Here is a 72089-nt window from a genome sequence, read left to right as displayed (position 1 = left end):
GCTGTTTGCAGGGCAGGTTGTTCGCAGGGAAGGCAGGTCGCAGGTTGCAGGAGCAGCGGCTCTCAGGCGGCATGCAGTGGGGTTTGCGGGGCTCGCAGGTGGCTGGCTGGAGATTTGCGGAGCTCGTAGGTGGCTCGCTGGGGGTTCGCGGGGGCTCACTTGCGGCTCGCGCTGGGTTTGGCGGTCGCGCAGGCAGCGAGGGCCGTAAAACGCCGCTTGCGGCTTTAATTATTATTATACTTTCTCTCTCTTTGAACCCAATTTTGACCCCCTGAACATGCGCGAAAAGTCACCATTTTTTGCATGGTGGTCAGGTCTGGCGAAAAATTACGTATTTTAATGTCGCCACAAACTAACTCAAAAACACGGCTACACTGCGCCCCCTGGAAATTTCATTTTTCGGGCCCCTATGGGAGAGGCCAAATTCAAGTTTGCCCTAGATTCATGAAATTCTCGTCACACATAGATCATGTCAGGACAAACAAAAAATCCTCTTGAGGCACCCCTGCATGACCCACAGGAAATCCACCAGGTTCACTTGAAATTTGGCTTTTGCCGAGTCAGCAATTTCGCTCACCTTGTATTTGCGCGAACTTCTCCTACAGCATTTGACCCACAAACACCAAAATGGCTCAGCATCATTTAGAGACATAGGGCATCTAAAGTTATCGAAGGCTTCGTATTCATTTCAATTGTCTTGTCACACTAGGCCCCTGAAGTTGGCCTTCGTTTGACCAATAATTCCGGTCCTCTTTCCTGCCATCAATCGCACATGCTTTGCCCGATCTGCCCCAAAATGGAATCATTTATGAACACACCTACACTGAATCCATAAGTGCAGAAACCACGTCGATTGATGCCATAGCGCCCCCTACAGAACAAAATGAAAATTTGTATGGGGGTCCACAAAATTAGTTTCTCTGGTATGCATGAAAATTTTTGTACACAATCCTCAGATCCTCCTGGTCAGAAAAGGCAATCAGACCTATGCCCAATTTTGCACGCCACACGCGCCACCACACCGCAAATGTGCGTTGCGTTTATATGGGGAGCCAACAATTTACTTTCTCAGACATGCATGCAATTCGAGACAAACATTCTTTACCCCAGCACGATCAAAAAAGTCAATGACACCCATGTCCACATTCCCACAGGAAATCCGCTAGCTTGGCTTGAAATTCTGTTTTTGCCAATTTTGCACTGTTGGACACCTCGTATTTGCGCGAACTTCTCCTAGGGCATTTGACCCACTAAACCCAAAATGGCTCAGCATTATCTAGAGACATGGGGCATCCAAAGTTATCGAAGGCTTCGTATTCAATTCAACGGGCTTGTCACACGAGGCCCCTGAATTTGGCGTTCGTTTGACCAAAAATTTCTGTCCTCTTTCCTGCCATCAATCGCACGTGCTTTGCCCGATCTGCCCCAAAATGGAATCATTTATGAACACACCTACACTGAATCCATACGTGGAGAAACAATGGCGATTGCTGCAATAGCGCCCCCTGCAGAAGAAACTGAAATTTTGTATGGAGGTCCACCGCATTACTTTCTTTGAAATGCATGAAAATTTTTTTACATGTTCTTCAGATACTCCTGATCAGAAAAGTCAATCAGACCTATGCCCTATTTTGCACGCTGCAGCCGTGACCACCACCCCAATGTCAAGATGACATCATTATGGAGAAACCACAACCTTCTCACACGTATTGCGCAATCACTCACGCACTCTTTCTGCACTTTGCTTGCAATTTCCTTTCCCTTATGTACTGGACAAGACTTAATTTAGATTTGTGGATTCAGAGCAACAAGTGCACTAGTGCCCCCTACAGATGGAACAAAAGCATTAGATGGTGGGAATCACATTTAGGTTTTCTGAAATGCATGAAAAAAGGTAGAAAACTTCGCAACAGTCAAATAGATAGATTCAACAGTGTTATCATGTCCATCCTTGCCAAGATTTTCATCTTTTGCCAGTGGGGATTACATTTGGCAGAACAGGTGGCTCTCTGACAGCTTGAAGGGGGATCTCAGGTGGCTCGCAGGTGGGTTGCAGGCTGTTTGCAGGGCAGGTTGTTCGCAGGGAAGGCAGGTCGCAGGTTGCAGGAGCAGCGGCTCTCAGGCGGCATGCAGTGGGGTTTGCGGGGCTCGCAGGTGGCTGGCTGGAGATTTGCGGAGCTCGTAGGTGGCTCGCTGGGGGTTCGCGGGGGCTCACTTGCGGCTCGCGCTGGGTTTGGCGGTCGCGCACGCAGCGAGGGCCGTAAAACGCCGCTTGCGGCTTTAATTATTATTAGGCCCGAGCCGACGAAGTCTCGGCGAGGAGCCTATTGGATTCACTATGCCACATACCCCAAAATGCGTTAAAATCCCCACGGTCGCATGGGACGCGGTCGCCAGTGACCCCCGACCTCATAGGGACGTGGGTCAGGTCGAGACGTTTCCGAAAAGGTATGCGTCGGGGTGACTGGGAAAACGCCTAATTGTTTTTGCTCGAATTCTCCATTATTCTTTATTATTATTATTATTATTATTATTATTATTATACTTTCTCTCTCTTTGAACCCAATTTTGACCCCCTGAACATGCGCGAAAAGTCACCATTTTTTGCATGGTGGTCAGGTCTGGCGAAAAATTACGTATTTTAATGTCGCCACAAACTAACTCAAAAACACGGCTACACTGCGCCCCCTGGAAATTTCATTTTTCGGGCCCCTATGGGAGAGGCCAAATTCAAGTTTGCCCTAGATTCATGAAATTCTCGTCACACATAGATCATGTCAGGACAAACAAAAAATCCTCTTGAGGCACCCCTGCATGACCCACAGGAAATCCACCAGGTTCACTTGAAATTTGGCTTTTGCCGAGTCAGCAATTTCGCTCACCTTGTATTTGCGCGAACTTCTCCTACAGCATTTGACCCACAAACACCAAAATGGCTCAGCATCATTTAGAGACATAGGGCATCTAAAGTTATCGAAGGCTTCGTATTCATTTCAATTGTCTTGTCACACTAGGCCCCTGAAGTTGGCCTTCGTTTGACCAATAATTCCGGTCCTCTTTCCTGCCATCAATCGCACATGCTTTGCCCGATCTGCCCCAAAATGGAATCATTTATGAACACACCTACACTGAATCCATAAGTGCAGAAACCACGTCGATTGATGCCATAGCGCCCCCTACAGAACAAAATGAAAATTTGTATGGGGGTCCACAAAATTAGTTTCTCTGGTATGCATGAAAATTTTTGTACACAATCCTCAGATCCTCCTGGTCAGAAAAGGCAATCAGACCTATGCCCAATTTTGCACGCCACACGCGCCACCACACCGCAAATGTGCGTTGCGTTTATATGGGGAGCCAACAATTTACTTTCTCAGACATGCATGCAATTCGAGACAAACATTCTGTACCCCAGCACGATCAAAAAAGTCAATGACACCCATGTCCACATTCCCACAGGAAATCCGCTAGCTTGGCTTGAAATTCTGTTTTTGCCAATTTTGCACTGTTGGACACCTCGTATTTGCGCGAACTTCTCCTAGGGCATTTGACCCACTAAACCCAAAATGGCTCAGCATTATCTAGAGACATGGGGCATCCAAAGTTATCGAAGGCTTCGTATTCAATTCAACGGGCTTGTCACACGAGGCCCCTGAATTTGGCGTTCGTTTGACCAAAAATTTCTGTCCTCTTTCCTGCCATCAATCGCACGTGCTTTGCCCGATCTGCCCCAAAATGGAATCATTTATGAACACACCTACACTGAATCCATAAGTGGAGAAACAATGGCGATTGCTGCAATAGCGCCCCCTACAGAAGAAACTGCAATTTTGTATGGAGGTCCACCGCATTACTTTCTTTGAAATGCATGAAAATTTTTTTACATGTTCTTCAGATACTCCTGATCAGAAAAGTCAATCAGACCTATGCCCTTTTTTGCACGCTGCAGCCGTGACCACCACCCCAATGTCAACATGACGTCACTATGGAGAAACCACAACCTTGTCACACGTATTGCGCAATCACTCACGCACTCTTTCTGCACTTTGCTTGCCATTTCCTTTCCCTTATGTACTGGACAAGACTTAATTTAGATTTGTGGATTCAGAGCAACAAGTGCACTAGTGCCCCCTACAGATGGAACAAAAGCATTAGATGGTGGGAATCACATTTAGGTTTTCTGAAATGCATGAAAAAAGGTAGACAACTTCGCGACAGTCAAATAGATAGATTCAACAGTGTTATCATGTCCATCCTTGCCAAGATTTTCATCTTTTGCCAGTGGGGATTACATTTGGCAGAACAGGTGGCTCTCTGACAGCTTGAAGGGGGATCTCAGGTGGCTCGCAGGTGGGTTGCAGGCTGTTTGCAGGGCAGGTTGTTCGCAGGGAAGGCAGGTCGCAGGTTGCAGGAGCAGCGGCTCTCAGGCGGCATGCAGTGGGGTTTGCGGGGCTCGCAGGTGGCTGGCTGGAGATTTGCGGAGCTCGTAGGTGGCTCGCTGGGGGTTCGCGGGGGCTCACTTGCGGCTCGCGCTGGGTTTGGCGGTCGCGCAGGCAGCGAGGGCCGTAAAACGCCGCTTGCGGCTTTAATTATTATTATACTTTCTCTCTCTTTGAACCCAATTTTGACCCCCTGAACATGCGCGAAAAGTCACCATTTTTTGCATGGTGGTCAGGTCTGGCGAAAAATTACGTATTTTAATGTCGCCACAAACTAACTCAAAAACACGGCTACACTGCGCCCCCTGGAAATTTCATTTTTCGGGCCCCTATGGGAGAGGCCAAATTCAAGTTTGCCCTAGAGTCATGAAATTCTCGTCACACATAGATCATGTCAGGACAAACAATAAATCCTCTTGAGGCACCCCTGCATGACCCACAGGAAATCCACCAGGTTCACTTGAAATTTGGCTTTTGCCGAGTCAGCAATTTCGCTCACCTTGTATTTGCGCGAACTTCTCCTACAGCATTTGACACACAAACACCAAAATGGCTCAGCATCATTTAGAGACATAGGGCATCTAAAGTTATCGAAGGCTTCGTATTCATTTCAATTGTCTTGTCACACTAGGCCCCTGAAGTTGGCCTTCGTTTGACCAATAATTCCGGTCCTCTTTCCTGCCATCAATCGCACATGCTTTGCCCGATCTGCCCCAAAATGGAATCATTTTTGAACACACGTACACTGAATCCATAAGTGCAGAAACCACGTCGATTGATGCCATAGCGCCCCCTACAGAACAAAATGAAAATTTGTATGGGGGTCCACAAAATTAGTTTCTCTGGTATGCATGAAAATTTTTGTACACAATCCTCAGATCCTCCTGGTCAGAAAAGGCAATCAGACCTATGCCCAATTTTGCACGCCACACGCGCCACCACACCGCAAATGTGCGTTGCGTTTATATGGGGAGCCAACAATTTACTTTCTCAGACATGCATGCAATTCGAGACAAACATTCTTTACCCCAGCACGATCAAAAAAGTCAATGACACCCATGTCCACATTCCCACAGGAAATCCGCTAGCTTGGCTTGAAATTCTGTTTTTGCCAATTTTGCACTGTTGGACACCTCGTATTTGCGCGAACTTCTCCTAGGGCATTTGACCCACTAACACCAAAATGGCTCAGCATTATCTAGAGACATGGGGCATCCAAAGTTATCGAAGGCTTCGTATTCAATTCAACGGGCTTGTCACAGGAGGCCCCTGAATTTGGCGTTCGTTTGACCAAAAATTCCTGTCCTCTTTCCTGCCATCAATCGCACGTGCTTTGCCCGATCTGCCCCAAAATGGAATCATTTATGAACACACCTACACTGAATCCATAAGTGGAGAAACAATGGCGATTGCTGCAATAGCGCCCCCTACAGAAGAAACTGCAATTTTGTATGGAGGTCCACCGCATTAGCTTTCTTTGAAATGCATGAAAATTTTTTTACATGTTCTTCAGATACTCCTGATCAGAAAAGTCAATCAGACCTATGCCCTATTTTGCACGCTGCAGCCGTGACCACCACCCCAATGTCAAGATGACGTCACTATGGAGAAACCACTACCTTGTCACACGTATTGCGCAATCACTCACGCACTCTTTCTGCACTTTGCTTGCAATTTCCTTTCCCTTATGTACTGGACAAGACTTAATTTAGATTTGTGGATTCAGAGCAACAAGTGCACTAGTGCCCCCTACAGATGGAACAAAAGCATTAGATGGTGGGAATCACATTTAGGTTTTCTGAAATGCATGAAAAAAGGTAGAAAACTTCGCAACAGTCAAATAGATAGATTCAACAGTGTTATCATGTCCATCCTTGCCAAGATTTTCATCTTTTGCCAGTGGGGATTACATTTGGCAGAACAGGTGGCTCTCTGACAGCTTGAAGGGGGATCTCAGGTGGCTCGCAGGTGGGTTGCAGGCTGTTTGCAGGGCAGGTTGTTCGCAGGGAAGGCAGGTCGCAGGTTGCAGGAGCAGCGGCTCTCAGGCGGCCTGCAGTGGGGTTTGCGGGGCTCGCAGGTGGCTGGCTGGAGATTTGCGGAGCTCGTAGGTGGCTCGCTGGGGGTTCGCGGGGGCTCACTTGCGGCTCGCGCTGGGTTTGGCGGTCGCGCAGGCAGCGAGGGCCGTAAAACGCCGCTTGCGGCTTTAATTATTAGGCCCGAGCCGACGAAGTCTCGGCGAGGAGCCTATTGGATTCACTATGCCACATACCCCAAAATGCGTTAAAATCCCCACGGTCGCATGGGACGCGGTCGCCAGTGACCCCTGACCTCATAGGGACGTGGGTCAGGACGAGACGTTTCCGAAAAGGTATGCGTCGGGGTGACTGGGAAAACGCCTAATTGTTTTTGCTCGAATTCTCCATTATTCTTTATTATTATTATTATTATTATTATTTTTCTTTATTATTATTATACTTTCTCTCTCTTTGAACCTAAATTTGACCCCCTGAACATGCGCGAAAAGTCACCATTTTTTGCATGGTGGTCAGGTCTGGCGAAAAATTACGTATTTTAATGTCGCCACAAACTAACTCAAAAACACGGCTCCACTGCGCCCCCTGGAAATTTCATTTTTCGGGCCCCTATGGGAGAGGCCAAATTCAAGTTTGCCCTAGATTCATGAAATTCTCGTCACACATAGATCATGTCAGGACAAACAAAAAATCCTCTTGAGGCACCCCTGCATGACCCACAGGAAATCCACCAGGTTCACTTGAAATTTGGCTTTTGCCGAGTCAGCAATTTCGCTCACCTTGTATTTGCGCGAACTTCTCCTACAGCATTTGACCCACAAACACCAAAATGGCTCAGCATCATTTAGAGACATAGGGCATCTAAAGTTATCGAAGGCTTCGTATTCAATTCAATGGTCTTGTCACACTAGGCCCCTGAAGTTGGCCTTCGTTTGACCAAAAATTCCCGTCCTCTTTCCTGCCATCAATCGCACATGCTTTGCCCGATCTGCCCCAAAATGGAATCATTTATGAACACACCTACACTGAATCCATAAGTGCAGAAACCACGTCGATTGATGCCATAGCGCCCCCTACAGAACAAAATGAAAATTTGTATGGGGGTCCACAAAATTAGTTTCTCTGGTATGCATGAAAATTTTTTTACACAATCTTCAGATCCTCCTGGTCAGAAAAGGCAATCAGACCTATGCCCAATTTTGCACGCCACATGCGCCACCACACCGCAAATGTGCGTTGCGTTTATATGGGGAGCCAACAATTTACTTTCTCAGACATGCATGCAATTCGAGACAAACATTCTGTACCCCAGCACGATCAAAAAAGTCAATGACACCCATGCCCACATTCCCACAGGAAATCCGCTAGCTTGGCTTGAAATTCTGTTTTTGCCAATTTTGCACTGTTGGACACCTCGTATTTGCTCGAACTTCTCCTAGGGCATTTGACGCACTAACACCAAAATGGCTCTGCATCATCTAGAGACATAGGGCATCCAAAGTTATCGAAGGCTTCGTATTCAATTCAACGGGCTTGTCACATGAGGCCCCTGATTTTGGCGTTCGTTTGACCAAAAATTCCCGTCCTCTTTCCTGCCATCAATCGCACGTGCTTTGCCCGATCTGCCCCAAAATGGAATCATTTATGAACACACCTACACTGAATCCATAAGTGGAGAAACAATGGCGATTGCTGCAATAGCGCCCCCTACAGAAGAAGCTGCAATTTTGTATGGAGGTCCACCGCATTAGTTTCTTTGAAATGCATGAAAATTTTTTTACATGTTCTTCAGATACTCCTGATCAGAAAAGTCTACTCAGACCTATGCCCTATTTTGCACGCTGCAGCCGTGACCACCACCCCAATGTCAAGATGACGTCACTATGGAGAAACCACTACCTTGTCACACGTATTGCGCAATCACTCACGCACTCTTTCTGCACTTTGCTTGCAATTTCCTTTCCCTTATGTACTGGACAAGACTTAATTTAGATTTGTGGATTCAGAGCAACAAGTGCACTAGTGCCCCCTACAGATGGAACAAAATCATTAGATGGTGGGAATCACATTTAGGTTTTCTGAAATGCATGACAAAAAGGTAGAAAACTTCGCAACAGTCAAATAGATAGATTCAACAGTGTTATCATGTCCATCCTTGCCAAGATTTTCATCTTTTGCCAGTGGGGATTACATTTGGCAGAACAGGTGGCTCTCTGACAGCTTGAAGGGGGATCTCAGGTGGCTCGCAGGTGGGTTGCAGGCTGTTTGCAGGGCAGGTTGTTCGCAGGGAAGGCAGGTCGCAGGTTGCAGGAGCAGCGGCTCTCAGGCGGCATGCAGTGGGGTTTGCGGGGCTCGCAGGTGGCTGGCTGGAGATTTGCGGAGCTCGTAGGTGGCTCGCTGGGGGTTCGCGGGGGCTCACTTGCGGCTCGCGCTGGGTTTGGCGGTCGCGCAGGCAGCGAGGGCCGTAAAACGCCGCTTGCGGCTTTAATTATTATTATACTTTCTCTCTCTTTGAACCCAATTTTGACCCCCTGAACATGCGCGAAAAGTCACCATTTTTTGCATGGTGGTCAGGTCTGGCGAAAAATTACGTTTTTTAATGTCGCCACAAACTAACTCAAAAACACGGCTACACTGCGCCCCCTGGAAATTTCATTTTTCGGGCCCCTATGGGAGAGGCCAAATTCAAGTTTGCCCTAGATTCATGAAATTCTCGTCACACATAGATCATGTCAGGACAAACAAAAATCCTCTTGAGGCACCCCTGCATGACCCACAGGAAATCCACCAGGTTCACTTGAAATTTGGCTTTTGCCGAGTCAGCAATTTCGCTCACCTTGTATTTGCGCGAACTTCTCCTACAGCATTTGACCCACAAACACCAAAATGGCTCAGCATCATTTAGAGACATAGGGCATCTAAAGTTATCGAAGGCTTCGTATTCATTTCAATTGTCTTGTCACACTAGGCCCCTGAAGTTGGCCTTCGTTTGACCAATAATTCCGGCCCTCTTTCCTGCCATCAATCGCACATGCTTTGCCCGATCTGCCCCAAAATGGAATCATTTATGAACACACCTACACTGAATCCATAAGTGCAGAAACCACGTCGATTGTTGCCATAGCGCCCCCTACAGAACAAAATGAAAATTTGTATGGGGGTCCACAACATTAGTTTCTCTGGTATGCATGAAAATTTTTGTACACAATCCTCAGATCCTCCTGGTCAGAAAAGGCAATCAGACCTATGCCCAATTTTGCACGCCACACGCGCCACCACACCGCAAATGTGCGTTGCGTTTATATGGGGAGCCAACAATTTACTTTCTCAGACATGCATGCAATTCGAGACAAACATTCTTTACCCCAGCACGATCAAAAAAGTCAATGACACCCATGTCCACATTCCCACAGGAAATCCGCTAGCTTGGCTTGAAATTCTGTTTTTGCCAATTTTGCACTGTTGGACACCTCGTATTTGCGCGAACTTCTCCTAGGGCATTTGACCCACTAAACCCAAAATGGCTCAGCATTATCTAGAGACATGGGGCATCCAAAGTTATCGAAGGCTTCGTATTCAATTCAACGGGCTTGTCACACGAGGCCCCTGAATTTGGCATTCGTTTGACCAAAAATTTCTGTCCTCTTTCCTGCCATCAATCGCTCGTGCTTTGCCCGATCTGCCCCAAAATGGAATCATTTATGAACACACCTACACTGAATCCATACGTGGAGAAACAATGGCGATTGCTGCAATAGCGCCCCCTGCAGAAGAAACTGAAATTTTGTATGGAGGTCCACCGCATTGGTTTCTTTGAAATGCATGAAAATTTTTTTACATGTTCTTCAGATACTCCTGATCAGAAAAGTCAATCAGACCTATGCCCTATTTTGCACGCTGCAGCCGTGACCACCACCCCAATGTCAAGATGACATCATTATGGAGAAACCACAACCTTCTCACACGTATTGCGCAATCACTCACGCACTCTTTCTGCACTTTGCTTGCAATTTCCTTTCCCTTATGTACTGTACAAGACTTAATTTAGATTTGTGGATTCAGAGCAACAAGTGCACTAGTGCCCCCTACAGATGGAACAAAATCATTAGATGGTGGGAATCACATTTAGGTTTTCTGAAATGCATGACAAAAAGGTAGAAAACTTCGCAACAGTCAAATACATAGATTCAACAGTGTTATCATGTCCATCCTTGCCAAGATTTTCATCTTTTGCCAGTGGGGATTACATTTGGCAGAACAGGTGGCTCTCTGACAGCTTGAAGGGGGATCTCAGGTGGCTCGCAGGTGGGTTGCAGGCTGTTTGCAGGGCAGGTTGTTCGCAGGGAAGGCAGGTCGCAGGTTGCAGGAGCAGCGGCTCTCAGGCGGCATGCAGTGGGGTTTGCGGGGCTCGCAGGTGGCTGGCTGGAGATTTGCGGAGCTCGTAGGTGGCTCGCTGGGGGTTCGCGGGGGCTCACTTGCGGCTCGCGCTGGGTTTGGCGGTCGCGCACGCAGCGAGGGCCGTAAAACGCCGCTTGCGGCTTTAATTATTATTATTATTATTATTATTATTATTATTATTATTATTATTATTATTATTAAATGCATGCTTAAAGCCTCTTTGAGAACAACTGGGCGTGAGTGAATCTTTTTATAACTCATCAGGACTGTTGCAGCTCCAGCTGATCACTGGTTGACTGATTACTCGACTCACTGAACTGGACCTGCCAACAGTGTTTGTGCCACTGATGATTTTTGGAGCATTTTTAATGGAATGATCTGCAATTAATAGATCTACAAGATGCATGCCCTCCAGGAAGTCTGCACCTCAGCTCTGGTGAGTGAAATCCCAGCATTTTATTAGTCTGCTACTTAGATTATCATGTGTGTGTGTGTGTGTGTGTGTGTGTGTGTGTGTGTGTGTGTGTGTGTGTGTGTGTGTGTGTGTGTGTGTGTGTGGAGCTTGCTAGCAGTAACTGACAGCACAGAACTCCACCTTCTTGTTCAAACATGGCAGAAATTAATCATCCTGTAAACAGTCTAATGTTCCCTCACGTCAAAATAATTTGAATGTTTTCCTTTATTGATCTTAATTGGAAACAAAAACCAACAACAACAGAGTGCTCAGCATATACATCGCTGGAATTATTTCAAACTTTCCAGAACAAATTCAGAAAAATGATAAAGTTTCTCCAAATGTCCTTGAAACGTCTGACTGTATTTCTCTTCAAAGTAAAGCTCAGACTGTGGTTTATTTCACTTAAAGGTACAGTGTGTAAATTCTTTCAGTAGGTTGCAGACTGCAGTCACTGAATTCTGCTTTTCTTTTTGACCCCTCCCAGTTCCTGTGCAGAATCCCGGCTACGGCGGTCGCTGCAGCACAGACGCTGTTCGTCTGTAGTGAGCGGAGGCTGTCAGTCCGCTGCTTACCTCAGCTGTCAGTGTGTGTGCACAACTGTTTACTGTGTAAAACTTTGTGAAAGGAGACCGATACAAGTCAGTGAAGCTCACCTCTGTCTGATAATGGGCAGACTGAGGTGAGGTGTTGAGGATATCCTGAATGTTTCTGTCAGTAAGCGCTGCTGTTAGCTGCTGTGAGCTGCTGTTAGTGAAAGTAGATCTAACATTGTTGGACCCTGATGCTTAGTGAATAAACTCTGATATGATGTGAGAATGTAATCAAACTGTTTATCAGAGTAAAGTGTGGGTTTTTTTTAGGACACTCAAAGCTAACATTAGCTGGCATAACCTTAGTTTATAACCAGCTGTAGTCATTTAGCCAGTTCATTGTCAGCTGTCTGGAGACAGAAGGGTCACATTTCTAATCTGGTGACAATAAGTAATTGTGAAAATATTGGGAATAAATGTTTATGCATGTTTTCATTTGTTAGAGTCCTGACTTCAGTTCAGGAGATAAGGCTTGAGGTGAGAGGGAAGAGGATGAGGTGGAAATGAGGGAGAAGAGAGAGCAGCGCTGGAGGAGAAAGACATAATGAGACGATGAAAATATCCATGTAAAAATGTTGAATGTCATATATAGTTTAAAAGAGCTATTTGTGATCTTTAAATTAAAAGTAACCTATAAGGTGTGCTACATGTGTGGCCAGTCTCTTGCCACGCACAAAAAAATGCAGTTAGGCAGAATAGGAATAACCATCTCTGCCGCTGCATTCACAATAGCGGAACAGCATGGTGGCTTCCTCAAACATGATGTGGAAGAGAGCCAGAGATAATCACAATGAATGATTAAATACAGCGTGGTGCATAAACAGAGAGTGAAAAAGAAGAGAGGGTGTCTGCCTCCTGAATCCAAACTGGGAGCTGGTTCCACAGAAGAGCTGAAGGCTCTGCCTCCCATTCTACTCTTAAGTATCCTAGGAACCACAAGTAAGCCAGCAGTCTGAGAGCGAAGAGCTCTACTGGGGCGACACGGCACTGTGAGGTCTTTAAGATAAGATGGGGCCTGATTATTCAAGAAGAATTTTAAATTAAATTCTGCATTTAATCAATGAAGAGAAGCCAATATGGGAGAAATCTGCTCTCTCTTTCTAGTCCCTGTCAGTACTCTAGCTGCAGTGGAAGGTTTTGGTATATTTAGTCACAATTAGAAACATTTTTGATAACATTATTATTTATTCTATTAAAGAACTTCAAAAAATTACTTACTGTACCTGTAACCTTTTAATAATAAATGATAAATATTGTCCACATATCATAATAAGACAAACTAAGAACAAACTTTAAAACAAACAAAAAGACGGAATATAAACTAAAAAATAAAAACTAAATAGAAAATACAGAGGTATAATAATGTGGATACTCATGTGCATGGCCTTTTCTTCTGAGCAGAAACATGCTGATAATACATTGTGACCCAGCACTGTGGAAGGTTTCAGGTCAGCTTGAATTAAAGGCTTTACAGAGGGAGCAACGAAACCCCTGAAAAGTGAACACAAACATAGTTCAGTGAAACGTTAATGATTACAGCTTTTACTTTGAAATCCGTTAGAGGAAGTGCTGTCCTCGCGGGCCTCGGAGTGTCCGCGCTGCTCGGAAGTTGAGCTGGAAGTTGAGCTCAGGTGTGTCTCGGTGCGATGAGTGGACTCACAGTTCCTGCCGACTTCTCAGGACACATGCTGGACCTGGACGAGGACGAAGACCTGGAGGTTTTCAGCAAGGTAAGCGGCAGCTTCCCTGACCGGCCCAAACTCGCTGTCACACAGCTACACAAGTTTCCTCGCTGCGTGGATCGACCCGCTTTAGCTTCGTGGTGTCGAGGGGCGGAAGGTGAACGCAGAGCGCACGGGCGGCAGTGACCGTCACTGCGGGCAGGATCGGGAGCAAAGGTCCGGGATCAGCTGCCGGGCTGACCCGAGGACCGGCCGTCACCCTTCGCCCTCAGTCACCACACTTGGATTTGCGAAGCTGTGATTTGAGAGCGGAGATGCTGATGCGTGTTTACAACACTGAACGGACATTTTTTTGTCATCTACAAATCACAATTTTAGGTTATTATCTCAAACTTCCGACTTACTAACTCAAACTTCTGAGAAACTGAAAAATCACAAAACGTCTTGAAGTTTCGAGTTATTCAAACTTTTGAACCAACTCTGAGCGTGCCGATCAAAAACGGCTTTTCTCGGTTTTTCCGTTTCCAGCCGTCACCGCAGGGCTTCACCGGAGCTGGAAACACTCTGGGCTGAGTTATATTAAAGCCACATGAACAAACTCCGTTTGATGAGTCGTTAAATATAACTGTAAATGATCCTTAAAATTACAGTCGGCTCATATCGCGGAGTATGTGTGTGGAGTTTGGTTTGGCCTGCTAGGACTGAAATATATGATTGCTTACAGTGTCCTGATGAAATCTGACCGTCATGCCGGTGTGTGCTTGTCTGCGCGCCTCCCTGGTCAAAGATAGATGTTAGAATAACACAAATGGAAATGAATGAGCGGGCTGCACAGCACACTGCATGAACTCACAGCAGTGAAAACAGTCTTTGTGCTGAGCGTCATTAAGGTCAAACAGGAACACAGAGGCTGTAAAGCAGTGCAGAGCAGCTGCTCCATCTTCAGTCTCCCTTCACTCAGGTTTCTTTACTGTAGCTGCACAGATGGAGGTCTCATCTGAGCACACTGTGGGTGACCACCTTAGGCGGTCCGGGGGGACCTCCGCAGTCTGTCTTTCTAATTTTTTGTTCAGTTCAGTTGTGATGTTAACATAGAACTTCTTTTCATGGTGGACTTGTAACAGACTGGCTTATTTTAACTGACAGTCATGCAGGTAAACGGGAGCAATGCTTCCATCGATTCTGAACTCAGCAGCAGGTCTATAAGAAGGTTCTTAGTTATTGTTTTTACAGTTTCGTGTCTAGTTTCTTTCATTTTAAATAAAGTTGATATTAAACATACTTCTAGCATTTTTCGTTCCAGTTTCTAAGAATGTGAAGGATTTACAGCTGTACTGTACTGCAGACATGCAGTTAAATTCAATTTCAATTCAGTTTTGTTTATAAAGCGCCAAATCACAGCAAGTCAGGTACTTTATATTGTAAGACAACTACTCGATAATAATACAGAGGAAACCCAACAATCATAACGACGATCCACGTATAAGCACGTGGTGACAGCAGGAAGGAAAAACTCCCTTTAACAGGAAGAAACCTCCAACAGAACCAGGCTCAGGGAGGGGGGGGTCATCTGCTGAGGGGGGAGGGAGACAGGACGAGAGACACACTGTGGAAGAGAGACAGAGATTAATAATTGCTCATGATTAAATGCAGAATGAAAAGAAGACATTCCTGCAGTTTAATTAATTGGTGTGTGTGTGTCACCTGCCTTCATGGATAGATAAAGCTGGATATCACCTGTGTAACAATGACAGTCTGTGCTATGCTTTCTAATAATGCTGCCTAAGGGAAGCATGTATAATGTAAATAGAATTGGTCCGAGCACAGAACCCTGTGGAACTCCATAACACACTATTAGACAAATATGATTCAAACCACTGCAGCGCAGCACATGGGGCTGGGCGATAAAGATAATGATGATGAAATAACTTTTCCTCAATAGTAATATGAGACATGGCCAATGTAAAGTTGAACCCATTCAGTCCATGTTTCAACAGGTAGCAGTCAGGTTAGGCTGATGCACAGAGGAGTGTGCTGATTATGTTACCACATTAAGAGTGTGAGTCAAATAAAAGATGACAACAGAAAATGCTAATGACAACTTAAATGACAGCATTAGCAGACATGACACAACAGAGCCAGTCCAAGGCTCCAAAGAAGAAGACGTATTTGAAAAGAGAGGTCAGAGGAGTTAAAGTCTGACAGAAGCAGAGCAGCATGTTTCCATGGAGGCTGGTAACACCACAAACTGATCTTACCATCAGTGCTGTCCTTTACGCACAGTCCAAGACTTTATAGTCCCACACACTTTGTCCTGTACAGTGATAACATGGATGCAGCAACCTGCATCCGACAGTGTCAGTGCCTGATTAAAAGTAACTGCTCCTCATTACCAGGTCCTGGGCCATAAACATTGCTCTCAGACGGTGCTTTCACAGCTACACACAGAGTGTAGAGACACAGTAGAACAACTGTGCCATACTTCACTACCACACTGGATTTGTGGTCAAGTCGCACATCTGATCCAGGGTTCTAGCCAGGAAACATTTTCAGCCCGGTGGTATCGGCGGATCGGACGACCGGTGAAATTCTTAGCCTGGCGCAACAATACCTCAGCCCGGTGCAGCACCAGGTGATCAACTGCTGGCTAGAACATTATTGTAACAACAGTTTCAAACAGTTTGGATCTATAGAAAAGAAATGATACTGTACAGTCTTTTTTGCCATATGCTTCGTTTCATGCTGCAGCAAATGTTCTCAGCTGGTGAAAGGTCTGGACTGCAGGCAGGCCGGTGCAGCACCAGGACTCATGGACACAGAGCCATGCTGTTGGAGTAGATGCAGGATGAGGTTTTGTGTTTGTATCCCTGAAAGGACGTCATCTCAGGATGGGAGCACATGTTGCTCTGAAACCTTTTTCAGCACTGATCGGGCTTTTTAAGATATGCAAGCAGTTCCATAGCACTGATGCACCCCCACACCATCACACCATCAGAGATGCAGATGATGAACTGAACACTGACTATAAGCTGGATGGTCCCCCTCCTCTTTAGTCTGGAGGATGCGGTGGCCATGTTTTCCAAAATGAATTTCAAATTCTCCTTCATAAGACCACACAACAGTTTCCCACTCTGCCTCAGTCCATTCAGCTTTGTCCCAGAGAGGACGGTGGTGTTTCTGGATCTCGTTCACATGACTGATAGAGCTTTAACCTGGATCTGTGGATGGAGAACCATGTTCACAAACAATGATTTCTGGAACATATTTTGTCCAACAGAAGGAACTTTCCTGTTGGCAACATGGGTTTGGACTGCCACAAACAACCAGCGGCTCCGAGCAGTCGGGCAGAGCATAAACCAGTAAATAACTACATGATTATTAGGAAAATCTGTTTGTTTCCGAATGTTGGATTTCCAGGTATTGGTCTTAAATCTTTTATATTGGTCAAGCTCTAGTCAATGGACAGCTTGATTGGTTGGCAGAGGTATAAAACCACGAGGCAGTAATGCAGAAAATCGAGCTCTGTGGATGTCCAAACTAAATGAATTTGTTAGGTGACTGCTCTTGGTGCAGTTTATCCAGCTGTTGTGAGAGATATCATTGGACCCTAATATTCAGATTCTAATCACTTCAAAAGCCCAAACAGGAAGTAATCCCAGTCACAATAAATGGTCCCGAACTCTCAGAGAACTGGTTTCATAAAGTGGCCACAAGAAAAATAACACCATGTACAGTTAAACCAATGGAGTAATGAGCACTGACGTTTGAGAGCGGGTCATGTTGGCTAGCCTTCATGGCTTTGAGAGGTTTATTTTGACGTTACTGTTTCCGACTGAGCAAAGTGAATAATACATTTTCTGTAGATAAACCTTCAAAGATAATGTACCACTTAGACTGCAGGTGGACACCAGAGGTCCAGGTGGCAGCAGACTCCTGAGGCTTTCTCATTTCTCTCATTTGTGCGTCCTTAGCGCCGCTGTCCTCCGTCCTCCTGTCTGTGACAGGGAAATCAATCTCAGAGCGCCTCGCTGAAGGATGTGTCAGTTCCTCAAAGACGTGTGGAGGACAGGAGAGAGGAGGCGATAGAAGGAGCTATAATTGAGGACAGGTGTGTCCTTTGTGTAAGTGTTTCTAGCTTCAGCACAGTAAGGGGGGGGTAGTCAGGACTGTACAAACCACTGTCTGTAGGAGGACTGTTTAGCACTCAGCGTTGGGGTCGCACAGTTTTGGCTCGAGAGTGCAGCTGTTTGTTTGTGGTTGGGTTGTTACAGCACCCACAAATAATCATGTTACCGTTAAATTAACGCTGTGTATTAAAGATCCAGACGGGCATTAAGGTTATCGGTTTGTTCATTTAGCCACAGCTGCTAACTTAATGAAAACTTCATTAATGATAATGGTAACAGACAGCTAATATGACTGTTGTGTTACTGTTAAAACTGCTAACATTAGCGTGTGTGCTGGCCGGGCTAACATCTATAACTAATGCTTCAGTGAAATGGGAGCTGTTCTGATCTTGGGAAATGCCTCATAAAGACCGCGTGCTGGTCTTTAAGCTGACTCATCCACTTTGTTGCCCTGCTGTTCATGTGCTCAGCTGCTAGTGAGGGGAGGGGCTGCGTGAAGATGAGTCAGCTGGACGAGGTGTAGACGGCAGTTTGTGTCAGTACTGTTGCAGATGAGTATCTAAACCAGTCAGTCCACCAGGCCTGTCGCTCCCCTTTGGCATCGTCAGAGGCTGGTAGTGCACAGTGTGTGGGGGAAACACCCACAGCAGGAGTCTGTTTCTCCCTTCTAGTGTGAAGAAACATCTCGACATATAATTGTGAATGGTCTGGCCAACTGTAACCACTTAACACAAGTGAACAGCCGAACAGCTAAAATGCTGTTACGCCGTAACACTTGCTGGCTCTTTAGACTGGTAGATCAGCTCTGTGGTCCCGTTTGTGTTTTCTGTGTAAAATATCTCACCTGTCTCTCCTGCGCTCTTCATCTGCAGTTCTCACACAACTGAAAAAAAAAGTAAAGGAGGAGTAAAATAAATGAGTGTGTCTACGAGGGCACAGGTAGCTTTAAAAACCTCAGTCCAGCAGTCACAAATGTTCTCCTGTTTTCTCTCATTTAATGATGATCAGTCAGTGTAGCTGCTCCAGATGCTACACACACACACACACACACACACACACACACACACACACACACACACACACACACACACACACACACACACACACACACAAAATAGTGCAGAATTCTGGGCTTAAACCTCCTCAGACATATCCATGCAAGTGTCAGTGGAGATGTGATGTGAAACTGTAACGATGCAGATTCAATTGATTATTAATCTCCCAATTATGGCATTAATTAATGCTTCAGTGGGAAATTAAATCTCTTTGGGTAGCAAGCTGTCACTGCCCACACTGATGGCCAGTTTGGCCTCTCCTCAGTTTTTGCTCTTTCTTGTGATAGGTGTATTTTATTATTTTAGCTGGATGATGGCTTTTTTTTCTAACGAATGATCCAGTCCAGCAGGTGGCGGTACTGCAGCTCTAAGCTGGTTTGCCCACTGCCATTAAACCCACAAGAAGAAGAAAACAACCGTAATGCTGCTAATGTGGGTGAAAGGCTCCACTAACAGGGAGATACCCGAGCCCTGCAGAGTTTAAACGAAGCATCGAAGCAACAAATTTCTTTGAGGATTTTTTATAATCAAATTATTCGAGTTACTCGAGGAATCATTGCAGTGTGCACAGAGGTAAAATTACAAAAACGTGTCTTTGTTCAAAACGTATGGACTTCACTGTGTGCTGTTTCAGTTATTTCATACGATCAAACATTCTGCCCCTCACAGGAGCAGGACGTTAGCCACGGAGGTGTTCATGTTGGACGCCTCAGTCGTGCTGCAGATAGAAACAAAGGCAGCTTGCAGGAAACGTCCACAGGTTCACCTACAAGAACCTGTGAGATCTCCAAAGGCTGCTTCTGGCTTCTTGGTGCATTCTGAACTGAATTGTGAGTGATGTTGAGCTCGTAGGGAGGGATGAAAGCATGTCGCTGTTTAAGAAAAGGCCCCGCTTGAGTTATAGCACGTGACTAAATAAGAGCTGAAAATTAACATTTCGTTTGCTATTTTGTTTTCATGATCATTGAAAGTCAACATATGCATTGAAATAAAAAGCCCTTGAATCATCCAGCCCTGCTGGAGGGATGGAGTGTACGTGTAACCTCAGTGATGAAATAAATGAAGCTTCGTGCCTCTTTGTCTCCACTTCTACTAACACACTCCAACGCTGTTACTATAACAACTGAGGTGCTACTGTCACAGTCCAATGCAGTGCATGAATATCTGATCTTAGCAGCAGTCGCGTGTGTGCGTGTGTGTGTGTGTGTTTGTGTGTGTGTTCCTACATCTGGCTCAGGTTTTCTAGCATGTTTTGAATGTAACACACACTGCACAAATAAATGGACTCCCAATTTCTCTCATCTGCCTCACGTTGTGGTAACATTTCTGCTGCCTGTAACAGAGGCAGACATCGGGGCTTCATTCCTCCCTCATCCTGTTACCATAACAACCAGTTCATCACTCACAAAGACATACATGTAAGTTGTTCTAAATAAACTTTAGTTGGTCTCAGCTGAGGTCAGAAGTGTTGCTGTTTCCATTAGAGACACACAGATCCTGCTGTGTTTCTGCTTCCTGGAGAAAGAGAGATCTGATAACTATAAGCTATCCAGGGAGGGGTCGTGGCATGGTTGTTGTCGTCGTTCTGCATCATCAAGCAGACCTGCTGACCTCAACAGCGTCTATGGTGTTGTTAGAGGAAACAGGCAAAGCATGCGTGCTTCACTGCCATTTGCATAAACGGGATCATTTGAATGCAGCAACAAAATAGCCGCGGTGAAAAGGGCTGGGCTCACGAATGAAATGGATGCTGCCATTAGATTTTATACCAAGTAACTTTGACGGGCTTCTTGTGAGATGCGCTCACTTTCATTTAATTGTATAGATGCTGTTCATAATGTTGTGCTGTGTGGTTTAAATAAAAAGTGACAAATAATGTGAGATTAATTTTAAAAAGGGAGCTGCAAAGCTCACATCATTATGTGAATGTAAGTTTGTTTTGAAGAATGACAAAAATCTTTGGACACAGCTAAGTGGAAGGGTGGCTGTCAAGAAGCCATCTGTAAGGAAGGAAAACGGGGAGCAAAGGCTATGAGATACATAATCTCTCAGTTTAACTATATCTCTGAGATGCTGATTTAGTTACAGCCTTAATATGGCCAGTCAAACAAAGATCCTTATCCATGATTACACCAAGATTTTCCTCGTAGGTTGAGGTCTTGAGTCTTATGTTCAAGGTGTGAACTAAGTTGCAATCACAGTGCATTATGGTTTTCAAAATGGACAATGTCAGTCTTGTCTCTGTTTAATTGAAGGAAGTTTTGGCATCTAGACATCAACTTTTTTAAGGCACAAACATGAGGAGTCAGTAGGATCAAGTTTGTTTGGTGAGAGAGCCAAATGAATCCCAGATTATAGCTAACGCAAAGCTATGATTAAGCCACATTGTATTTCTGAATGGTTTCACTAAGAAGAAGCATACACAGATTGAACAAGAGGGGCCCAAGATTTGACCCTAGCGGGACACCAAAATGCATTAGGGTTTTCTGTGATTCATAAAGTATCAGTAGAAACAAAATAATCCCTACCTTCAAAGTATAATTTAAAACATCTAAAAATTGTTCCTGTGAGACCAACCGAATTGTCTAATCTGTCTAATAGTATGTCATGATCTACAGTGTGGAATTCTGCACAGAGCTCTAGCAGTACCACGGTAGTACTAAGTCAGGATTCAGGCAAATATGGTACATTGTAAATGGACTGGTTCTTATAAAGCACCTTTCTACCCTACTTGCTTTATATAACATTTCTTCGTTCATTCGAGACATTTGAAACACTTTGTGTTGGTGATCACATGGTCGCTTTTAACCCTTTAATATCGAACCTGTCATCAGCGACAGAATGTACTTCAAATGTCTCGCCATTCACAGACTTCTGACAACAGTGCAAGTGAAATTACCATAATGACCCTATATTGGTTGTGAAGCGCAATTTCTCAGCTTTCAGAAATCATTTGAATTTTTCCGATAGGACAAACAGTCATGTAATTACAGTAATTCAAAGTATGTTTGATCTGACGCAGGGTGCAAGATGCTAGCAGGCAGGGCATACCAAGTGGCCAGCATAGTATACAGGAACATCTGTGCCCAGTATGACCTGGAAGTCATGAGGTGAGAATGGGATACGTTCCCAAGGGTGGTTGAGAATGACTGAGCTAAGATCTCATGGGATTCCAGAGACAGATGGACAAATTGATGATGGCTAGCCAACCGGACATTGTAGTGGTGGACACGCAGAGGAAGAAGGCCATAGTGATAGATGGAGCAATACCAAGAGTCAGTAACATCAAGAGGAAGGGACACAAGAAGCTTGAGAAATACCAAAGGCTGAGAGAAGAGCTGGAGAGGTTGTGGAAGGTGAAGGTAACAGTGGTCTCCGTGGTCTCCGGAATACTCAGGGCATTGACCCCAAACTGGGAGAATGGCTCCAGGAGATTACAGGAATGACATCCATGATCTCTGTCCAGAGGAGTGCAGTCCTAGGAACAGCAAAGATAGTGTGTAGCTCTCAGGCCTCTGGTAGAGGACCCCATCTTGGAAGAGGTCAAAGACCGCCCACAGGGCAAGTGGAGAATATTTTTTTTTTTTATACCCCTCTCAGTCCATGGGGGTGGGGGCTGGTATGTGTGCGATCTTTAAGCTCAGGTCATCTGCCAAAGGCCTGGGAGTTTGAGGGTTCAGTATCTTAGCTGTTCCAAGGTGTGCGTCTCCTGGACAGAGACCTCGGATGTTGTGCCTGGAATCTGCTGAAGCCACTCTTCCAGTTTTGGGATTGTAGCTCCTAACACTCCTGTTACCACTGGGACCACTTTGGGCTTTACGTTCCACTTCTTATCCAGTTGTTCCTTCAGCCTTCATACTTATCTATTTTTCATGCTCCTCTTTCCTGCTGTTGCTGTCCTCTGGGAGTGCCACATCTATCACAGCTGTGGTCTTCTGGTCCTTTTCAGCCACTATGTCTGGTTGGTTGGCCAGCAGCTGCTTGCCTATCTGGAGGTTGTAGTCCCACATTAACTTAGCCCTGGTGTTGTCAACCACCTTTGGTGGTTTCTTCCATCACGACTTGGGGACTTCTAGTATGAGGGACATATGTTCCTGTACAGCAGGGGTGTCCAGACTTTTTTTTTTTTTCAACGACGGCCTGACTAGATAATGTGAAATTGCCAGATGGCCAACAGTCCCTGATGACATTTTAAATAATAAAAGATTTATATAAATATTATTTCATTTATTATTTTCATATTTATGCAGCAAACAGATGAAGTAAGGAAATGCTATCTCAATTTGTATCAGAAATTCAAAAATACAGAAACTCAGTAAAGTACAACTCTGTAATTCTGTTAACAGAGCAACAGGTAAGCTACTGGCACTAATGTGAAGGTCACAGGTACACACAGGTGTGTAAAATGTCACTAGGTGGGAGTCACTTAGTCTTGATCTAAAGCAGATCCTGTTTAAGTTCAGAACAGCTAAAGTCAGTGTGGACAAATATGTGGAGCCAAACAAGCTGAACGTTTTCTCTGGAAACTTGAGCTCATCCAGCCGCTGGTGTTGAGTCAAGAAGTGATTTCTTTTGTTTTTTTATGTTTTTAATGTATAATATCTTTGCTTATGTTGGTAAATAGACTGTAGTCAGCAGGATTTATGAAGGGCTTATAAATAAATACAAAAAAAAAAAAAGAAACGACCTGTTTTGAAATTATCTTTCTGAGTCTGCATTATTGCTCCGACATTATCATCAATCCAGGCCTTTTTGGCCACTTTAAATATCTTTGAAGAACTCTGATGTTTGCTGCCCTCTTGGTCAGATCGCTCTTAAAACGACATTTTTAATGTCAGTGACAGTTTTTACTTGGATAAGGATAAAGGATATATGAAAGTGACTTTGCCAAAAAACGACTGCAGCTTCTGCCCTGTGACAGGAATTTTGTTTTTGTGTCAATAACATGATATCATTCATGAAAGATGCATTCAACATTTTATTAGCCTAATAGCATAATTGCCTAAGTCATATTTTGGCATATTTTGAGATACCTAACTAATTCTACTCTGCTAGCAGTGTAGATTCATTTAGATAGATCTCTCAATCTAAACTCAGATTATGGGCCAAAAAGTCATCATTTTTTTGGCACAACATCGGTAACAAGGCATGAGAGATGCAGCAAAATCCTGAAAGCGGTCTTCGAATTTGCCAGCGAGATTTGCGATGACTGCTGCATTTCGCTTCAGCTAAGTGTCCTGGAGTTGCTTTGCTTTTCCTCACCGTCCCTGTCGGATAGCTTGTCATATGTATTAGCAGCGTTTGTGTTGCTCAAACAAGGCAGCAGTCTCATGGCAAATCAGGCCAGTAGTTGCATCCGGCTACATCCCCCAAGTTTGTACAAAGAAGGGAAAAAACTAGAGGGACAAAAAAAAAGAAAAACTGACCACAGCAAAGAGTCGGACCCATGATGAGAACAAGTGCCAGCATTTTATGTTTCTGTCGGTCGGCACCGCATGTAAAACACGACTGAAAGGTAATTAACACACGCAGTGCACCTGCACAAGCATAAACACATCGGCCACTTACGTAGGTTACATCGTAGCTCTATAAAGGCCCAGCTCTGAAGTCTGAATCAGGCGTAAGCTGGAGGAGGAGGCTGGGGGAGAGGGAGGTCTGGCCTTCACTGCTCAGGCTGCGGCCCTGCGACCCAGCCCTGAATAAGCAGAAGAAAATGGATGGATGGATCTTTGTATTGTTTTATTATAATTTTTAGATTTTAACTTTTATTGAGATGCATGTCATGAATTTTAGAATGATCGTTGTTGATAATGCGCGGCACAATGTGCAACACTTTAAAGTCACAATTTATTCATTTTTTAAATTTTATTTTCTCATATTCAGTGAGAAACATTTTAAACTTCATTTGCAGTAACACATTTTCATATATTTCAATTTATTTTAAGGTTTTTTTCCTCCGTTGTGTGGAGTATAACGTGCGGTGCTCATAATGCACAGTGTGCGGGGTCGCACAGTTAAGCAGTGTTTAAAGTGCGATTCATTATTGAAGAATGCGATTAATGGTTTCAAATGTCTTTGAGACAGTTTCTGACATTGTCTATTCAACAGTCCTAAAATGTAACATATCTGAGTGTTTCTTACTTTTAGAGTAGTCGGTTAGTCTCATTTTTTGTTTTCCTTGTTTAGTCGACTGAAGCCACGTTTCCACCACGGGGTGCCGGTGCCAGTATTTGAACCGTTCAGCGGGTTTTCCACCACGAACGCACTCGGTGCTCAGCCGAAAAACAGGTTCAGCTCGGGCCCCGCAAGCTAGCTGGTCTGGAACCAAGAGCGCATGATGAAAGCTGCAGAAGGGCGTGACTCTGCCGTCTCAACATCAAGTTTTCTACCATATTACATGTGTATTACATGAGAAAAGTGAAGCGATTTTCACAGCTGTGAATTAGGTTGGGCTCTAAGGCTGAACTTGCTGCTTTGTATCAGTTCATATCACAGATAAAAGGACACAAAGTGCGTACTTGTCGTCTTGCTCTAATCTCTGTCTGTGTTTCCCTCTGTGCTGCACACAGATGCTGCAGTAGTTTGTTTGGACCCTAAAACGTATTTACAGCACAAGAAAGGGGAGCGTGTTCTCCCACGTTTGTTGGCTTGGGCTTCCGTGTCCAGACGAGGACCCGCCCACACTCATACGTAAAGGAGCGGTTCACAGAAACGCGGTGGAAATGCGGGCCGTTCGTAAGCGTTTCGCCGGTTCATTGAAACCAGCACCAGCACTGGAACGAGCACCGGCTCCTCGGTGGTGGAAAAGTAGCAAGAGAAATTAGTCGCCAGGAACATCCGTAGTCTGATGTCACTGTCAACAACCAATGCTTTCCAGCCTTTGTTTAAACCACTACTGCTGCTTTCACTGCTGCTGCTTTCACGCCACATTCAGCCCTGCCGCCTGCTTGTTCATTTCAATGGAGCCAATTCTGCAATGTGCCATCAAGTAGATTCCACTGGCCAAACCCAACAGTTTCTCTCTTATTAGTGGATGTACAGTATAGCATGTGTGTGAGGCAAACTAATTGGGGATAAATCCAGTCCAATTTTTTTCCATGGAGCATATTTAGCCTTAATCAAGTTCTTACCCCGCACACCATCTGGATGGGTTTGCAAATTGTCAGTGCGCCCACAGGTCCCAGATGGCTGCCATAGTTGGTAGTCAAAATAAACATTTGAAAAGTTCTCAAAGTCAGAACTGTCACACTGTTCTTGAATGATAATTATATACTCTGGGAAATTTATAGGTTGTCCAGTTGTGACATCTCACTACACACAAAATGTGTGCAGTGAGATGTCACAGATTCAAAAACAAGTCAGCGCTCTGTGACAGACATTTATAGCAGCTTATTTAGTGCTTTTCAGCTGACACTTACACGAATGTTGGTGTATCTGAAATGAAACATTATTGGATAACCCTGTCTGTACAAATACAGAGATACACACCAGATAAGCTGCAGATTCTTACAAGGGAGGACAGAATCCTGCTGACTGTGAGCCAATTTTGCCTTTCAAAAATGGCTCACCTGGAGACTCTGCAGGTAAATGGTCTGTAAATAGTATTAAGTAGAGAGACCAGTATCTCCAAATGCTTTAAACCTAAAGCAGAACCAACCTTTATTAGGGTTGGAGGCATTATTACTGAAATGAAGCTTTCAGGTCGGTGGAGGCTCCTGGAATTTAAGATCTTGACATGTCGTTAGTTCAGAAAAACAGAGCGGATTATTTTTAATTAAAAATTTTCTATGAATTATTGAGATCATTATCTCAAAGTAGGCAGCCTTTTTCTGTACTCATCATCCTTGTTTTTTGTGCTTCTTCCTCTTCAAGGTGAACTTGGGTCCTTTCTCTGTTTAAAATCAGCTTTTCAGCCAATCAGGAGATGGATGATTGATTGATTGATTGATTGAATGTCTCCTCTGCCGTCTGTCTACAAGCTGTTGGCTTTTTGGAGGACTGGAAGGAAGTGCGTCTCTGCAGCCTCTGCTGTGGTTGAATTTTAACAATCCTTGTTTTGTTTGTCCTCCACAGTGATGACACATTTCTGTTATATTAGCTAGCATTACATTTTAAACTAGCCAAGAGCCGCCACCATCAGTTGTCCTCTGTTTTCTTACTCTATGGAGTCCTAAAACTCCCTGTAAATGCTTATAGTGCTCTCTACTGGATATAACTGAAATGACATGGGCACATTACACACCTCATGACATCCTTCTTTGTTAATGATTGTCAGATGTCAGCAGCATGTTCTCAGCTCTGAGATAACATGCACAGTTCAATTCAATAAAGAAGTCTATTATTTTTAACTTATTTTGAAGTAATTTTCAACAGTTTTAATTAAAGTTACCTTCTTTTCCAGGTTCAGTCTTTAAACCTGACTGAAATTGTGTCTTTTTATTAACTCATCTCAACTCATCCTCATGGGTTTAATTTATCAGCCTTTCTGATTCTGATTCTTCTCAGTGTGGGTGATGTTGAAGTTTCATCCTCTTTTTTTTTTTTTGTTTGTTTGTTTTGACTTCTTCAAATCCATCATGTGACCGTTCACAGCTGTGCTCTCAGGTTTTGTTTCATGCACACTGTCCTTCTGTGTTCTTAGAAGACAGTTCCTTCTTGACCTTCTTCAGTCCTCGCTTCATGATGACCTTGGCCCAGGCTCTTGAGTAACAGTGGCCTGTGATCTCTGACCCTCACTGTGGCTGCAGATCTCTGTCATAATAGTGCATCTGTTTCTTTTTAATGTCTGACAACTTCTGCTTTTTAACCCCTGTTTGTGTGCTTTGTGAGTTCTTAGTGTATTTTAGTACTTTGGTGCACAGCTTGCGATTGATCAGCAGTTCAGACATTGATAAGCCACAGTCCTCTGTAGCTCTGTAGCTTAGCACAGCCAAATAAGGATCTGATTTCCTTTCAGCTGCCAGAGCAATCAACATTGACTCTTTGATTTGACTAAGCATTGACTCAGCCAGGCGCAGCGCCGGGTCATCAACCGCTAGCTAGAAACCTGGTTTGTGCTGTTGGGTGCTTTTGTTATACTCACAAGTTTTTCAGGATTAATTCCATCTTTTACTTTTTTTTTTGTTTGTTTGTTTTAGGATGACCCTCATGTATTCTGTTCAGCATTTGCTGTTTCATTGGCTGTAGAAGGATATATATTTTTTCTTTTCTCAGCTGCCTTCCATCTGCTGCTCTTAAATCCAATCAGATATTGTAATACCTTGAACATGAAGCATTGGGTTAGCCATCCATGGAATGTTCAATTACTGATTGTAGCTCACTGTGCATAGCTGTTTGTATCTGCTGTGCCATATTATCAAATACTGGAAGTATAGCAGCAGTCATTTTCATGTGAACATCCACATCATCTTCAGTGGAGCTCGTAGTGTTTGCAGCAGCCAGCACAATATTTGTCTGGTGTGTAGATGTAATGAAAATCATCCATTCATCCATTTTTTTTAACCACTTATCCGGGTTCGGGTCGCAGGGGCAGCAGTCTGAACAGAGAGGCCCAGACTTCCCTCACCCTGGCGACCTCTTCTAGCTCCTTTCAGGGGGATACTGAATCATTGCCAAGCCAGCTGAGAGATGTAATCTCTCCAGGGAGTCCTGGGTCTGGCCTGGAGTCACCTCATGCCTGAAACACATAATTTAGGAGACATCTAAAAGGCATTCTAATCAGATGTCCGAATATCATCAGTCTCCTTTCAATTTGGAGGAGCAGTGGGACTCTGAATCCCTCTTGAATGACTGAACTGCTAGTATCAACAACCTCATTCTTTTGGTAAGTACCCAGAGCTTGTGACCATAAGTGAGGGTAAGAACACAGATTGACCAGTACATTGAAAGCTTTGGTTTTATGCTCAGCTCTCTCTTCACCACAGCAGATGAGTCCGTGGATGCTGTACTAATCCGTCTGTCAATTTCATGCTAGACTCTTCCATCACTCGGGAACAAGTCCTTGAGATACTTGAACTCATCCGCCTGGGGTAGTAACACATCTTTTCTGCCTGAAAACCACGATCTTGGACTTGGAGCTGCTGATTCTCATTCCCGCTGCTTCATCTTGGCTGCAAACAACTCCAGCCTAAGGGCACTAAAGTGGAGACCCTCCACCACCTGGCTATGCCTAAATATTCTGTCCATAAAACCTAAACAGAATCCGTGACAGAGGGCAGCCCTGGCAAAATCCAACAACCACTGGAAACAAGTCCAATTTACTGCTGGCAATATGAACCAAGCTCCTGCTGCGGCTGTACAGGCACCAAATAGTCCTTAACAACAGGCCACATTACACCCCATACCCGTGAAGCACCCCAGACAGGATACCTTGAGGGACACGGGTAACGTGTGCCTTCTCCAAGGCCACAAAACACAAGTAGACTGATTGGGCAAACTCCCACGCATCATTGAATGTTCTCGACAGGATGAAGAGCTGGTCCAGTGTTTTGCAACCTGGACGAAACCCCACACCCTGGATCTGAGGTTTGACTAATGGACCGACTCTTTTCTAGTACCCTGGCATAGACTTTCCAAGAGAGGTTGAGGAGTTGGATCTTCCTATAGTTGGAGCACACCCTCTGGTCCCCTTTCTTAAACAGGGGTACCACCCTAGAGGTATCGCCCCAGACCTACAAGCAGCATTGCAGAAATATGCCAGCCAGGACAGTACCACAACATCTAGAGCCTTCAGGAACTCGAGATGAATGTCATTCACCCCAGGGGCCTGCCACTGAGCAGTTGTTTAACTGCATCAAAAACCTTACCCCCTGTGATGGGTGAATCATTCCCCTCATCCCCAGACTCTGCTTCGACTACAGAAGGCATGACAGTGGGACTGAGGAGATCTTTAACGCTTTTCCTTCTACCGCCTGACTATATGCTCAGTTGAGGTCAGCCACATCCAACTACCACTGTATAAAGTGAGTAGAGCACTGAGGTGTGGAACATAGTCTTCTTGAACTTAATGTCCTCAGCCTTCCTCAGAATGTAATGTCCAGTATCTTTCTTGCCACACAATCCAGCTCACCATTAGGTGGTGATCAGTTGACAGCTCAGCTGCTCTCTTGACCAGAGTCTTCAAGACATATGGCTGCAGATCTGATAAGGTTACAAAATCGATCGTCCACCTGCAACCTAGAGTTTCCTGGTGTCCATGCACTTATGACCAGCCTTTTGCTCAAACATGGTGTTTGTTATGGACAAACTGTGGTTAGCACAGAAGTCCAACAAGAGAACACCACTGAGATTCAGACTGGGCAGGCTGTTTTTCTCACTCACAGACATCCAGGTCACACTGTTGTTTCCCTAGATGGAGCACTCTCCATCTAAAAACTCCCTTTTATCATACGGGGTCATTTTGACTGTTGGGTTTTCTTTTATTATTGTAGGGTGTTTACCTTTCAATATAAAGCACCTTGAGACGACTGCTTGTTGTGATTTGGCGCTATATAAATAAAACTGAATTGAACTTAAATGTGTAAAGTCTGTCCAGCCCAAACACCAATGAAAGTCCATATTTTTCTACCTGAGCATATCTACACTGATCTGGAAGCACATGCAGTAGGCTCCCAGTTTTCTCCTTCAGCCTCCAGCAGAACTGCTCCAAGTCATCATCAACCATCAGTGGAGACCTTAAGTTTTTTTTTTTTTTTTGGAGGGATCATAATAGTGAAGCACAGCACTTTCCACTCCTGTTCATGTTTCACTAGAGCAAAAACTTCAACAATACCAGACCTCCTCCCTTTGGTCTGTAATAACTTTGGTCATTATGTTGAGTGCTGCCATTCTTTCCTCAGTTGCTGTCATAATGGTGGGGGACCACAGGCTTTGCATCATCATTAACCAGGGTGTTTTGTTACTCTTCTGCCCATCTCAGGAACTCACTTCACTTATCCTTGAAGGGCATCAACTTATCCCATTTCAAATCCCAATTAAAAACTCACTTATTCAAACAAGCCTTAGGAACCTAACTATGTTGGCTATTGGAATTTTACTGACTGGTTTAAAAGATGTATATTTTACTGTGCTATATTTGTTTATTGTTGTTTTATTATGTATCTTCTGTTGATTTTTTTTTTTTTTAATGCTATTGTTTTATTCTTGTAAGGTGACCTGAAAGGCGCCCACAAATAAAATGCATTATTATTATTTTTTTTTTATCATAATATGTAGCCAGAATACTATGCAGACTGAAACATGACCATAAATCCCATATCAGTCCCATTTATTGCTGCATTACATTCAGATGTGCATTCATTTATTTTGTTTTGTTTGTTTGTGTACTAATGATCGAGCACAGCTTTGTGTCATTGAGGGATCCAGTGTAAAAATCTGCACCACATCAAATCTGCAGATCCGTGTGCTGAGGCAAACCCTTGTGAATAAAGGAGCAGCTGGAAGAATTGTTCTGTAATCTTTGTCTCACATCATTCATTCTGTTTTTAAAGCTGTTCTGAAGGATAAGCCGGTTATTACACAACCCCGTGGATTATAGGAATACATACAACTGTACACACAGTATTAGCTCGACAGTGTCCGTGCATGTTCACTGTGTTTACGTGAAAAGTGAAAGAGGCTGTGTTTGTTGTTAACATTCATTTGGACTAACAACGGCGTTTTCTCCTTGGTCCAGAATACCTCCCTGGCAGATGGAAGCCCCATGCCCAACTCTCCCAGTTCCCTGGTCAACCAGTACAGACTGGAGGACGATGACGAGGGGCAAAAGGATGCCAACACTAAAGACATCTTCATCACCGTCGACAACCCGGAGAGCCAAGTGACCGCAATCGAGACTTTCATCATGTACAGAGTCGTGACCAGGGTGAGGGGGTCATACTGCATTTCACTGCACTGCTATAGTGATGCATGTTGGATTTTGTGGGACTTCCAGGGACAGACGGACAGACTGGTGTCTAACCAGTGAGACATAGTAGTGGTGGACAAGCAGAGGAGGGAGGCTGCAGTGATAGTGTTGACTTTAACAGTTTCTAAATCAGATGTTTTGTTTTGACTGGAAGTCCTGAGACTTTAACATATAAGGAGACATTTCTCATAATGCTTGGTAACGAGTGTTTATGTCAACAACAGTTGATGTATGTTCACTTTGAACAATAGTGTTTTCTATGGTGAAAACATGACAAAGATTGTTCAACCACACTACAAATTTTCTGGTAATTTGTGGTACACAGGAATCATAAGCTCACTGTTCTGCTGTGGGGGTGGGGTTAGAGGTGTTTTCCTGTTTTCTTTCCACTGCAGTGCCTCTGAGATTTCGGGTCACTTTTTATATGAGCTAAGGCTTGTGTGTAATCCCTCAGGAGTGTGTGCTGACACATTGAGACAGAGATGGATAAACGGCTGCTTGCTGTTAGTACTGATGTGGCTCTTCTCTCTGCAGACCACGCGGAGTGAGTTTGACTCCAGTGAGTATGAAGTACGCCGACGCTACCAGGACTTCCTGTGGCTACGAAGCAGGCTGGAAGACAACCACCCAACACTTATCGTCCACGTATGTATCGACATACCTGATCATCTGCTGTGCACATCTGTGGGCCACTGCACACTGTAACAGGCTTTTTGAATGCATCAGCTCATTAACCGCCACATATTTAACACACTGCCAGCCATGTAACAAGCTGCTCACTGAATTTTTATCAGACAGGATTTCTTTGGATTTCCTGTCATTTTTATGCTGCTCGAATGTGAAAATTGTTGAGATCTGAAATCATAATAATTAGTAGTTAAAGCAAACCTGTGGTGCTCATTTCTAGCTCAGTATGTCATTTATAATCTTGATTAGGTTACTCTGCTGCTCTTGGATCTGTTTGATGTCACATAGAGGGGATATCCCGAACATGATCGTCTCTGTGAGCACTCTTTAAACCTTGTGTTTACAAAGGGGGCAGTCAGTCAGAAAGTTGGCTTAAAGGGATGGAGAAGGCGGCCCACCTGGCAGCTGACTCATGCAAAGCTACTGTCGTAGAATCTACCAATAAAAATATGCAGCTGCAATGAGCTGAGTGCATCTTTCCCTTTTCTGCACTTTTCTTTTGCACGTTGGTGTAAATGTGCTGGTCACCTGGAACTGCGTCCACACTGATATTGTTTAGCTCTCACATTTCCGATGCCTCCGTGTCTCTAGCCTCTCCCGGAGAAGTTTGTTATGAAAGGCATGGTGGAGCGCTTCAACGAGGACTTCATCGAGACGAGGAGGAAAGCCCTGCACCGCTTTCTCAACAAGATCTCTGAGCACCCCATCCTGTCCTACAGCCAGCACTTCAAAGTCTTCCTTACTGCACAGGTCTCTGTCTCACACTCACACCATGGAAGAAATCACGATTTTGTAACACGATTACTCACTGACTTTGTAAACAAACTGCATTTTTTGCACTTAAAGAACCTGAAATCCAGTGCACTTCTACAACCTCTTGAAAACAAAATACAGAATACATAAAATTCAAAAACTATATAAATGTAAATAAATATGTTAAATTAAACACACATAATAAATAAATAAATAGAAAGGTAATGCCAGTTACCATGACTAATATTAGGAAAAAATAGGACCAAGTTATTTAGACCAAATAAATGTGCTCACATATTAGAGGCTGCCACAACACACTGACAGATCCTGTACGTGTATTCAAAGGTCTGGTGTTAACACTGGTCAGAACCTCAGTCCAATCTGGGGCTCAGTGACGAGTCAGGGTCCAGTGTGGTGCTAATTACACCCGTGGAGCCAATATTGGGGGGGACATGTCCCTGTCTAATTTACACCCCTGATTCCAGTCAGGCTGGCCCATCACAGCCCAGAGCAAACACAAAACATGCTCAGCTTCAGACTAAATCAGAATTACTCAGGCCGACAGCAAATACTGGTTATACTGGTTATACTGGCAGTGCTGCGGTGTTTGAACTTCAGCTGGTTGAACAGATGGGTGGTGTTGCAGATGGTGCAGATCCCACCGTGCAGCACATCTGTGTTAATTACCTGGTGGTCCTGTCCTGGTGGTTTACGTGCAGTGTGGCCGACAGAAACAAATAAAATGCCCGGACCCTTTTCCCTCCTGGGTCATTTTTTTGTGGGTGTGAACATATTTGTCCCTCTAGTTTTCCCACTTCTTTCTTCGTTCCCTCACATCCATTCCCATAGTTTCAGCAGTCTCCCTCCAAATGTTTGCTGATATTTGTGAGTCCTTAAATTGATGCTATGAATATTATTCCTTATATTGAGATGATTTCTATTCCCTCGCTGATATATTAAAAAACTGCGGCAGAAGTGCTTAGGAGGAATCTGCAGTGCTGAATGGGCCAATCAGAATCGTTGCAGGCTGCGTCGACCTGATGTGTAGTTACATTTCTCAGGAGGTGCAGGTCAGGTTACGGCGTAGATTTCCCGCCTGATAATTAACAGTAAATAACACATGATGCGCCTGCACAACCACAAGTGCAACGTCACTGGCTCAACTCTGCAGCATAAATCAGAGCTAAGAGTATACCTGCAGAGTCTAAAGTGACAAAATCGTTTTAATAATGGTCATTTTTTTCCACGTTTTTCTTCTAACAGGACAGAGTAAAGGCTGTTTTATATGCCTTAGTTTAGGTTGTTTGTATACCTTATTGTATTTGACATTACTGTCCTCATGATTATTTATTTTTGCATTTAAAATGTTTTCATTTAAAATATGATGTTAATATGAGTCGTAAATACAGTGAAAGGGTTTAGTTTTTTGTGACTTCAGAGCTGCACCACAAGGATAAACATTGAGCACCTTTGGCTCTCCTCCCTCAAAGATCTGATGTACTTAATTCAACCATGTTCTACACGTCCAACTATATTTGGATTCTTAAATATATGATATCCTTTGGCATCCCTTTAAATGTTGTAGCATCCAGGTGAAAGGTCCTCAGTCCTGAGTGAAAAGCCTGTCTGAAACTGCCAGGATGGAGATCATTAGTGATGTGGGCGACCATGACTTATAGAAAGTGGGTCGCTGTTGGTTCCTGATGAAGTGGCCCCAAATCCACTTTTTGATTTTAGCAAAAAACAAATATTTCCATATAAGAGACCTTCTCAGCATGCAGTGATACTGTTATCACCTGATGAAGCGCCTTCCTTTGCCATTACACTCTTCTTGCATTGTTTGATGTTAGGCAGTCTGGTATAAAACCTACTTGGTCAGTATGTTTTCCATTGAATGTGTGCACATCATTGCAAACTGTTTAAGGGTCATTTAATACACTCAGAGATCTAAACTCCTCTTTAGAGGTGGTCTTTTTCTGGTTTGGGGATTAATGAAATAGTAGCTTTGTGGTAATCTAAGCTTCTGAATATGGGGCATTTTCCAGGATCTGGCATCTCACAAGAAACAGGGACCGGGCTTCCTGAGCAGGATGGGAGAGACGGTGAGAGCGGTGGCCAACTCGGTACGAGGCCTGAGGAGCCGGCCAGAGGAGTTCGCTGTGATGCAGGAGTACGTGGAGGACTTCAGTAACAAGATGTGCTCCATGGACAAAGTCACCCAGAGGATCGTCAAGGAGCAGAGAGGTACCCATCCATCCATCCAGGTTCTGTTGGGTTTACAGGGCCAGCAGCGTAAGCAGACACACCCAGAGCCCCCTCCTCTTTAACTCTGGGACCCTGAGGTATTCCCAGGCCAGCAGAAAGCTCTGACCTTTCCAGCGTGTCCTGGGCCTGCCCCAGGCTCAGGGCAGAGCTGCTACTCCTCCACATCAAAAGGAGCCAGAGGAGGTTTAGGCCTCTCTCTTGGACACCTCCTCTGGGTGTGCATCTAATGTGTTATTTCAGTAATACAGGTGAACTGTGGGTGTTTCAGGTGAAGAGGAAAAAACGACTTTATATTTGACCTGGTTTTATGTTCCTAAAAGTCTTTGGTCTGAGAGTGTATTTGGGAAAAATGAGACCCCAAAACAATTAGTTTGTATTTCCAACGTGTCCTCTGTGCTTCCAGAGTACCTGGAGGAGCTGAAGCAGTACAGCCCCACCTACGCTCAGTGGGCGGATTTAGAGGAGGAGCTTGCAGACCCGTTGAAGGGCGTGGTCAGCTGTGTGGTGCAGTGCAGTAAGGAATCAGAAGAGCAGATCCACCATCTGTCTGAGGTCCTGGTCCCTGCCCTGCACGAGTATGTCCTCTGTGCTGAGACGCTGAAGGTGAGGCAAGATCACGCTCCACCTCCCACAGTGCTTTACTGTGAGCGAGAGGAGCGAGGACCCTGCTGATAAAAATTTAAACCTGTACGTGATTTAAATTAGGCCGAGCTCTTAAGAACATGAGTTCAGATGCTGTAGATAGTTTTTAGGCCTGCTTCTTCTTCTCTCAGTTTTTTAAGGACACGCTGCACACCGTGCTGAGATATGTCAAGTTCTCTGTTACAGCTCTGTGGGAATCAGCTTGTTGGTTGTTGACTGAAGGACAAACAGTGTTTTTGCTGCTATTAACAAAAAGCCTAAAGATGCAGTTTAAGCTAAGCTGTCTGTTATGTGCAGAGAGGACGCTGGTTCGTCCCCTGAAGATGGTCGGGTCCAAGGACCGGACTGAAATGAATGAACAAGCAGCCAAAGTCCAAAGAGCGACTTTGAAAGACCTTGAGAAAGACTCGAGGATTAGTGCTCGAGAGCACTTTAAAATGGCAGGAACGTCCTGTGAAACACAGTCGTTACTGTGGTCGCATGTTTCAGCATTCGGTTTGCACCAATGCTGAGTGTGCAGGATGCAGATTAAAGTTTTTGAGTATCTGAGTTGAGGCACGTTGTGTGTTTGGAAATCTTCCAAGCGCAGCTCTTCAGGGCGATTCATGGAGTGGCGTTTCGGCTCTGACTGAACTCTCAGCACTCTTTCTGCTGCGAGCCTCACTGACACCGTCACACAACATTCATGCAGCGCTTCATTTTATACCTGAGAACCTTGTCCCCGCCTTGTCTTTACTCTCCTAAACTCCAGTATTAGTTGGACTTAATAGAACTAAAATTGGAGATTAAAAAAAAAAAAGTCAGCAACATTTATTGGAAAACTGAAGTGTTAGAGATTTCTGGAAGAATGCATGGGACTTGGACAAGTGTTATTAAAAATAATGCTTTGCTGATTTGTGCTAGGCTGTGATGAGACGGAGAGACAACATCCAGGCTGAGTTTGAAGCCAAGAACGAGGCTCTGCTGTCCAGAAAAGTCGACCAGGAAGCGGTGAGTTTCATTTGATCCACGCATGCTGATAGAAAATCGCACCCACGCTTCCCTCCTTCCCTGCATCCCTCATAGCTAGCCGGTGTGTTTGGGTGTCCTCCCGTCACCTTCCCTGAGATTAGGTGTAATAAAGCGAAGTGTGGACTGGGGGCCACCCTCACCTCATATTGGGAAGGAAAAAGGCTCCCTGGGAGGATTATCTAAATATCCTGGCTTGTCTGCTTGAAGTCAGCCCTCAGCTCAAGGCGAATAAAAGCTGTCAATATTATTTCACAGTGTATGGCTGACAGATGATCGAGGCATAATGAAAACTCCCAGATCCTGCTCAGATGATGGTTGGCTTCAGTGTCAGGAGACAAAGAGCCAAAAAGGACAGAGCTATTTTGAGATTCTTTCCTGAAGGTGGTTGTGTCAGCGTGTGTGTTCGGTATGAATGTATGTGTTTGTGTGTAGATGTGCATGTGTCTGTGCCCCTCATCAGGCTAATATCCAAATCCATCTCTGAGAGTTTAATTAAGAAGCAGCACTGAGATTTCCCCCACAGACTGGTATTGTACTCTCGCTTTGTGTGCATGAATGGCTCCGGCTGAATTCAGGTTCCAGTGCGTGTCGGCGTCCTCGTGTCTGTAACAGAGCCGCACTAATGAGCAGGGAAATGTCACATGGATGACTCTGTTTCCGCTCCCAGCAGGTGTGATGCCAAAGACAGACGTGGACACACGTGTTTTCATCAGCGCTCTTTGATTCACTAATCTGACTCACGGTGATTCAGAAACCACCTGTGTGACCGTGGGGGGGCACGATGTTTTCATTAACACCTGCGTGGATTGGGATGGGGGGGGTATCCAGCATTTCTGCTCTTCCTCCAGTTTAGAAAGGCTCGTTTAGTCATGCTCTGGTTCATGTGTGCAACAACCCTCCACACTGTTTCTGTTCTTCCATAGCTTTCATTTCACTGCAGTTTATTAGACCTGACAGTGTCCTGTAAAAACCACAGGAGGCACTGCAGCTGTGGACATGTGGGAACTACACAGGCTCCACTTGTTGAAAGTGAGGAAGATGGAAAGCAGGAGAGATGATGTCTCACAAAATCATCATCATCATCGTCATCATCGTCCGACAGTTCAGAAAATGAGAGCTTGTTTTCAGGCTGAGTGAGACTCACTGCTGACCGTTAACCTGCAGGAGCAGCAGGCTGCAGGGGTAGCACTGCTGACATTAGTCACACTGTGTGTGTGTGTGTGTGTTTCTTCTTCACAGTCAGGCGAGCTGCTGTGTGTTCTTCTGTTGTTGGACTCGGGGACGGTGGTGGTCAGCAGTGCATCAGTGATGATCTAAGCTTCATCCTCTCCAGCATCAGACTCTCCACACAGTGTTTTACTTTGTCTGTAATGGCAGAGATGAGTATAGATAGCCGGAGCACAGCTGTGTGTTCATCCAGGCTCTGACCAAATGAAACATCAGCTGAGCAGTGAGTCCACTGTATAATAAACCTGAGTGAACAGATTTAATGAGATTGTAAACCTCGGCCCTAAAACTGTAGCTTTTATTAACTTTGGCAACTATAAAACTGCCTGTAAGCCACCTCGTTCATAAACAGCCTACAATAACACTCCTTTGACATGAATTATATATTTTAAAATGTCAGACTTTGGGAGTCTGATTAAAGTTCACAGCCACTCAGATATTTCCTGACCTGAGCACACAGTTATACATGGTACCTTATAACTGCAGCATGTATTACTGACTGTTACTTTGGTGTATTACTGCCTTTATCTTCTGTATTGCAGTATACAGCACAGTATATGTATGAAGGACTGGTGAGCCGGTGTGAATGATTTCTACCACCGACCTTTGACCTGGCAGCACAGCTGAGCCAGACTGTGCTCTGTTACAGTCTGAGCAGACCCAGACTCCCTCAGAGCTTCTCTGCGGCTTTAATCTCTGTGCTGCAAGATTGCTGGGCTTTCACCACACAGTGTGTTACTGCCCTGATTGTGCTGCATTCAGCAAATATCCAGAGTGCAGCACAGAGTTGTTACTCCCGGCTGTGCTGTGAGGACCACACTGTGGATGCTACAGTCTTTGTGAGTCTGGTCCAGTGTCGTGGAGCATTGTCCTGCTGGGTTAGTTAACAGAGGCCTTAAAGACGACCACGTAATGACCGTGAATCCATTAATCAGTCGGCTTAAATCCTTCAGAGCTCAGAGGAGCTCCTCAGCTGTGCGACTGTGTGCGATAACAGACCTGTTTGAAGGCTCTGGCTGCTGCTGCTCACACACACACACACACACACACACACACTCGATGGAAGGAAAACTCATGAAACCCCAGATCTGACTTGGCTTGCTGTTGGAGGCAGCAGCAGCCTGTGGGTGGTGTCACACGGTTCCCTCAGACTGAAGCACGTGAGCACCGACGGGACGGCAGCACTTCTGAATGGAGAGAAGCAGAGGCACAGCAGTGAGCAGCGATCTGATTGGTTATCAGCACATATGACTGACACACAGCACCACAATCACTGAGCTCTCTGTGCTGTCAGAGGTGTCGGCCAGCTGCACTGAGCAGTAAGAGGAGAGTCCTCCTCAGACGTGGCGAGCTGACCGTGCTGCCATCTATCGAGTGACCTTTATGGAAGAACTGCTGAGCTTTGATGAGTCACCCTTTCCACAGGCAGCCTCAGCCTGCATCTATGGCCCATGGTGGCCAGGAGGGGGCACTGTTGATCTAATTTGAATGCACACGGTGAGGTGTTTTAATCTGTTTGACCAGCAGAGTGATGAAGTAAGAGCTTTGGTGACTGCAAACATCCCAGCATGCACTTTGCCCCCAGAATAACAGACTTGGATGTATTTTGGTGAGCTTTACTTTAGATTCTACCCTGTTTCTACTGACAGCTGACTCATGTGACAGTAGGAAAATGTAGCAGGTGAAAATAACCATGAAGTATAAATATGAAAAAGGATGCAGAATAATAATAAAACCGTGTCATTGTGTATCTTTGGTATTGCCTGTTAAATCAGGATGTGGCTTATACTTCACAACCCCCTAAAACCTGATTCTGTGTGTATCACAATGTTGTGCGTCCAGGAGTCGCTGGACTGTTACTGCACACAGCAACAACACACCTGCAGTCCTCTGCTTCTGTGGGCCATTTTGAAATGTGTTAGCAGAGACAAAGACAAGTAAAACGCACACACACACACACACACACAGGTGCTAGATGCTATTCAGCCACAGCCTCGACACGATCGATAACACTGCAGTAACAAGCATGCCACTTAGATCCCCACTGTGTGTGTGTGTGTGTGTGTGTGTGTGTGTGTGTGTGTGTGTGTGTGTGTGTGTGTGTGTGTGGTGGATAAGCCCATGTTAAACATGCATTGTTTATTGAACTAGAGTAAATGGTATTTGCCAGTCTAAATGTCAGACAGCTAATCTGTGCTCAGCTCAGTGAGTCCAGCTGCAGGAGCCTGTCCCCATGTCCCCCTGTCCTCCTGTCCCCCTGTCCTCCTGTCCCCCTGTCCCCCTGTCCCCGTGTCCTCCTGTCCCCCTGTCCTCCTGTCCCCCTCTCCCCCTGTCCCCCTGTCCTCCTGTCCCCGTGTCCTCCTGTCCCCCTGTCCTCCTGTCCCCCTCTCCCCGTGTCCTCCTGTCCCCCTCTCCCCGTGTCCTCCTGTCCTCCTGTCCCCCTCTCCCCCTGTCCTCCTGTCCCCGTGTCCCCCTGTCCCCCTGTCCTCCTGTCCCCCTCTCCCCCTGTCCCCCTGTCCTCCTGTCCCCCTCTCCCCGTGTCCCCCTGTCCCCCTCTCCCCGTGTCCCCCTGTCCCCCTCTCCCCGTGTCCTCCTGTCCTCCTGTCCCCCTCTCCCCCTGTCCTCCTGTCCCCCTCTCCCCCTGTCCTCCTGTCCCCGTGTCCTCCTGTCCCCCTGTCCTCCTGTCCCCCTCTCCCCCTGTCCCCCTGTCCTCCTGTCCCCCTCTCCCCGTGTCCTCCTGTCCCCGTGTCCCCCTGTCCCCCTGTCCCCGTGTCCTCCTGTCCTCCTCTCCCCCTGTCCCCCTGTCCTCCTGTCCCCCTCTCCCTGTGTCCTCCTGTCCCCGTGTCCCCCTGTCCCCCTGTCCTCCTGTCCCCCTCTCCCCGTGTCCTCCTGTCCCCCTGTCCCCCTCTCCCCGTGTCCTCCTGTCCCCCTCTCCCCGTGTCCTCCTGTCCCCGTGTCCTCCTGTCCCCCTCTCCCCGTGTCCTCCTGTCCCCCTGTCCTCCTGTCCCCCTCTCCCCGTGTCCTCCTGTCCCCCTGTCCTCCTGTCCCCCTGTCCTCCTGTCCCCGTGTCCTCCTGTCCCCATGTCCATATTGAATGAATGGACTGAGTGTAACTAAAGTGAGGCAAGTGCTGCTGAGTGTTTGCTAATAGTTGTGTAACAGTTTGTGGTTTAAAGGCCACCTATGAGCTGTGAGACTGCAGTAAACAGTGTCCATGTGTGAGTGCTATGATAACACTGTAGTCAATCACATCTATATTATTATATTGATTAGTGCAGCTTGGCTGTTTTCTGGTCTTTCCACTTGTATGTGTGTGTGTGTGTGTGTGTGTGTGTGTGTGTGTGTGTGTGTGTGTGTGTGTGTGTGTGTGTGTGTGTGTGAGTGTGTGTGTGTGTAGCAGCCTGTGATTGTGTAGGAGTTTCTGTGGAGCAGACAGCGTAAACGCGCTCGGGCCCTAAATGCTGTGGTGGGTGGCACCGGGCCCACACACACATGAAATATTCAGCCTCAGCTCTCACCCCACTGTCTGGCTGCATTTGTCAGATTTAGCAGCGCTGTCTGAGCACAGGGCCAATTCAGCAGCATTCTTTAAAGGCTGATGTGGAGTCAGCTTTGCAATGCAAATAAATACATGGATTCATATTTTAACCAGAATATGTCAATAAGCATAATGTGTGTTTGGATGGCAGCTTCAAGAGGAGGTGGATGGCCTGGCAGATCGGATGGAGCAGGCCAACAACACCTTGAAGGGAGACTGGTCCCGCTGGCAGCACAGCATGAGAACTGACCTCAGATCTGTCTTTATTTCCACCGCAGAGAAGAATGTGGAGTACTACGAGAAGGTGAGACAGAGAGAGATCAGTGCTTCAGACAATCAGTGTGATTAGAGTTTTAATATTAATAAAGAAACCTGTTTCATTTCACTGGATTCACTTTAGTGTTTATTGCTGACAAACGTTTGTCTTTAGTTTCTTCATCACACTCAGTTTTTCTTCATCATCACAGGTGATCTCAATAATAATAATAATAATAATAATAATAATATCACTGAGCTCACAGACACGAACTGCAGCTGCTGCAGAAACTTTACCCACACTGAAAAAACTCAAACTGAACTTCTGTTCCTGTTTTTTTTCTACAGTCTGCTTTTTATTTTTCAGTGAACTGAAACGTTCTTTCACTCCTGCTCTTGGTTTGTAGTTGAAAACCTGCAACTGTGCATCACTTTGCCTCTGTGCATAGTTTTTATAACCGCACTCCTCAGTGTGTGACTGGAAGCTGTAAGGTCGTAATGAGCCTGTGTCAGAGTAAACTACCACATATCCACTCACGCATTTCTTTGTGTGTGCGCGTGCACGCACATCTCAGCCTTTTCTCTCCGTTTGCCTTCTTGAAGAGTGGCTTCATGGCAGCCACCCTTCCACTGACACCACCTCTGCTGAGGCTTCAGCAAACAGCCTGTGATCAGCTGAAGGCCCGGTGCTCCTGTGTCAGACCTTTAGGTCTTTCTGGCTCTTTGGAAGCAAAATATGAAGAAATGAGGGGTCGTTCAAGAGTTTGAAATGGTTCTGCATCAGCAGATCAGCGTGTGTGAGTGTGTGTGTGTGTGTGTGTGTGTGTGTGTGTGTGTGTGTGTGTGTGTGTGTGTGTGTGTGTGTGTGTGTGTGTGTGTGAGAGAGTGTGAGTGTGTGTGTGTGTGTGTGTGTGAGTGACAGTAGGAGCACCGTGAGCCGTCTGCAGCAGAGCTCCACTCTCTGCCTTCTTATTGATTTTTGAAGTGAGCTGAAGTAGCGCAGCTCTGCAGACAGTTTGTTAAAGTGTGTATGTGTGTGCAGAGGTTTGGCTTTCCCACAGAGGCTGTTCTTACTGAGCCCCTTTGGCAGATATCACCTGAGGTGGCTCAGTGGGACAGTTGATCATCAGCCCTGTGCTGGATGACGCTCCCAGCAGATCCTCTGCAGCTCCCTGCACCATGAATCTGAAAGCTTTCGCTCTCTTTCAGATCCCAGCTCAGCTGCCACAGGTCTCCTTAAACATCATGCCATCATTTCAGGCAGGAAAAAATAGAAGAATTGACATTATTTTGCAGCCTTCCATTCCTTCATAGACATCCATCTAGAGTCATTTAAATTGGTCATTAAAAAAATGTATTTCTCTTAAAAGGCCTGCCAGATTTCTTTGAGCACTGTTCCTACTAATGCTGGAAACTTTGTTCAAAGTCTGCCTCACTCTTTTGGTGTCTGTGAAAGCAAGAGGATGTCACCTGGGTGAGGAAGATTGAGGTATCAGCAGAGAAGAGAATGAACCAGAGAAGTGCCACGTCACAACGTAGACGAGACAATCCTACATGAGCTGAATGAGCATGCAGCAGAACTGGATGCTGAGAGAGGAACAATGGAGCCAGCTGGATGGAGAGCATGTTAGAGCAGAAGAACAATGAAGCCATAAAGCTGTTACAGCAGCAATCATGTGCTGGCTTCCATGCTTCCATCTCCTCTGGCTCTGCTCCTAGAGGCTGGAGTGCTGCCAGCAGAGGGCAGCAGCACTTCAGCTTTAGTTCCTGGAACCGTCACTTCTTATGTTTCAGTTAGCAGCCTGCTGATAGTAACACTAATTAGACGTGTGCCCCATTTAATCACCGACTGCTACAAAGATGTTCTGATATGTTGGCAGGAATCAGAAAGAGAGACCCTACATTTGAAAGTTGATCACTGCAGGATCCTCTCTTTGTTTGGACTCCAGTAGCCGGCAGCAGGCTGCTCACCAGCAGTTACCAGCCTGCAAAAATACTGCTTGGAGAGGATATCAGCTGCAGCTAATCCATGGTAATTATGTAACATGTCCACTGAAGCCTTAGTCTGGTGGTTATTGAGCTACCCACTAAATCTATTAGAGGTTTTCACATAAAAATGCAGTGTGAGAAATACAAACATAAGAGGCTTCCTGTGACCAGGATCTTCCTGCACCTGCAGTTAGGATGGAGTCCTGTGTCTTTAAAAATAGGAGTTGGAATTACGTAGCTTAGCCTACCTGTTATTTTTAATAAAATGTTTAATCCTTTTCAGTTTGAAAGTGCTGCAGGTTTTTATCTCCTCCATAGTTTTATGTTTATTTGTGAAAAACCAAATGCAGAATCGAGATGTTCCAGATGTTCTTTCAGTGGTTTTTATAGAATCAGTCATCAGTGTTTCCCAAAGACTGCAGAGGATCTGACTTCTTACAAACTGCAGTCGGCTTCCAGGCTGATGATGATCAAACATTTCTTTCTAAGAGATGAAGCCAAGTAAGAGGAAACAACTATTACTCAGCCTAGACTTTGGATACAGTTAACCACTACAGTGCAGTTAATGATACATTAGTTTATGTGTAAAAGAAATCTAAAAATAGTGAAATATTTCCATTAAATGCTTCCAGCAAAGAATATGCACCTCCCTGGCATAAATGACCAAGAAATGTTGGGAATTTGACATTTCTCTTCTTAAAAAATACTTCATTTTAATCAAGACAACTTCAGACACCCGGCCATAAACACCGAGGCCATAAACACCGAGGCCTAAACACCGAGGCCTAAACACCGAGGCCTAAACACCGAGGCCTAAACACCGAGGCCTAAACACCGAGGCCTAAACACCGAGGCCTAAACACCGAGGCCTAAACACCGAGGCCTAAACACAGCACAGAGGCCATAAACACCGAGGCCTAAACACCGAGGCCTAAACACCGAGGCCTAAACACCGAGGCCTAAACACAGAGGCCTAAACACCGAGGCATAAAGGAGTCATTGGAATCGCATCCTAAAAAAGATGAGCTGGAAAAATGTTCAGACAAGCATGTGGAAATGCAGCTTTCTAAACCGAAGGACTTGACACAGTGATACTGTCCCTTCATGACACTGTCCCTTACAGGTACACTCCGTTGTTTTTGAGTTTATTTTCTAGGGCTGCCATCACTTTCATTAGTTAGTTGTTTGCTTTTGATAATTTTGTTGAACCACAATTCAAAAACAATGTCTGATTTTCATTAGTTAATTTTCAGTAAATTTATTTATGACTTTTGTCAGTTTGAAGTTATTTCAGGGACCCCTGTGGGTTTCTCTTTAGCAGAAAGGTACCAACAGTTTTGTGTCTGTATAGACACTCAGCAGCCTTACTTTTTTTTTTTTAATAGGAAAATAACCAAAATACAAGCAGTTGGTAACCAGTTGAGTCGAATGTCCATTTGCAAAAAGACACATTGCAGCCAATTTGATTGATTGATTGCAACATGTTGGCAGACTGTGCTTATAAATTAGACAACAGTTCTTTACAGACGTCACCGGTCTGTCTGAAGCCTCATTTATGGCCATGCAAATGTGTTCAGATTTCCATTTGGACAGTGAACAGAGAGGAGGCGACAGCGGCATTTAGCAGGAACTGGAGAAGCTCGAAAAAATCATCAGTGTGGAACTGATGGTGGAGGGAGGGGCACACAGGTGGACTAAAGCTTGTAGTCTGCAATAGGAGAGACAGAATGCTGCAAGGTGGTGGCAGGGGAGATTGTAACATGGCAGCATCGGGTGTTTGATACCTTTGGAAATCAAGAAGAGGAAGCGAGTGGAGGCAGAGCCAAGGATTGAATGGTGTAAGCTGAAGGATGTCACAAAGATCAGGGAGGAGTTGGAGCAGGTTCTGGGTGGTAGGGAGTAGGGCTGCACGATATATCGAAAAAATATCGTCATCGCGATATTGGCACGTGCGATAGGCATATCTAAAAAATGCGCGATAATTTCTAATTATTTAATGTATAAATCACGTCTTTCTTTATGTCCGCACTTTGACCAATCCCGCGCGACCTTAAATGTGAAGGTGCCGCGTCGCTATTGGCCAGAGCGAGCACATGCTCTCAGCGGCGCAGGGAGCACGTACACACACAGAAGGAAAACAAGCATGGCTAGTTAGTTATTTAGTTATTTCTTTATTTGTTTAAGAAGGACAACACATATTGACAAACATCTGTAACAATGTAAAATATGCCAGATCATAGCCTTAAGGCTAATTTCCATCCGTAGTCCTCCTAACAAACTAATATCACCTCATTTAAAAAATTACATCACTACATCATCATCATTAAAAAGGACATATTTTAACATCATTACATACCAAAAAACAAAGCAAACAAAATTTCATCCACATTTCATCATAGGTAAATAAATAAATATAAATATTTCATTTCCCTAATTTCAATCAATAAAATGATTTAAAAAAAAAAAAATCATCATCATTACATCATCATCATTAAAAAGGACATATTTCAACATCATTACATACCAAAAACAGAACAAAACAAAATTTCATCCACATTTCATCATAGATGAATAAATATTTCATTGCCCAAATTTTAGTCAATAAAATGCTTACAGATTTGATTTTCAAACAACCAATTCCGCAGACTTTTTTTAAATGAAGGAAATTTGACCATATTACGTATATTGACTGGTATTACATTCCACGTTTTGGTTGCTCGATACGAGAAAGATAATTGCCCAAACACCGTTTTCCTAAAAGGAACCACACAATCACCTCTAGATCCTGCTCTTGTATTCCTTATGTTCTTCTTTATATAATCATTTAAGGGAGGTGGTGCCATACCATTTAAAATTTTATAAACCAGGATAACATCTACATATTTAACTTGATTTTTCTTGGCGGGAATTGAAGAGACGAGTCGAGACGAAAACAGAGAGCATTTGGGACGACTACGGTTTTTCCACACAGGACGAGTCACAGACACAAGTTCTTTGCAAGTCATGCCGAAAAATCGTGGCTATGTCAAGAGGAAACACGACAAACCTCCTTCAATACAACCACAAGGAACTTTACAACGTATATTTAACATCTAAAAACCCACAGCCTACTCCGGTAAAGTCAAGCAAACGAAAGGCAAGTTCACAAACTAACATAAATGATAGTTTCGCTTCTGCCGCTCCTTATGAGAAGGCAGAGCTCAGTGAAGTGGATTTTTATGCTAGCACTACTGACTTGTGGTCCAGTCGAACCACTGAGCCATACATGAGTTTTACCGTGCACTTTTTGACATGCAAATTTGAGCTCATTACACGCTGCCTATAAGTAGCATACTTCCCCGAGACACACACTGGTGAAAACATTGCTGCTGCCCTGCGGGATGTTTTGAACAACTGGAACTTGCCCAAACACAAACAAGTGGCCATCACAACAGATAACGGAGTGAACGTGGTGAAGGCTGCTGAGGTCAACAACTGGTTCAGAGTGCAGTGCTTTGGCCATCGCCTGCATCTGGCAATTGGTAAGTGTTAAAGATAAAAAATTACTCTCAAGACATATAGCCCTAATGTACTATAACATTTAAATGAAAAACAAACAAACATGTGAACATGTTTGTTTATATGTTAAATAAATGCAACATTTGAAATGCATATTTGTTGTTGGTATACATTTTATAGATTTTTTTTTTCTTATTGGTCATGTATATTGCATTTTTAGGTAAAAAGAAAAAATATTGCGACAATATCGTTATCGCAATACTAGACCTCCATATCGCATATCGCACTAATTTCCAATATCGTGCAGCCCTAGTAGGGAGGACTTACCAGATGATGGGAAAGTATCGTTCAGCTGAACTGGTGAAGAAAACTTCCAAGAAGGTATTTGGTGTATCCTCTGGAAAGAGGAATATGCACACTTGGTAGTGAAATGAGGAAGTGCAGGAAAGTATTCAAAGGTAGAAGTTGGCTAAGAAATAAGTGGGATAGTCAGGGAGACGAAGAAAATGAGAGAGGGAGGAGGATGGATGGAGGAAAGTTGGTGACTCAGGAAGAGCAGAGGACTAGCAAGGAGGAAGTGAAGGCGGCTATGAAGAGGATGAAGAGCAGAAAGGTGGTTGGTCCAGAAGACATACCTGTGGAGGATGGAGATGTGTAGGAGAGAGAGCAGTGGACTTTCTAATGAGTTTAACGGAGGCCTGAAGAGTGAGAGGATCCTGAGGAATAGAGAGGAAGTGTACACTTCAAGACCGAGGGCGATGTGCAGAGCTGTAGTAACTACAGAGAAATAAAGCTGATGAGCCGTGAAGATGTGGGAAAGAGTTGTTGAAGCTCTGTTAAGGAGAGAGGTGATGATCAGTGAGCAGCAGCGTGGCTTCATGTTGAGAAACCGCATTACAGGTGTGATGTTTGCTTTGAGAGCCGATTGAGAAGTTAGAGAAGGTCTGAACCAGCTTCACTGTTTTTGTGGATCTAGAGAAAGCAGATGATGGTGGCAGAGAAGTATGTGAAGGAGGTGCAGGACACGTGAGGACAGTGAGTGTGGAGATGAGTGTCGGGGTAATTTGTGACAGAAGGAGCGCAGCAAGGGTGAAAGAGACCTGCTGGCTCTGACAAAGAGAGGGGAGGCCGAGCTGAAGATGCTCAGAGTTTCATTTGGAGTGACCATCATGGGCTGGATCAGAAATGAGTCCATCACTGAGCTGAGCTGTTTGGAGACAAAGTTAGAGAGAAAAGACTGAGATGGTTTGGACATGTGCTGAGGAGGGAGAGTGGACAAATGATGTTGAAGATGGAGCCGCCAGGCAGGAGGAAAAGGTCAAACCCTCAGAAGATTCATGGATGTAACGAAGGACGTGCAGAGGGTTGGTGTGACAGAGGATGCTGGGATAGGGTGAGATGAAGGCAGATGATCTGCTGTGGTGACCCCTAAAGAGAGCAGCTGAAAGAAGTGTGGCTGTTTGTTTCTTCTCTGCTGTCTGCAGCTCCGTGTGTAAGAGTAGTACATCTGTACTCATTGATTCGAACCTGAAAGCGTCTCAGAAAACAGGTGTTCTAATTCTGTTTCTACCAGCACAGACCTCTAATCAATGCTGCCTTTAAAAACAGAGTCTGCATTGATAGCACATAAAACACACGAACCTTTTGTTTTGGCACCGGCTCTGAAAGACAGAAACACACAAACCCGTCTGGTCTGAAGGCTAGGTGGAGGTAAAACAGCTTTGCTGTGAATGCAGTGAATGTTCCATGAGTTGCATTATTAGATATGTGTAGTGCCAAGAGCAGTACATCCACTTAAAGCAGGCTTGTCTTGTCAGCCTTGTGGCAGTGGAGCTGGAGAACACAAACTCCATTATGTAAATCAGGTGGTAAAGAAGTTAACAGGAGCAGGCAAGTTACATATGTCGGGTCCAAACAGCTGACCCACAGTCCTGTGGGGGGGGGGGGGGGGGGGGGGCAGTTTGCAACTTTGTGAATGTGATAACTCAAGAATGATGTCACATAGGATGTTCAAATCAATATCATATATATGCATCTAGTTAGTTCTTACCATAATAAAGCCAATCACAGAAAGTGACAATATTCTCAGTGGTTTAGATTTGATTTTAGCATTTCTGATTCCAGGTTCTCACTTAGCCATTTCTAAGTCACTGGAGCTCATGTGTACCCCATTAAGATCCACTGAAGCCTGTAATTATGTGTTGTAGAGCTTGTACTTCCAGAGGATTGGTGCCACCCAAAGCTTCTGCTGGAGGAGGCTGAGGGAGCCAAGAGTATTTTTAGCTTGACTGTTGACAGCAGGCAGCAGTCAGCGGTGTTTATCCGACACTGAGCCGTCCATTATCCATCAGCTTTTTGCTAAATTTGCCCCTCGGTCCTTTATATTTTACATCTTCTGAAACTTGGCACAAATACTCTTCAGGTAAGACTACAAAATAGCGGAGATTGATTTTTTTTTTTTAATGAATTTTCAATATTTTCCAGAAATACTGTACATTGATGTTTACCTTTAATCCCGACTCCTCCCTTACTTTGTTCAACTCTTCTGGAACTGGAGTTTAACTTCAGTGACTGCTTATCTTACTGAATCTTTTTCAGCAGGGATTCCAGGCTGCTAATGCTATGATCATACATGCTAATGATGTGCAGCCTCTTTCTCATACACGATTGGCTCAGCCTAATCATGTGATCATATTGTGATTATACCTACTTGACCATTATTGACTGAAATGGAGAAAGTGGGGATTCCCCATATTTAGCAGCTGATTGTGGTCAGTGAACAGCTGGCAGCAGGTGAGAAACTGGAGAATCCCACATTTGTAGCAGGTCTGTTTAGAACTGCAGCCTTATTGATTATCCTGTGATGCCAGCTTCTGATTGGCTGAGCATTGTCTAACATGTTGGTCAGGGATGACTCGTGGCCATAAATAGTACAGACTATGACATCAGCCGATTATGTAATATGGGTTCATTATGTAGTCCTGGATGGATGTTATGGTAGGTTATCTAAATAGAAAGACATTATGTAGTATACATCTTAGTACAAGAGTGCAGTACTTTCTCTCATTTGTTTACCATTGAAACTTGTTGTATCTGTGCTAGGATATGATTTCCTAAAGGTATGAATCACTTACAGCATGCTTAAAGTGTTTAGAATTAAGGAGTATTTTTAATATTGAAAACCTAATTTTGCTGTAATGTGTATTATATCTTTACTAACCCACTAATACTAAAAGTGTTTGGATAAAAGTTTGGTTCAAGGCCTCCAAATGAGGACAGAACAGATAATCAGACGTCTGTTATGAGACGAGGCTGTAATGTTATCCTGACTGCTGCATTTATTTAATATTCTCATTAATGGCAGGATGATATCCCCATCGATGATGGGTCCTGCTTAGAAAATGCTTTTAGGGCACATAAACCGAATAAAATATATCCAGGTTATATTATTAACTAAAAATATAAAATCATATTTTAGTTTTTAAAAGACAATAAAATAAATTTCTACAAATTTGTGATCTAGTAATTTCTGATGTAATATGACAGCATTGGGTGGTATCTACTGCAGTGTAGTATCAGCACTTAGGAACTCTAGTTGAGATTTAATCCACTGGCTGAACCCACAGAAATGTGCTTCCTGACCACTTACGGCTCATTTGCCTCTTTAGTGAAACCGTACAGCAAATAATTTCCAATACATTCCAGCTGCATTTAACACACTGCTCTCTGTCCTCCCAAAGCTCACAGTGTGCAAACAATAACAGTTCCTTTTCTTCTGAGAGTCATCCCAAAGGCTGAGATCACGCTCAGCTACAGTATGTGCTCATATTGTTATTCAGGTGCAGATGCAGGCTAGTGCAGCCATGGGGGCTGTGAATGATTTATTAGTCTGGAGCCCAGAGAGACTATAAGAATCTAATAAGACACCTGCACCTGGGAGGACTTTATACCACCTAGGAGTGATGCAGGGGAAGACTCAGAAATAGGTGGAAATAAATGAGTGAGGTGGTCGAGATCAAGGAAAAGGGCAATGAAAGGAAAGGAGGAGGCACATAGAGCATAACAAAGGAAGAGCTACGAGGAGGGCGGGGCGCGCTTAGATACAGACGATGAAGAGCTGAAAATTAAGGGACCAACGGGAAGAGTAAATTCAGCTGGGAAGCAGGAGGCTTGGAATATGAACATGAGGGCTCTAAATCTGAGCTCAGTGGATCAGAATGGATGAACGTGCTGTAAATGAAGTGATTCATGAACGCTGTCATCTACACTGGGCAAAGGATGGTTTCACACAGGCCACAAAGTTCAGCTGGAATCAGCTGATGTCAGCACAGCACTCTGCTCTTAGTGTGCCCACAGTTATGCCTTTGCAAGCTGCTTTGCAACCCACCTCCACCCCGACCCTCCTCAACTGCTCTGCTCTGGCTTCTCTTTGGAGATCTTCTGACCAGCTTTGTTCAGGGAGCTCTCAGAGCAAACTGGCCTCCAGGTTACTGTAAATAATCTGACTATAGCGGTGAAGACTGTATTGCTGATGCATTAGATGCTTGCTTGCTGTAGTTTGTCAGCAGTAGAGATTTGGGACATTCTTCTCCTTGTTCCCCCTCTTCCATGTTATAGCCTGATTTGGTTTTATGAGCTGGAGAAACAAAGTGGTTTTCAGTAGTAGTTCAGCAAACAACTTAATGATGACATCCTGAAGAGTTAAAATGTTTTTCAGTCTTCAAATAGCAGCAAGACAACTTTAGCTGTCGAGTCCTGACAGTTCTTCCTGTATGACGTGCATTAGGCATTAATGCAGGGTGACAGAGGTGCAGCAGGGGAGCACGCTGGGATAAATTTACCCACCCCGCCATGTTTCTTTGTTGCTTTGGACCTCACATAGATCATATATGGATCTCCTTTGTGGCGCACATGGAACATTTTGATCAGATCACGTTAATAGTTTCTGGTTATTTGTATATTCTCCAAATATTACAGATTACCGTTCACTGCTTACACGACTCCTGAACAAGCCTGAACACCACAGCAAACCCCACTCTAATATTTTGGAGGTGACTCGAACATCTTTTTACACCAGTAGCCTGGGGGAGCGGGGGAGCAGCAGCAGGTCCTGGGGGTGTTTAGAGCCGACAGGTACAAGGAGTGAGTGATGGGTCATAGCACGCAGGGACACTACTGAGTCGACAGGGACTCCTTTATGGGCTTGGACTGCAGTTATATTTGGCTCCAGTCTTTAAGGCACGAGGAGTCAGCACTTCATCACAGACTTCATCGCCTAAAATTGCTCATATTTAACTTATTTAAAGGTTTCTAGTTCATTTTGGTTGAAGACAGCCAGGCTGGCTGATCACTGTGGGTGCTTTGGTAAAACTCGACTCTCAGTTAGAGCAAACACAGCAGTGTTGTTGGCCACACAGCGCTCTGACACTGAGGACGTTTCTGCCAGTAAGGTTGAAGTAAAAACTAAAAGTAGTTCAGATGTTGGCTGTGCATAAGCACTCCCGCATGTATCCAACAACCGAATGCTGTGTTTGCTCTGCCTGTGGCTGACACACATGAAGTTGGAGTGCATAATAGCACACTAAGAGGCAGCTGCTCATCCTCTGTGGGTGCAGCTGAGTATCACAGGGTGACAGGAGCGGTGCTCTCTGCTGGAAATCAGAACTTCTTTGTTTTGTAGCTTTCAAACTTTTACATGCACAAACATGTATTTATAACCCGCTAAAGAAAAGGGAGGAGCTGAAAGGAAGCTCCTAATAGACTAATATTGGTGTGTTCTGGGGATGGCAAAAGTACACACATTTATCAGTTAAGCTGATGTGTTGGTGTGTGATAGTGCAACACTATGTTTGTTCAGTCCACTGAATGAAAGCTGCACTCTGAAGGTCAGCACTTTAGTTGTATCTTCAGATTTGATTAAAAAAAGCTGGTTGGGTATTGAGGTGAAATTATATAATTATTCAAATATGCATCATTTACCTTCCGCCTATCCTGTTCAGGGTCCCGGGGTGGGGGGGGTGAGATCCCAGCTGTCACAGGGTACACCTGTACAGGTCGCCAGACAAGCATTCACACTCACACCTGTGGGCAATTTAGAACCATCAGTTAACCTAACCCCACTAACTGCATGTCTGCGGACTGTGGGAGCAGACCTGGGGCGAACGTGCAAACACAGAGAGGCCCGGGCCGTGGGGGATTTGAACCCAGACCTTCTAGCTGTGAGGCAGCAGTGCTAACCACTGTGCTGTCTACCTGTTGATCTGCTGGAAAAGATGTCTTAGAGCATTTATCACAAAGTATGCAGGTCACATTTAATGCTGACCATGATGACTGTACTCCTGCGCTTTTACTGCCAAATGTAGTGATAACACCTGAGTGCCTTTCCTCGTCTCTTTAGCTGCATGCATTTATGCCCCAGTACTGAAAACCAGCTGGGATTTGTTGGAGTTAGGACTGAGCTTTGGGGTCACAGATGAGTGCGTGAAGTTCTGTGAACGGGATTGTCCTTCAGGGTAATGTTGCAGATCTGTGAGCATGGCCTGCAGTGCTGGAGTCAGAAACAGATCCACATCAGTGAAAATGATGATGTAACTCTTTATTTTAAGCATCAGCTCCACTGAATCAGATCTGAAGCAGCAGGAGAAGAGTGAAAACTGAGGAGTTTATTAATGATGTATCCATTTATGAGATTAAATCGGTCCCAGCGCCTCTGCAAACCTTCATACATGTCACATGTGAGTGATGGTGCAGGCAGCCAGACACGGGGAAGTTTGTGTTGCCAGTTCCAGCTGTTATTGATGATGCAGTGATTATCACTGAGATGCAGGGTTATGAGGAGCTCCGTGCTCTGCTCTGCCTTCATTATGATGGCAGAGCCTTGTCAGCATTTCCATGGTTACCTCATAGCAACAGAGAGTGTGCTGGAGAGTTGCACTGCTGCAAATATGTTGGATATGTTTCAGGGTTATTCATACAGCCCTCATAGAATCAGACAGGTCGTTGTTAAAGCGGCATGCAGCTTGACCCAGAGCAGGAAGTCAGCTATGTTAGTTGGGGCAAACAGGTCATATTTGTTGAAGGGTTCCTGTAACTGTCTGCTGTGACCCTCTTTCTGTCTGTAAGTGTTTGTTAACCACAGACTACAGAGAAACATTTCACTGACATTTTGATAAGTGGGTGTGTGTTAGTATTATTGCATGACATGTACACATAGGATGACCAATGTCTTTATCCTTTATTGCTCCTCTTGGCTTGAATTTAAAGAAGCTTGGATATTGTTGTTATGTATTATACTGTGTTACTCAGCTTAAAGTAAAACACCTGAGCATGAACGCTACATCCTGACTCCTGTTCTTTTGAATGGAGTTTGGCTTCCTGCAGAATTGTGAAGCTTTGCACACACACAAAGGCAGCAGAATAGGCCAGAAGATGTAAGCTTCAAAACTTTCTAAATACTCAAACCCTGTCCAAACAGTTGGCAGCGATGGGCTCATCTAAGCAGCTGCTAGTACTCAGAAAATTAGCAGGAAGCTGAAAAGAAGGGACTGACTAGAACCAAGCTGAGAACCAGGTTACAGTGAGTACACCCCGCACATGTCTGCAGATATTTAAGTAGATCTTTTCATGGGACAACACTGACAAAATGACACAATGAAAGTAGTCTGTGTGCAGCTTATATAACAGTCTTCATGTAGAGCAACAATTCATCTTTAAGATCCTCACAGAGTTCTTTGCCATGTTGGAACTTTCAGTGACCAGTGTGAGAGAGTGTGAGAGCTGTACTACAAAACTGAACACACCTGCTCCCTGTGCACACCTGAGACATAGTAACACTAACGAGTCACATGACATTTTGGAGGGAAAATGACAAGCAGTGCTCAATTTGGGCATTTACGGGTGTAGTCTCTCAGGGGTGTACTCACTTTTGTGTTACACTGTAAGTGCTCAGCATGGTGTGCTTTAGTAGCCCATAGATGCTACAGAGCTTTCAAACTCATGTTGTCACCTCCTTAAAATAATGGCCCAAGTCATTTTTTTCAGGTTTTCAGAAAAGGCAAAATAAAAAAACACTGGAAATGATTTAAGGCGTAGCCACAAAGAAGACCGAACTGCAGCCGAGCTTTTCTGTGTGTGTTTTTGATTTTGAATGATTTTTTCTTTCTTTCATTTCCTGCCCTCCGTCTGTTGAACTCTTTCCTTTCTTGTTTTGGTCAACTTTTGGACCAGTCAGCACTCCACCTACACATAATGTAATCACTGCTTGGCTCATCTGCTGGTTTTTGAAGGACTGCACTCAAGTGTGTCTCTGTAACCTCAGCGCTGGTTAAATTCCCTGTTTCTGCAGAGATAAAAACGGTGATGAAGCAAACACACTGGCAAATCAGGAGAGTGCTGAGAAGAAGTGCTTAAATAGCCTGAATAAATGGATTATGTATGAGGCAGACGACATCTGAAAGACCACTGACCCAGATTAAGTACCCACAGATGCGTTGGGGGGGGGGCTGTGGACAGAGTGTATGTATGCGTTTATGAGGACAGTAAGACATCTGTGACAGATGGGTTTGTGGTGGAGGTGGGTTTACACCAATGGTTGTACGTGGTTATTTCCTGCTTACAGTGGTGATGGGTGATCTGAGAGTCTCTGTGATGTTTGCAGATGACACTGTGATCTGTAGTGCGAGCAGGGTGGAAGAGACTCTGGAGAGGTGGAGCTGGAAGATGTGTGTGAATGAGAAGGGTGGCAGCAGGGTGGAGAGGATGTGAGGAGTGACATGCAGGCTGGAATTACCCCAAAGCTGTGGTACTCAGCAGTAGCCTGTGGTACTCAGCAGTAGCCTGTTACTGCTGATGATGCCCGACCCCGGGGCCTCTGCTGCTGTTTGGGTGCTTTTTAAAATTATTTTGACAATAAAAAAAATGCAAAATAAATAATCTTGCTTGAGAAATCATCATAATTAGTAAAACTATATATACTTACAGTCACACTCATAAGAATTTGAATAGTGTCATTTTCTTGTGTGTGCAGCCTCATTTTTACAGTGTAATACCTGCTGTAACTGGACTGGTGCTTTTCTACCTGAGCACTCGGTGCTTTATGCACGTCTCATTCACACAGCCATTGGTATGAGCACCGTGTCATTGATGTGTGTGTGTCCTGATTCTCTGTGTTTACCTGTTCAGCACCAGTGGAGCCTGCAGCATCGCTGTCAGCTGAGCAGGCTTCTGCCGTCCTAATGAACCCTGTAATTAGAGTTTTATCCCCAGGCTCATCTGCTTGATCCTGTGTGTGTGTGTGTGTGTGTGTGTGTGTGTGTGTGTGTGTGTGTGTGTGTGTGTGTGTGTGTGTGTGTGTGTGTGTGTGTGTGTGTGTGTGTGTGTTTCATTAATTAGCACATGCATCTTGTTTTAATGGGTTGGTTCCTGTCATGCACTAAATACATGTGGTCATTTGGACTTCAAAGCTTCAATCTGCCCAGGTGTGAAAATGTTGACATTATTTGTCTTTGCTTGTATTTAATTCTCTTCCATAAGGCGTGAACGTCAGTTAATACAGAATCTGAGGAGCTATCTGAGCTGTGCTGATTGGAGAAATGCTCTGAGCAGGTCATAATGATTTTATATCTGTGCTTTTCTCCATCCATCACAGCGACTATGTGAACTGATCGTTCACTTATCATTGATTTTATCTATCACTGACCCCTGATATTGATCGTATTCTGCTGCTGTCTGAGTGATCAGGATGTTTTGGCTCAAAATTGTATCGTCAGAATATAATTCAGTCAGCAGTTCAGTTCATCCAGTTATTAAAGCGTCTGCCTCAGGGAGATGATATACTCTTCACAGTCCATCAAGGTTTGCTCACTTACTAGCTTTTAGTTTGAAGAATGAATCTTTCTGTGATGTGCAGCATGGTGAGCGTGGACTCACTGAGGAGTTTTGGACCCCAGTATGGCACCAATGAATCACAAAGGTGTTTTTTTGTGTGAAGGTGATGGGAAATTTCACTAAATGATATGAATCAGACTCGATGAGCGATCCTGCTTCTTACTGAAACCAAAATGTGAGGTATTACTTTGTTTAATCAGCCCGCACACAATAAAGCAGGATTATATTATCATTATCATATCATCATCTGCCTGTGAGGTTTTAGCCCTTCCATTCTTTAGACTCCAAAACCATGAAATTTGGCTCATGTTTTTACTCTTCAAAGACCTGCAACACAATATTCATATCCCTGCATGTTTTGTACTTTTGTACACTTTGACTGTTTTTATCTGAAGAGCAGAGTAATCAACATGGAGGACTTCAGGCTGCTAATGCTATGATAATATATGCTAATGATATGCAGACTCTTTCTCATGCCTGATTGGCTTAGCCTAATCATATGATCATATTGTGCTGTGTTATTGGCTATACCTACTTGACCATTATTGACTGTAATGGAGATGGTGAGGACTCCCCATATCTAGCAGCTGATCGAGGTCAGTGAACAGCTGGCAGCAGCGGATGGTGAGAAGCATCAGTTCTAGGCTGCAGCCTTATTGATTAGCCTGTCATACCAACTTCACTGATTGGCTGAGCATTGTCTATTATGTTGGTGTGGGATGACTCATGGCCATAAATAGTACAGACTATGACTTATAATGTGACACAATGAAAATGCTGCAGAAACTCGTGACTAACCTGAGAGTCTTTGTCACAGTACTGTCACCGGTGTTTGCTGCTCTGTGATCAGATCACATGGAGTGGCTGTAGCTCAGGAGGTAGAGCAGGTCACCTACTGATCGAAAGGTCGGCGGTTCAATTCCTGGCTACTTCCGGCTGCATGTCAATGTATCCTTGGACAAGATACTGAACCCCAAGTTGCTCTCTGATGCAAGCATTGGAGTGTGAATGTGTGTGAATGCTAGCTAAAAGCACTGAGCTTAGTTAATCCTGGATGTTGTATAAGTGCTTTGAGTGCTCAGAGTAGAAAAGCACTATGTAAGAACTGGTCCATTTACTATTTAAAATTCTGAATGGCTTGAAAAGATTTAAACTGTATCAAAAATGTGTCCCAATGGGTGAGACAAAGGATGCAGTAACAAACAGTACCAAAGGTTTGTACTGTTACATTGTTACACTAATACTGAACTATGAAGGAACACATAAGGAATCATGTAGCAAACTTCAAAGTGTGTTTCAGATTTTTGATTCTTCAAAGTCGGCTCCTCCTGCTTTGATCTCAGCTTTACGCTCTTAACATCAGCTTCATGAAGTCATCACCTGAAATGGTTTTCCAACAGTCTTGAAGGAGTTCCCAGAGGTGCTGAGCACCTGTTGGCTGCTTGTCCTTCACTCTGCGGTCCAACTCATCCCAAACCATCTCAGTTGGTTTAGATCAGGTAATTGTGGAGGACAGGTCACCTGACCCAACACTCCATCAGCCTCTTTCTTGGTCAAACAGCCCTTCATAGCCTTGAGGTGTGTTTGGGGTCATTGTCCTGTTGAGGAACAAATGTTGGTCCCACTAAGCACAAACAGATGTGATGTCACTGCAGAATGCTGTGGTAGTCATGCTGGTTAAGTGTGCCTGGGATTTTGAATAAATTGCCAACAGTGTCATCAATGAAGCACCCCCATACATCACACCTCCATACTTCAGGGTGGGAACTACACATGTAGGAACCATCCACTCAGCTTTACTACATCTTACAAAGACATGATGGTGTTTGGAACCACAAATCTCAAATTTGGACTCATCAGACCAAAGGACAGATTACCTTGTGCTCCTTGGCCAGAGCCATTCTCTTCCTCTTGTTCTTCTTCATTAGAAGTGGCTTCTTTGCAGCAATTCAACCATAAAGTCCAGATTTATGCAGTGTTCTCTGAACAGTTGATGTTCAGATGTGTGTGCTACGTGAACTCTTATCTGCGGTGCGTTTACTTGCAGTTTTTAAGGCTGGTAACGCTGATGAGCTTACCCTCTGCAGCAGAGGGAACTCGTGGGCTTCCTTTCCTGATGAGAGCCAGTTCCATCATAACGTTTGATGGACTTGAAATTTTTTGGATTGCCTGACCTTAATGATGGACTGTCATTTTTCTTTCCTTAGTTGAGTCGTTCTTGCCATAATACAGACTAGAACTTTACTCAAATAGGACTGCTCGCTGTGTACCAACTCTACCTCTTCACAGCACAACTGATGCCCTCTTAATGTGTATGAGACCAGCTGTTCCAGGTGACTGCCTCATAAAGCTGATTGAGAAAATGCCAAGATGTGCAAAGCTGTTGGCTAAGCAAGAGGCGCCTACTTATATAAAACATCTAAAATATAAAACATATTGTAGTTTAACACTTTATTGTTTACTAAATAATTCCATATGTATTTCTTCATAGTTTAGATGACTTTAGTATTAAAATGCAGACCATTTTTAAATAATGAAAAACCTCTGAATGAGAAGACGTGTCTAGACGTGTCTAGAATGAGAAGACGTTGGACCCACTGCAGTTCGCCTACCGGCCTGGCATCGGGGTGGATGACGCCATCATCTACCTCCTGCACCGAGCTCTGACCCACCTGGAGAAGCCTGGAAGCACTGTGATCATGTTCTTTGATTTCTCCAGTGCTTTTAACACCATCCAGCCAGGACTTCTGAGAGACAAGCTGGAACTGTCAGGAGTGGACCACCACATCTCCGAGTGGATACTGGACTACCTCACTGACCGCCCACAGTACGTGAGGACACAGGGCTGTGTCTCTGACAGGCTGGTCTGCAGTACGGGGGCCCCACAGGGAACTGTGCTGGCACCGTTCCTCTTCACCCTCTACACTGCAGACTTCTCCATCAACTCCCCACGCTGCCATCTGCAGAAGTTCTCTGACGACTCTGCCATAGTTGGCCTCATCACAGGTGAGGATGACTCAGAGTACAGACAGTGGACTCAGGACTTTGTGGACTGGTGCCAGCGGAACCACCTCCTGATCAACGCCGCTAAAACCAAGGAGCTGGTGGTGGATTTCCGCAGGCACAGACCCACCACACGGACACCGGTGAACATCCAGGGAGTGGACATTGAGATAGTGGACTCTTATAAGTACCTGGGTGTTCACCTAAACAATAAACTGGACTGGACTCATAACACTGATGCGCTCTACAGGAAGGGTCAGAGCAGACTCTACCTGCTGAGAAGGCTGAGGTCTTTTGGAGTGCAGGGGACACTCCTGAAGACCTTCTATGACTCTGTGGTGGCATCAGCCATCTTCTATGCAGCAGTATGTTGGAGCAGCAGCTTGTCTACAGCTGAGAGGAAGAGGATAGACAAGCTCATCAGGAAAGCCAGCTCTGTCCTAGGATGTCCTCTCGACTCAGTGCAGGTGGTGGGAGACAGAAGGACTCTGACCAAAATAACATCACTGATGGACAAGGTCTCCCATCCCATACATGAAACTGTTGCTGAGCTGGAGAGCTCCTTCAGTGACAGACTGCTGCATCCTAAATGCACAAAGGAGCGTTACCGCAGATCCTTCCTCCCAGCAGCTGTAAGACTTTATAATCCATCACTGCTCCCAACAAAAACCACAATAGCCTACACAATGTAGGATAATATATAATATACTGTAAATAGTCCGGCCTGTTAAGGTTCAACACACAGGCACATCATGTACATTGTATATAGTGTTATTATTAGTAGTATTAAGGTTAATCTTGTTTGTTGATTTTATATATATTCTTTTCTTAATAGTGTAAATTATTATATCTTTATTTATATTTATAATAACTGCGGCTGCTGTTACACCCAAATTTCCCCTCTGTGGGACAATAAAGGCTGTTTCTTCTTCTTCTTCTTCTTCTTAAACTTTTGACTGGTATAAACTGAAAGAGGGAAAACAGATTTGCAGGCCCTGAAAATTAAACTTGCTGGACTTTTGGGAATGTTCCCATTCCTCAGTCCTGGGTCGTCTTTGCCGTATGCTTCGTTTTATGCTGCAGCTGGTGAAGGGTCTGGACTGCAGGCGGGCCGGCTCAGCACCAGGACTCTCCTGCTGCAAAGCCATGCTGTTGGAGTAGATGCAGGATGAGGTTTAGTGTTTGTATCTCTGAAAGGACGTCATCTCAGGATGGGAGCACATGCTGCTCTGAAACCTTTAAGCACTTTTCAGCACTGATGGGGCTTTTCTAGCTGCTAACAGGCTGGATGGTCCCTCTCCTCTTCAGTCTGGAGGAAGCAGTGGTTGTGTTTTCCAGGAAGAATTTCAAATTCCGATTCATAGGACCACAGAACAGTTTTCCACTTGGTCCAGAGAAAACGGTGGTGTTTCTGGATCATGTTCACATATGGCTTCTTTGCATGATTTCTGGAAGTGTAGTTTTTACTGATCTGTGGTAAAAAATGAGCCCGTGTTTTTTAAAATGGTACATTTTCTCTGTTTAAGCAGTTGATATGTTTTCTGTGTTCTACTGTGAATGAAATCTAGGTTTATGAGACCAATCAGTGCACTCTGGTTTTATTTAGCTTGGAAACAGCACTGCAGCATTTTCAGAATGGAGTTTGTATTAATATGTGAAGTCTTGTTTAAAGAAGGATGTGCTGAGTCGACAGCCTGTGAAATCCTGGACAGATTTAGTGCTCTTCTGGAACATCTGAGTCAGCTTTGTGAGAAGTGTCGTGTCTCCATCAACAAATCCGTTTCCGAGGATTGGAAGAGATGCTGCAGAGAAAACAAGTGTAATCACATGCTGCACTTAAATAGCTTCAAACATTAGGAGCATAAACGGGTTAGTGAAGTGAATAAATGAGGTCTGAGTGGAAGGATAATGCTCCTCAGCTCTCTATCACAGACAGATGTTTGTCACAGAGCCAGAGCTGGTTACACTGATCAGTTGGAGTACTCATGCTGCACGTTCTGTACTGTTGGAAGTCTGTTATGTTAACTTCACTGCACTTGATGACAAAGATAATTTTGTATTTTTGAGGTTTTTGTTGTGCGTCAAAATCAAGCTAAAGTGTAAAGTTACGTTTATTAAGAGCTTGAGATCAACTGATGATTTAATTTCTGCTTCTTCCCATTGTGATTTTTTTTGTATACTGACTTGTGGCCGTACCACCCTGAGCAAACCAGACCTCACAAGCTGAGCAGGGTCGAGCCTGGTGAGGACTTGGATGGGATTCCTTGGAATACCAGGTGCTGCAAGCGGCCGAGGCTCAGGAGGTGGAGCGGATCTTCTACCAATCGAAAGATTGGTGACTCAGTCCCTGACTCCTCCAGTTCGTGTGTGTCCTGGGATACTGGACTGTGTGTGTGTGTGTGTGTGTGTGAGACATTAAAAAGTGCTCAGTCACTGTCTGTGACTGGGTGACTGAGAGCTGTAGCAGAAAGTGTTCAGACTGAGTAGAAAGGTGCTGTATCGGTATTAATCCATTTGCTATTTATTGATCAATGACATCATTGAGTTTCTATGACCAGGCTGCATGCTGCACTGCCTGGTGCTACCAGGACAGATCGCCTCTTGATTGGAGCGTTGACAGGCCGAGGCTCTGACTTATTGCCGCCTCTAAACAAACTGCTGCTACCTTGGAAAAACTGACTTCAGTTTATTGATGTGCGCTGACAGAGTGGAGCCCAGGTTTTCAGAGGGGCCTTGAATGTGTCTGTCCTTGGTGGTGTGCGCTTGTCATTTTCACTTTGTGGTTGCGTGGCTTCCTGCCTCTCCTGCTATCAGGATAACTGCTTTCTGAAGCCATAAAGGCTGATTCGCTTTGTCGAGTCCTCCGCAACCCGTACACACACACTCACACACACACACACACACACACAATGGGACTCTCTGTGCCTCTGTCTGTGTAATAATGTCCCGGTGAGAGAGTTGAGGGAAGAAGAGGCAGATCAAAGGAGGAAGTGTTGGAATAGAGATTCGGGGAAGCTCCTCAGACACTTGGAGAGCACGTTTTTAGATCTGATGGGACCGATAAGAACCCTGCTGATGAAACCTCCTGCCGCCAGGCAAGTGTTGATGCTTTAACTCATCTATGAGGTCAGTGTTTATGCCACTGCTTCACTTTCACTGTGATTGGATCTGTTGGAAGGTGGAGGTGCAACAGCTCAGCCAGACCTTTTGTTGAGAGCTAAAGAATAAAAATAATAAGCTTTTAGTTTTTAACTGTGGAATATTAAATGTATTCAAAGAGTAAGAGCGGGATGTTGGTGTTCCATGTTTCAACACAAATGGTAAAAAGAATGATGTCGTGCAGGTATGTGTGATGTCACCTGTTTGTTTGCATGAGGCTCTGATTGAAGCGTCAGTGCTGAGCGGCACGGCTTTGGGAGCAGGAAGTTTCCCCTCCATGTTCACTGTTTTCAGACTGTTGGAAAACTGCACTCCTGGCTAACGCTGCCCTGCTGTGCTGCACATTCTCGCTGCTTCGTGTTTTACATGCAGCAGTCACACGTGTTCGTGCTGGTTTAACCAACTTTTTTTTCCCCCCAGTTTACCTCACAAAGGGCAGTAATTAATATTTATTAATAATTCATAAAGGCAAAGTTTGATGACCTTGGCCTTCTTTCTTTCAGCGTCTGGCAGTGTGGGAATCCTTCCTCCTGTCTCAGAGAGCAGAGTCCGGAGAGCAGAGAGACCAGGAAGATGCTGCTTAAAACATGATGACCCCCCCCCCCCCCCCAAAACCACAGGAACCACGCTGTGGTCAGTCCACCAAAACCTTCAAATACACAAAGACCTGAACCACTGACACACAAGTGCTTCAAGTTCCAAACAAGCCAAATGTCTGTCTGCTTTCTGTCTCCGTGTGTGTGGCCAAAGATTCCAGTCTCACCATTCCAGCGATGATCGCTCATCCCTAAAACCAACACTATGATCCACCCGCGCACTGCGGTGGCCAAGGTTAAAATCCTTCTCTTCCTAGTTTATTTTTGTGCTGCGTTATTCCTTTTTCTACATTTGTACGTGTGCTCTGTGTCGATGGCAGTGACACTATAAAAGCTTTGATAGGCGGGCAGCAGCTGTTTCAGGGAGTCCTCCTCAGTACGAAGCATCAGCGCGAGTTCTCATTTTACAGGAGCGAATGAAGCCTTCAGGTGGATAAAGGTAAACTTTACTAACAGGAGGAATTTTAAGTGATGCTTCAAGTTCTTCTGTTACAGAAGACGCGTCAGAGCAGAGCGTCTGTCTCTGCATCCACAGCTTAGAGAGGTGGACAGAGGTGAGGCCGCTTCATGAAATCCTGCTCACTCGCAGCAGTGTTTCTATGACAACCAAGCTGAAGTAGCTTAGCCCCCGAGGTAACACTTTCTAATAGCTGCTGTAATAAATGGTACACAGATATTTAGTATTTCAGGGTTTCAGTCGTTAGTTCAACAATAACAGTAATTATGACTGATTTGTATTACAGCTGATAACAGACAATAATACACATGTTATGTATTTGGTGCTGGTGATGCCCGTCTTCCTCTCCATCCAACGAGGCATCAAACTGACCGGAGATCAGTGGAGTGGGAGCTGCAGGTGTTTCTGAACCTAACAAAGGGGTTTGTGTGAACGTATTCAGCAGACGCTGAAGCAGCACCCACAGCCTCATAACAGCCCTCAGATGAAGACGACCTGCTAACTATTATGTTTCCATCACTCACAATCCAGAAAAGTGTCACAGCTGTGTTACAAACTCTGAAGCATTTCTGAACCTCATTAATTATCATGTAATTACCAGTAAAAACAAAACAAAAGTAGCTAAAGTTTGTTGAACTAATTGACCCCCCCCCCCCCCCCCCCCCCGGGCTCTAACGTATGTGTGACAGCAGCCGCCTGCACACAGCTGCTGTCAGTCAGTCACGTTGTGAGTGCACTTTTGTTGAACCTGCAGATGAAAACATTGAAGTCTGATCAGGTACAGTGGCTGTCTGAGTTTTTATAAAAAGGAATGATTGAAACTGTAATTCATACAACTCTGACTGCGAGTGGGTGTGGAGGAGAGATTTCTGCCAAAGGTGCACACCAAAAAAAAAGAATCCCATCTCATTAAAGCTCACGTGATGAATCAGCTTCATGTGATGACTCTGCTGACCTGCCGTTAAATATCTCCCACAGAGGCCTTAAAGCTTTATCTGCTGCTCTGAGATCAGTCCTTTAGAGTTTACACGTCTGCACGAGCTGCAGTGCTGTTCCTGCTGTGGGACTAACTGCTTTACACTGAGGCTCTGCTGTCATTGTGGTTATTAATATGTAATAAAAATGATTTGACCTGGTAATAAAGACTGATCTGTGCATTTGTGGTTCTTTTTAGACTAAACCAAGAACAGGCAACACGTTTTCTCAGGTTTAAAATGACTCACAAACATCAGTGTGACACACACACACACACACACACACACAACCTCAACTGCTTATTCACCGCAAGCATATTTTGTCTTTCCTGGTGTCGGTGTGTTACAGAGCTGCTATGGTCAGTGCTTTAGCAGCTGTTGACAGCGTTATCGATTGAAACGTCCTTAAAGTGAAAAAGCTGCACGTGTCTTTAAGAAGAAAAACGTGGAGCTGCTCTAACTGCGCTCCACACATGAAGGGCCTGTCAGATGGGCGTTATCGTCACCCCGCAGCCAGCTTTAAACTTTGTGAACATGATGACTCGAGAACGCTGTGGGTGAGGATCCTAGCATCCTTCCAGGATCCACCCAGGGACAAGAAGCCCAGGTGCTCTGAACTGCCACTCAGCAGTCGAGGCCTTTAAATTCATCTTAGTTTGGGTGCTTGTTTCGTCATACATAAGGTCATGACCCCATTATCATTGTATCCTCATAAATGTCACATAGAGTAGTGTTAATATGAAACACTAGTTGTCTGGCAGTCATACATACCCATGACACAATATCTCCATTTGACTGACAGGGCAGAACGCCTCGGATCATCAGTCAGTCCTTCTCCGTACTCATGTTTTTCTCACCTATAAGATTTCATCTTGGGTTCATCTGTACTGTCAACTCTTTACAATATAAAGAGCATTGAGACTGTTGTGAATTGGTGCTATACAAATCAAATTGAATGTTTTTCTTAATCTCCCTCTTTAGTTGGTTTCTGTGGTCCGTACGTTCCTCCTTTTAAAGAATTTAGAGTTTATTGATCTGGCTCTAAAGGTTTGCTGGTCTCGCAGGTTTTTCTGCATAATGATCTGAAAATCGTGAATATTCTCTCCCAGGAGCTGTACATGGTACCACTGAGTAGATTATCACTGCACACTTAATCATATTAACAAGGGTTCTTTAAATAAACTGTTAATAAGTGATTTAGATGAAGTAAATGGAGCGCACACACAGGCCAACTCTACATTTGTGTTTGCTGTGCAGATGGCTGCAGGCTGCTCTGTCCGCTGTGCCCTGCACTTAAGGGAGGAACTATTTTCACCTCCATGTCCTCATGTGTATATGATATTAGCAAAGCATGCAAAAAGCCTTAGGGTGTTCTATATTTGTCATAATGTAGACCAACCTCATGAAAAGACTTAAGTACTGTGTGTGTGTGTGTGTGTAGGGGGGGGGGGGCACAGCTGAAAATAGTTCCTGTCAAATCCACTGTTTCCTCCTCTGTGATTAACACTTGTTAACAGCTACAGTGACTGTTGTGCTTTGTTTTTGTACATAAGAAGTTTCCCTCATCTGTCTCCAGCAAACAGGAACCATTTACAGCTCCTAGATATCTGGTTTGTACTCGATGTGATCATTTATGTAGAAATCATTTAAAAGTTTGGTGTCCTGTCCCCCCACAACCCACCCCACCCCCAGCCCGTCTCAGCAGATGACCCCCCCCTCCCTGACCTGCTCCTGCTGGAGGGTTCTTCCTGTTTAAAGGGAGTTTTTCCTTCCCACTGTCACCAAGTGCTTGTTGTGGGGTTTTCTCTGTATTATTGTGTGGTTTTTACTTTACAATATGAAACCTTGTTGGTGACTTGCTGTGATTTGTATATAAATTAAACTGAAGCCAATGGGGACACCATGGTGGCTATATGGATCTATTATATGTCAGTGTGTGGAAGGACTGTAGAAAAAACAGGTAATCTTTCTGTTTGTACGATCATCATACTTAGTAATGTTGATATTGTTTATACTGTGGGTTTGATTTTTCACTATGAATTTATGAGCTTGCTCTGTGTATCACAGTGCACTGTATTTAATTTCTCACTCTCTATGATGGTCCCCTTTAACAAACAGGCTTTTATTTGGAAGCTCTGATGCAAACACTGCCTGCGCACCTCTGAGCTCACCTTAAATTTAGATGTACAGGTGACGATGTCAGCAGCCATCTGCTGCGACTGGGTGGGGGTGAGGGGAGGGAGACAGGACCAAAGAGTGGAAGACAGCCAGAGATTAATAATAATGATTAAATGCAGAGTGCTGTTCCAATCAAATTGTTTCCATTTCATCTTAAATAATTGTCTAAAGATTGAAAAGGGCTGAAAATAAATGACATATTTCTGAAAGCCTGTAAAGATTTCATCTAAAGATAATGGTCTGCTAATTCATTTCATGAAGTGTGTATGCAGTGCAGCATGATTAGTGTCTTGCTTATACTCAACAGGACATTTTCCTGTCCCATAAATATGATGTGTGTGTCACTGTGACAATAACAGCACATTAATTGCTCCACAAGGAGCTTTTATCTCACAACAGAAAAGAGCAGGAGCAGAATCACCTTGAGTAATGTTAGAGCCCTGATTTATCTGAGTGTTGAGCAAATGAGCTGAATGTTTTTATCCCCACACCTGATGCAACACAGGGTCAACACAGTCCAGCTCTGAGCAGCCTGACAGCTGCACCGCTGACCAGGTTACATAATACTGTATTCCTCTGCACGCACTGAAACAAGCATGATGCATCACCACTTTGCTTCAGTCCCTGGACTGTGATGCAGGCGTGTTTGTGGACTCCGAGCTGCTCCCGGTGTGTTCGTCACAGTGCAGACATGCAGTAAAAAGTGACTGAAGCTTAAAGTGTTTTGAGAGTTCAGGCAAAGTGGAAAAGCATTATGTACAAAGAAGCCCATTTAGCAGCGTGGTGTTTGTGATTAAATGTCTTTGTTGGTCAACCACACAAAGTACCTGTGGTTTCATGGATCCTTTTCACTGTGGGTATGGACATGCAGAGGGTGAAACCATACTGCTGACCTGTTTCCTCTGTCTATACAGCATCTCTGGCTCACACATTTTGCAGTCTTTATTCAATTCAATTCATTTTTATTTATATAGCACCAGATCACAACAAGTTGCCTCATGGCACTTTATACTGTATGACAAAGACCCCACAATAATACAGAGAAAACCCAACAATCACACAACCCCAACAACAAGCACTTGGTGACAGTGGGAAGGAAAAACTCCCTTTTAACACAAAAAGCCTCGGGCAGAACCAGGCTCAGGGAGGGGCAGCCTGTGGCTCAGGAGGTAGAGCAGGTCAGCTACTAATTTGAAGGTGGGTGGTTCAATTCCTGGCCACTCCAGTATGCATGCCAAAGTATCGTTTGGCAAGACACCCTGAGTTGCTCCTGATGTATTTGTCAAAGTGCGACTGTGGGAAGAGAGATTAATAGTAACAAATGATTAAATGCAGAGTGAAGTATAAACAGAGTGGTGGGGGGGCACTCAGTGCATCATGGGACCCCCCCCCCCCCCTTTGCAGGCCATCTAAGGGAGGGTTCAGGGTCACCTGGTCCAGCTCTAACTATAAGCTTGATCACAAAGGAAAGTTTTAAGATTAATCCTAAAAGTAACCAAGTCCAGAACACACTTGAGGAGGTAAACGTATCATTGCCAGCATTATGATTACAGTTAATAATAATAAGGTTTACAGCATACCAGTGCTTACACTCAAGAACAGAACAGACAGATTCAGCTTTGACAGAAAACATCTAAACGAGCCCACATATTTGTGAGGAATCAAATCTTAAAAACAGAGAGGGTGTCTGTCTCCTGAATCCTAACTGGGAGCTGCTTCCTCAGAGGAGGGGCCTGAAAGCTGAAGGCTCTGCCTCCCATTCTACTGTCTGAGAACCAAGCGCTCTACTGGGATGTTACGGTACTAAGAGGCCTTTAAGATAAGGTGGAGCCTGATTATTCAAGAACTTGTATGTGAAGAAAAATATTTTACATTTAAAGTGATGGATTTTAAGTAACAGTTTAATTACTGCCACCTTAAAAGCCTGTGGTACATAACCAAATAATAAAGAAAGACTGATCATATTTAAAGTTGAAGCATTAATTAATGGAGGGACTTCTTTGAGCAGTCTAGTACGATTGAGATCTGTTTGGAGGAAGGAGCCATTGACTCAACTGAAGAGAGAGTGTAAATAAATAGTTCGGCTCTCAGGTCCCCCTGACATTCTTCATAGTCCATCCATCCATCCATCCTCTGCTCCTTATCCAATTCCTTATTCTTCTCAAAGAATACAGAGAGTAGGAATGAGACAGTGAGAGGCAGGGATAACAGGCTGTTTCAGGGGTGTACACGGGAGTAGGGAATTAGTGTTTTAGAAGTGTGCATTCCCATAATCCCATGCACTGTCAAGTACACAGAAAGCAGCATCTGCGGGGGTTAGGCTGAATATAACAGGTGGAGATGACTGACAATCAGCCCTGTGGGAGCACTTTTAATGAGGCAAATGTTAGGTTGCACTTGTCAGATGAGATGGAGAGAACTGTGGTGAGAACACGGAGCATCAAGTACTGATATCAAAAGCTTCCTCTTCTCAAAGGACACACTGTACTGTACGATCCACAGCGGCATTACAGGAAATATTTAAGCATGCTGGTAAATCTATTTTTACATCTTTCCTTGTTTTCTTCTGTTCTTAAATGAATGCAGGTCTTATTAACATGAATACGGTGCATGGGGAACTTTTGCAAAGCTACGACTGTCCCAGGAAGAATGAACATGTTTGTGCATAAATAGAGTTTGGCAGTTACAGTGAAGGCAGAGTGCCCTTTACAGGGATGAAGGGTTAGTCTTCATCAGCCTCACAGCTCTGTGTTAGAGATGGGCTATAACAGCTGAGTGAAAAAACTAAGAGGAATCGCAGGTTCTGATTAAAAACAACCACAAACACCTTTTTAACTCCAAGGGGATGTTTTTAATTTGAATACATAGAAAAATGTTTGCAGTTGTTACAGTGCTCCTGAGCGGGCCCACATCACAGTGTTAAAGCTATCACCAAACAGCTGTTTATCTTCCCAGTGTTACATTTGTTATGACTGAGCTGCCGTACCAAAGACATTGTAGTTATGTGTAGCAGGTTAACAGTACCGTTCACTGAGGGGTGAAACACCTGTTTTACTGTCAGTACATTTATGTAAAGGAAAGTTATTAGAAATTTATAACTGCGATTTACCGTCGAGCCGCAGTGAAGTGACTGCTGTGGTGAGTGGGCCCTTCATAAATAAAAGTTGGCAGCTCTGTATCCAACTCTGTTTCCTGAGCTGAAGCTGAAAGTTTTGGTGAGGCAACATTTATTATACAGGACACGTGCAAAAGTCTTGTGTCACCGCTCGTTTTTACCTTGGCTGCTTGAAGAGGAAGTTGTGGGATTGTCGTACCATTGGCCTTCCACTAAACTTTAACCCATAACCCGAGAACGACGTGACCTACTGTAGGATGTTCAAGTTCACATCACAGAGGCATCTACTAAAAACCTTGGATGAGTTTGAATCTCGGCGACCTTGACCTAAAGGTGAAGGTCACAGGTCACGTTTTCTGATAATCTTGTGAATGCTATAACTCGAGAACGACCTCGTCTAGGATCTTCAAATTCACACCACAGATGCATCCTGCTCAAGTTTCACACATTCACTGACTTTACCACAACAGCACTTTGACCCCCAACCCTCCCCCATCTACCCTGTTACTGAAACAGCCCAGCGTTGGCCCCGCCCAGCAGTACTCGTGTTTTGATTTTAATTTTGCTTCCAAGGAGCCAGACTTTCTCTGGTCTTTCTGAGTTTTTCTCTGGACATTGGCTTTCTTTTTTTTTGAGCCACCTAATATTGACTAACACTGACTAATGGATCATTAAAGCACAACCATTGAACAGTTGTTGTGTCTACACATAACAGACTTTAGCAAAGAACCAGTTACAAATAGCTTCAGATGCTGTAACATCTGTAGGACATCTGTACTGCAACAGTCGGTGGATTAGAAGCACGACAGCCATACGTTATCCAGTACCATTACGAGGAGAATTGACAAACTCTCTTCTTTTCTGTCTGCTCATCCAGATTCTCAGTGAGGCCCTTTGGCCCCAAGAGCTCTGTGGCTGATGACTCACAGGCTGTATATTGATCTCACTCAGCAGCACTTGCAATCATCCACATCCAATCTACACAAGCTCACTTGTCTTGTTAACTGAGGAGGCTCTCAGGCTGATGATTTGTGCATCCCAGAGAGATACAAAAATCTAAAAAGTGGAGGTGGGATTTCCTCTGAACCCCCCACAGTCAAAGCAGCTGAGAACAGAGGGCACATTTTAGCTGCTAGAGAGGAAGACTACACACGAATAACAGTGACACATGA

General features: G+C 44.5%; 1 protein-coding gene across 1 annotated transcript; it reads left to right on the top strand.

Annotated features, from left to right (window-relative positions):
* Positions 1–13499: 13499 nt before the first annotated feature.
* Positions 13500–65929, top strand: LOC115799989 (sorting nexin-7-like). Its single transcript, XM_030757301.1, has 9 exons — positions 13500–13647; positions 31455–31643; positions 32220–32330; positions 32964–33122; positions 35171–35369; positions 35794–35993; positions 36936–37022; positions 41960–42112; positions 64101–65929. The coding sequence occupies exons 1-9, from the start codon at positions 13564–13566 to the stop codon at positions 64179–64181; spliced, it is 1263 nt and encodes a 420-aa protein (XP_030613161.1). The 5' UTR covers positions 13500–13563; the 3' UTR covers positions 64182–65929.
* The last annotated feature ends 6160 nt before the right edge of the window (positions 65930–72089 follow it).

This window comes from Archocentrus centrarchus, chromosome 20 (genome assembly GCF_007364275.1).
Source record: "Archocentrus centrarchus isolate MPI-CPG fArcCen1 chromosome 20, fArcCen1, whole genome shotgun sequence".
Classification (NCBI taxonomy): domain Eukaryota; kingdom Metazoa; phylum Chordata; class Actinopteri; order Cichliformes; family Cichlidae; genus Archocentrus; species Archocentrus centrarchus.
The sequence above is the reverse complement of the archived record's forward strand: the minus strand, read 5'-3'. Positions and strand labels throughout refer to the sequence as shown.

Coding starts and splice junctions, on each gene's coding strand:
- LOC115799989 (XM_030757301.1), top strand. CDS start 13,564: ATGAGTGGACTCACAGTTCCTGCCGACTTCTCAGGACACATGCTGGAC. Junction 31,644..32,219: donor TGTACAGAGTCGTGACCAGG/GTGAGGGGGTCA, acceptor TTCTCTCTGCAG/ACCACGCGGAGTGAGTTTGA. Junction 42,113..64,100: donor ATGTGGAGTACTACGAGAAG/GTGAGACAGAGA, acceptor TCTTTCTTTCAG/CGTCTGGCAGTGTGGGAATC.